This window comes from Gordionus sp. m RMFG-2023, chromosome 5 (genome assembly GCF_954871325.1).
Source record: "Gordionus sp. m RMFG-2023 chromosome 5, tfGorSpeb1-WG-v2, whole genome shotgun sequence".
NCBI classification, from domain to species: domain Eukaryota; kingdom Metazoa; phylum Nematomorpha; class Gordioida; order Chordodea; family Parachordodidae; genus Gordionus; species Gordionus sp. m RMFG-2023.
This window is the reverse complement of record NC_088779.1, coordinates 2,664,332-2,736,420: the sequence shown is the minus strand read 5'-3', so window position 1 is coordinate 2,736,420 and position 72,089 is coordinate 2,664,332. Positions and strand designations below refer to the sequence as shown.

The 72,089-nt window shown below is 29.4% G+C and overlaps 2 protein-coding genes across 4 annotated transcripts; one reads left to right on the top strand and one right to left on the bottom strand.

Annotated features, from left to right (window-relative positions):
• Window positions 1-15,806: 15,806 nt before the first annotated feature.
• LOC135930011 (uncharacterized) lies at window positions 15,807-45,791 on the bottom strand. Of its 3 annotated transcripts, none has more exons than XM_065466772.1 (21): window positions 45,658-45,791; window positions 45,477-45,603; window positions 45,297-45,433; window positions 45,085-45,254; window positions 44,867-45,042; window positions 44,345-44,625; window positions 41,480-41,644; window positions 39,762-40,705; window positions 39,246-39,456; window positions 38,634-38,758; window positions 37,813-37,946; window positions 37,228-37,441; window positions 33,249-33,456; window positions 31,831-32,261; window positions 30,922-31,483; window positions 30,654-30,831; window positions 30,063-30,466; window positions 27,210-27,529; window positions 24,364-24,606; window positions 23,262-23,428; window positions 15,807-16,818 (listed from the first exon to the last, which is right to left on the bottom strand). In XM_065466772.1, exons 1-21 carry the CDS (start codon window positions 45,767-45,769, stop codon window positions 16,269-16,271), a joined length of 5,859 nt encoding a protein of 1,952 aa, XP_065322844.1. In that variant the 5' UTR covers window positions 45,770-45,791; the 3' UTR covers window positions 15,807-16,268. The 3 variants fall into 3 exon arrangements, with proteins under 3 accessions (XP_065322844.1, XP_065322845.1, XP_065322846.1); XM_065466773.1 differs by lacking the exon at window positions 15,807-16,818 and adding an exon at window positions 20,162-22,009; XM_065466774.1 differs by lacking the exons at window positions 15,807-16,818; window positions 23,262-23,428; window positions 24,364-24,606 and having other exon boundaries at window positions 27,407-27,529; window positions 30,085-30,466.
• On the top strand, window positions 34,324-35,810 carry LOC135929703 (zinc finger MYM-type protein 1-like). Its single transcript, XM_065466408.1, has 5 exons — window positions 34,324-34,874; window positions 34,926-35,215; window positions 35,263-35,380; window positions 35,424-35,725; window positions 35,770-35,810. The coding sequence occupies exons 1-5, from the start codon at window positions 34,324-34,326 to the stop codon at window positions 35,808-35,810; spliced, it is 1,302 nt and encodes a 433-aa protein (XP_065322480.1).
• Window positions 45,792-72,089: the final 26,298 nt, after the last annotated feature.

Below are 72,089 nucleotides of genomic sequence, written 5' to 3'. Positions count from 1 at the left end.
ATTGACCGAAGTAATTCTAGATAAAAGTGGGGTCCGTTTGTTAGCATGTAGACAGATCCTAAAAAAACGATTTATTTATAAACGGGTCCCAATAAAGAAAAAAATTTAACCTATCTTTATTGGATTTTAAAAATTTAATCAATATAGTCCGGGTTCATATTGCGATCTGAAGCGGTTAGGTTAATTTTTCCACCCCCCCCCACCCCGCCATTACCAAAGGAATCTATTTAAGAAACCCGCTGCTCCAATTTCCTGAAAAAACCGCTTCCGCCCCTACGACTTCCTTGCAAGAGTGTACTTTATTTAGCGGAAATTTTGATAACAGGAATTTGATCGAAACCGATTTTCTAAGAGAGGTCTCTGAGCCCAATCTGGGTCCATTTTACCCCGGGTTTGATGAGTTTGTTCATAAATTGATCTATGTTTGGTCCGTGGTCTCAAAATTCCCGTCAAAACAATTTTTACATTCCTATCCCTGGTTCCCTCGCATATCCCACCGATCTTTAAAGAATAATTTTCTAAATATTTGGAAATTCACGAAATCCGGCTATCGTTACTAATAAATAGCATACTGGTTGTGGCACGTAACAGCAATTATATATATTTTTATTTATATTATAATTTCGTATATGCTAAGGAATGACTAAATTTATTTTGATATGACAAAGATATTTTCCTTCACATATTTAGATGCTATCATTTTTTAAGAAAAATTAGATGAAAATAAAGGATTTTTCGAGATTCGCAAACAAAAACTTCGATTGGAGATTTTTAAACATAATTATACTCGTTTTTTAGGTACATTTTCATTATTATATTAAGCTCTTTTTAGATACTATTAATATATATTTTTATTTAATATTTTTATATATTTTTACATATTTTTATATATTTTTATATATTTTTACATATTTTTATATAGTTCTGTTTTTAATATTTTAGTGTTTTATCATTTTTTTTAAAATTTATAACCAAACCAATATCAATATTATCAAAATAAAATTTTAAAAAATTTATAACCAAACCAATATCAATATCATCAAAATAAAATTTTAAAAAAATTTAGAAAATCATTTTAATTCTATCTTAATAAAAAAAAAATTTAGTTGATAGTTAAGATTGGGCTGATCTAGAAAAAAAAATTCTGATGTGTGTGAGATGCTAGAAAGCCGATAATCTTGTCAACGTTGAGGTTTCTTTTCTTTTTGTTCAAGTAGGAAAAAGAATATATATGTAAAGTTATTTATTTTTCATAAGGATCTTAATATTGAGGATGTTTATAACAATAATATGCAAAGAAAAGATCTAGAAATTGCGAGAAAATACAGCATAATTTTGTATACTTCGCCCCTAATTCGTACTAACTCTGTATGTAGGGTAACCTCTCATTCACAGTTAGCGGCGACATCGCGACGAAGAATGGAAAAATACAATGTATTATGCATAATTCGCCCCAAAGAATGACAGGTTTAAACGAGTATGTGTAGGATTAAAGGCTTAGATAAATATGTATAGTGTTGTTAAAATTATCTAACTTTGACAATCTCTTATATTGTGGCTAAATCATGCTATTAGCCTAAATAATTGAAATTAAGCCTATAAGTTGAGTCTCACCATGAAGATCGATTCGAATATTTTTTTGAATTAAAACATAGACCACGCTGTTTTATAGTTGTTGACTAAAATTAGGTAGTTTTAGCAACACTAGAAATATGAGTTTTAAAAAAAATAGTTTTTGTATATAATTTAAAATAGTTTTATATTTTTTATTAATATACTTTGTCATATCTGACAGGTCATATGATTGTAAAAATAATGACAGAAGTCAGGACCGCAATCTTGTTTTTTTTAACAGGTCTGACCCGATATCACAGAAAATAAAAATGTCTGAACAGATGACCAATATTTTTTTTTATCATAGATTCCCTATTCTGATTCGAACTTATATTTAGAAAATGACCGGAGTTAGATTTAAAAAAATTTTTGAGTGGTCATTTAAGAAATACGATTTTATTTAAATTTATTTATTTAGGATCATTACAAATATAAATAAAAATATCCATATTCTAAAACCAGTGTTGTTAAACGACTCCATTAGAGCCGATTTTTATAAAGGGCTCTAACTCAATATTTTATCCAGAAAAATATTACTCCAGCCTGAAGATTTTGCTCACAGATGGCACACGGGTCTAGACATCTATTAGCGAGATCTCGAGCCTAAGGCAAATATTTTATTTGTGCTAAAATACTGAGTAACGAGCCGTTTAGCAACACTATCTAAATCTGAAATTAACTATGATCCGATAATGTAATTCTAGATCGGGGAAGGGGATGAGAGGGTATTTTTAGGATAAATTGCTAGGGTGAACTATAATACTCTAAATTTGTTATCTGGATTCCCTACTGAGTTTCCTTTATCTTTTCTCCTTTTACCGTCATCTTTTTTTGCGTGTACTTAAATATTTATATCTAAGATAAAATAATCATTTATATTATAATCTATTAAACTAAACATTTAAAACACCTAAGCGTATTAAAATAAATCCCTTTAATACCCATATGTATGTTTCTAATCGATATGGAATGGAACACAGCAAGATTCTTTGGAAAATATGATTCGGAAAAACAAGGTGGTTTACACTTTAAAAAAAATAAGTATATTTATATTTTATTGGGTACTCGGAGATTTTAATTTTGACTTACGTTTAAAATGAATAATACTTTTATAATATATTCATATTAATATTCAATTATATTTTATATAGGGATTTTACAGCTCGAAAAATTATTTTCTTTCGATTATAATACATTGTAATATGGTCAGTCTTTTAGCCTTCTCTTAGCTCACTCAGATAAAAATATATTGGAACACAGTTGAAATTATTTTGTTTGGTAGTTATCGTTATCAAATTTTAAAATAGAATTTCTATCCAATATCATAATCGACGGAAATTGATTTAAACGATGCTACTTTTAAGCTTGGGATATAATATTGTGGTTATTATTGCACCACGGCAAGTTAAATTAGAAATAGCCCAACAATTTGTCATAAGATGCTTCAAAACCATTGCTAAAGAATTAAGACTAAAATCAAGATTTTCTATTTTTTTTTAGTCTGTAAGAATCAGAAATATAATAAGATATAACCAAATTATAAGTGGGATAATTCTGCCCACATACTATATTTGTAGGTTCATGTAGGGGGGGGGATAGGATGGCTATAATTTTTTATAAGATCTTTCCCAATCATATGTTAATTATAAATTTTAGGGTTACCTCTTAGATTTGTTTTTTCCTGAGGAACTTTAATATACTTATTATTACTTACTACATTGAATAATTTTATAATAGGAGGCTTTAACGATAAGCACCATTCAATCATTTGGTGGGCGCTTATTCCACCTTATTTCGCAATCTAATTTTGGTTTTAAAAAAAAAATTTAGAGAGGGGAAAGCGGGGTTGATAAGTGAGCTGATATACTAATATTTCAAGGTAATAATTCTATTTATGCTATTAGTAACGTTGTCATCAGTTGTTGAAAAGAATGAAAGAAAGAAAGAAAGAAAGATCGAAAGAAATACATTAGAAATTTCGTTCGAAAGAAAGAATGTAAGAATTAAAGTAAGACCGAAGAAAGAAAGAACGAATGAAAGAAAGTTTGAAAACGATAGATAGACTGATAGAATGAAAGATAGAAAGACTGACAGAATGAACGTTAGAAAGATAGAAAGAAATTTTGATATATAGTTCGAAAGTGTTAATTGGAGTAAGATTCATTTATTTTATGATATGTATAAACTTATAGAAATTATATTATTAGTATATGTTGATATGACCGATCAATACTAACCTCTAAATTGTTTTTTTTAATGTTTATATAAATTGATTTTTCTTTAACGTTTCGAATTTAATTTATTTTAAACTTTTTACATCTATCTAAAACTAAAAATCAGGTTTCTATATCAATTTTCATATTATTATCATTTCTTTCTTAAAAATCTTTCTATTCAATTTCTTTTAAAAAAAATCAATTTCTTTCGGGTTAGTCTTAATCTTTCATTTCAATTTCAAGTAAATAATAAAGACTAAATATCGTCTACTTTCTTTCTTTCTTTCTTTCTTTCTTTCTTTCTTTCTTTCTTTCTTTCTTTCTTTCTTTCTTTCTTTCTTTCTTTCTTTCTTTCTTTCTTTCTTTCTTCATGCAACAAGATTTCTTAAAACAAATATGTGAAAGTTAGATATCATGTCTTTTTTTGACTTATAAAATAACGATAATACTTCTTTGCTTCCTTCTTTTTTTTAGATTTTATCGTCTGGATGGCACCAGAAAATTTGATTTTTTTAGATTGTTTTTTATAGTTTGTTATGATAAAAATATCTCCTGATACAAATGATCAAAAAGGGTATTGATTAAAATGTAAAATAAAAACCAAAAGAAAGGCATATAAAATGAATGGAAAGGGATAAGGTAAAGAGATTTAATTTAAAATAAGGATGATATTTATTTTCTTTAATGGTAATCGTACCTCCTGGAGGTCTACGGAAATTTATTATATTTGAACTTTATTATGATGTAGATTTTATGTTAAGGCTTTCTAAATTAAACCCTAAAGTTTACATTAAAAACATCAAAGTAAGACCAAAAAACTTATAATAGTTATTGGTTGGCCTGAAGAGATAAAAGCGAAATATTTATTTTTTAAAATATTTTTCTCGATAAATGATTTACTTTTTAGCATCAACAAAAGATAAATAATTTCTAGCCATATTTTCCGTAAATAGATTGCCTAAATACTATCCCGAAATTATGAAGCTTAGGGATCAGATTAAGTTTCATCATTTATGTTCTTACACGTGTAATTAACTAAGAAAATAAAAAAATTAATCATAACAATTTGGGTCTTGTAAATTGATTATAAATCGGTCACAAAGTCAACTCAAAGTTTTTACAATTTTCAGTTCAATTATTTTACATTTAAAAGGCGATTAATTTCCATTAAATAGTCTCTTCTTTTTTTTTTTCCAAATAAATTAGCGATACCAAAAATTTTAACATTAAACGCCAGCTAACGGATATAATTATAATAAATTTTAAAAAATTTGTAAATACACTCTTTTGGGGAAATAATTTAAAGGAATACGTTTCTTTTATTATAGATAACTATAAAAATTTTACCTGATATTTAGATAATTCTACTTACATCTCTCTATGCCTTATTCTATATGTAAATTAAAATATGGAGCTAATATTAGAATTATTTAATTATATTAAAAAATATATATAATATTAATACAAGCGGGGAGGTCTTGCACTGAGAATTGCTATGGTCTCTCTATTAGTCTGTATTGGGAGAAATTAACCGTAGTTAAAAAGAATATTGATTCTGAATGAATTATATAAATTTTTATTATATGTTATAAAAACTTGACTTTTTTAATCTTTACGCCGCGTAGCGATATTTATATATAAATCTATATTTTATTTGCAGCCTCAAGTAGAACATTTTGTAAATAAAAGTAATAGAAATATTGATTCGGTAAATACAAGTAATATTAAAGTTTAAATTGATTAAGTAAGCACAATTTGTTACTAATCTGTAACAAATGGTAGCTTAAACAAATTTACATATAGATTGTATATATTATAAATTTTGGGTATATATAATATGGATATTATATTAATCGATATATATTATATATATAATATGGGTAAAAATTATGAACGATTATTTCAAAAAAAAATATATACTTGAAACTAGTGTGGTTAATTAGTTGGTTTTACACTACCACGACCCTGGTTTTTGGTGGAAAAAATGAATCAAAACCAAAGCAACCAAATTGGTTGACCTGGCTAACCAAATCCATAGACCCGAACACCGAGAGAACAACTGTACTTCGTACGATTGATTTTTTGGCATAAACAACATTTCCTACGTGCATTTTTTAAGAGTATTCTAAGAAATTAGTTTTAATATTAAGATCATCAGAAACTATTCGAAGTAATTGAATCTCCAATATCCAATTCCAACATTGAACTACGCCTAGGAAATTCACCTCCAGTTTATATAATATAAATAAATTTAATGATCGTTGCTAGTGTTGTTATATCGCTTATCTTTAGCCAATTCTAATAAAGTTTAGCCAAGCTTTTAACCTAAAAAAAGAGCTGGAAGCACTAAGTAGAACCTAAACTTAAATAATGGAACAAATTTCAGAAAAAAAAGCTAAAGATATTAATAGATATAATCAAATTAATTTAACTATAAATTGAAAATATACAGAAATTTCTTAAATAATAAAAAAAAATTTTTTATTAAAAAAACACAATGTTAAAGGAATTTATATGAAAAGGAATAGTAAAATAAATTTATAATATATCCCTTGCCGCGGAAAAAGTCAAGTAAATAATATATTTTTTTTTCTTCCATCAAGGCAGGGTAAGGGAGAAAGAAAACGAATACTATAACTAAATATAGATTTTATTTTTTTTTAAAAAAATCGTCTATAAAATAAAACTATGAAATATTTTTCTTCGTGCCATCTCGTACTAGTTAAGATGATATTGTATTTCATGCGACAAGATTTTTTTTTAAAACAAGTGAGATTTTAACTAATAAAAAAAAATGATAATACTCTTTAGTTAGTTGTTAAATTAACTAACTTTGACCCATTTCTATTGTGACTTATAGTGCGTAGCGTACAATTGAACGTTTCAACGCAGCGTTTTAAAACGCATATAAATAATTTAAAATACAAAACGCAAACGTACTCAATTTAAACGAATGCACTTAAAATGTATTATTTGCGTTTTGAAACGCAGCGTTGAAATATTCAATTTGTGCGCACTATTAGTCAAGCTTTTAGCCCTAAAAAATTGAATTAAAGAGTCTCAACTCGAAGATTGATTCTAACATGTTTAGATAAAAACATGGCTACGCTATTTTATAGTTAAACGAAATTAGGTAGTTTAACAACACTAATACTTTTTTCTTCCCTTTTTTTTTAACTTTTCGACGCCACCAGTATTATAATATAACCCATGATTTCATAATCAATATATTACAACATATGTTTTTCATATCGATAAAAATCCAGTTTAAATTATCTTTCATTTAATTTTATTTACCCAATCATATCACATGTTTTTTAAAGAGTTAAAAACAAAGAAAAAAATTAAAAATCAATAATTATCTTCTAGAAAATATGTATCGAAAAACGTCCATATACAAAATCGACAGATTACAACAATCAAAAAATTTGATTTTTTGGAATAATTTTCTTTATTTTGTTATAAAAAAAATATCTCTTATATAAATGTATCAAAAAGGATACAATTAAAATGGCCAAAAACCCTAACCCTACTCTAACCCTAGCCCTAACCAAAAAAAGTATATAGTAAAAAAAAATATAAACAAGGCATATATATTGATTGCAAGGGGAATAAGGTAAAGATATTTAATTAAAAAGAGGATGATTTTATTTTTTAATGGTAATCCTATATCTCGGTTATAAATATTAAAAAGATATGATAAAGAATACTTATATCTAATTTTATGACATTTATATATATGTCGTATGGGGTTTCGGAATTCGTGGGGATTCGGAATCTCTCAATTTTAAATCATTTACTAAGGGCGATTTTTGGATTTTAAACATCTGATTTTACAGGAATTGTATTCCAGCATGTGTAGAGTATTTACCCTATAAATTTCAGCCAATTTCAGCGATAGACATTTTAGTATTTTTTAATTTATATGAAAAATCCATTATAAAAATTAATATAAATTAGAAGTGGTTCTAAAGTTCAATGGCAAAATTGTTTGAAATTTACAGTTTGGGTACTCTACCCATGCTAGAATACATTTCCGGTTAAATCGAACTTTAAAATTTTTTAAATCGCTCTCGGTAAAGGATTTAAAATCAAGAGATTCCGAATCCCCACGGATTCCGAATCCCAATACGACATATATATATAATCACTTCGGGTCGGGAGTCGATTAAGCGAGTCGACTACTGTGGCTCATTTAGTAGACCCGATCAGCTGAGTTGACTTGGGTTAGCTGCGTAACAATACTTATTCAATTACGGTACTATATTTCTCAATATAAATCAGTGGTGTTTGTTTATATGTATTCCTTATTATTATTTTTTGACAATAAGTGTTCCACCGACTCGCTTTTTAAAAAACCGGCTAACCAAATATTTTAGCCGAAATATCGTTAATCGATGTCTAAACCTTACTACCCTATCTACGTGTAAATTCTACAGGTTTTTGTTATATTTTTTTTTTGTGGTAATCTCTGGCTTAGCCTTAACAACGCTACTTTTCATTCAAAAAAAAAAGGTTTAAAGTTATCATTAAATATTTTTTTTCTCCCCTTCTTTTCTTTTCTTCAGATATTTATTTGAGCAGCACCCCAAATTCAGACCAGTGTTTATCCTACTTATACTATAAATTTTGAAAATGGTTTTTTAATCTTAACTTTCATTTTGTAGATTAAAATGTATATAAACCCTTGGATAAAACATCCAACAAAAGATAAACGACGAAAAAATAAAACTTATAATATATATTTTTTTTAAAAAATCTCTTAGGGAAAAGCCTATAATCTAAGAAGACTCGAACAATTCTAAAATCTTGTTATATTTCGATGATGAGTTAGTAAGACAATTTAGAAAGAACATTTTTAATTTTTTTTTTCAACAGGAAGTATAGAATATTATTATAAGCACCACGCGCAGCATTCCAATCTTCAACTCATGACGCACGGGTAGCGTATTGAATTCCGTTTAACTCACGAAGCTCTCTTGCTTATCAGGCAAAAAAAAACAACAACAATGATTAATAGAAATATTTTTTTAATTTAGCAAAAGTTGGGTGATGGCTTCACATCCACTAATTTGGCTAGCTAAAGGTACGATCCCCCCCCCCCCCAAAAGCACTCGCTTAAGCATTGGAATACAAATTATTTTATATTCCTTCAATGTTGAAGGTATAATAATTATTTTTTTGAAACCCAAGGCTAAGGTCATCATTTTTTTTTCTGTTAGAAACTTTCGGTTTCATCGTTTCTTAGCCGGTAGTGTCAATTTTTTAAAAAACGGTCAGGTTGAGATTTTTGTCAGGAAAAATTTTGTATCGCCAGGAGATTTTGTTCATGGATGGCAGATAGGCCTTTACCTCTATTTGCCAACTCTCGGTGTTTACACAATCGGGAAAGTTTTTAAAAATCGGCCCGAATCCGGCGTTCAACTATTAACCGGTTAAAAATATGCTTAAATGGCTAAATATATTGGAGCAATCACCTGACTAATTTATAAGTAAAAAATTACGGCGCGTCTTAGGTTGAGTCTCCTAAATATCGAATATTTAAATTATAAATCGTAAATCAATCACGTCTCTCTGAGTTAAAATATTTTTAAAATTCTTTTATGATTATTCTTTTATAGACGTTTTTCCGGTTTGACTAAACTACAAATGCTAAGGTAAAATTTTTTGTTATATTCTCTCTCTATTTGGTTCATTTCCTTATTCTATAAATAACTTATAAAAAAAAATTTGTAATTTTTTTCTTCTTAAAATAATAATACGCCATCTTGCGGATATAATATTAATGAAATTTAAAATTGTAATAATTAATTATTTTTAATTTTATTTATATCAAAGGATTTAAACTATTTATTATGAGATAAGAGGAAATACAACTATTAATATCTATTTATTTTTTTTATTGATTGTGTTATGTTCTATCTCCCCACTTGTCCCTTATAACTTATTTCTTTCTTTACGTTTTTTTTCTCCTCTTGCTTCTTTTGTTTTCCCGTCTTCTTTTTTTTTGTTATAAAATTGATATTATACCTTATTTTTATATGGCATTTGAGAAAAATACCTTTTTCGATGAGGAAATATTTTTTTTGTGTAAATTTAAAATACTTCTTTTTTTTTTTAATTATTGGATGTTTTTGACTAGCAAAAACGATCATTAAATTTATATATATTATATAGATTGGCACTAAGTTTCCTAGAAGCAAGTTCAATGTTTCAATGTTGGAGTTGGATTACCGAAATTTCGACTTCATCGTATACTTCTGATAATTTTTTTAATATTGAAACTAATTTCTTAGAATACCCATAAAAAACACACTAGCAAATGTTTATGCCAAAAAATGTATCGTACGAGTATATAGCGACTAGTATATATTATTTTGAACATTCATAAATTTTACCCATATTATATATCTCAATTAATATAATATAGATAATAAATACCCAAAATTTATTTATACAAATTTAGGAAGGCATGTCAAGTCTCAGAGTCATTTCTGATAAATGTATTCAAGACTACAATAAAAACTTTGAGTTGACTTTGTGACCGATTAATAATCAATTTGCGAGCCACATTTGTTGGGGTCCATTTTTATATTTTCTTAATTTCATGCGTAGAACATAAATGTCGAAACTTTAACACTCAACTTCATAATTTCCGGATAAACGGTATGTTGCAGTTGTTCGAATTAAATAATTTAAATAACAATATTATTACTCTCAATCAAATTTATTTGTGATGGGATTTTTATACAAAAATTAATTGTTGATATTCTGGATTCAAGAAAATATGTTGAAGAGTTACTTTGTGGTTAGGAAAATGGTACTTTGTCACCCGGATCCGAAGATATTGAAGTTAATGCGAATGTCGTAATATTTAGATGAAAACGAAAAATTTATATTTAAAATAAAAGAATTATAAACGATATTTATTTACGATTGCAGACTACGTAAATGATTATTTAAAGAAAGGATATATAATTGAGATTTTATGAATATCAAAACACTTTCTAAATTTTGGGGAAAGTAATTTATTTTCGAATTTTATTTCGTTTTAACCCCCTTTGCCTTTTTAATTTTTTATGTCTTATTATTTTATAACTATGCAATAAAAAGGGTAATAAATTTATTTTATTTATATGTTTATATTATATATATATATGTCGTATGGGTATTCGGAATATCTTGATTTTAAATCCTTTATCGAGGGTAAAATATTTTAAAATTCGATTTAAACCGGAAATGTATTCTAGCATGTGCAGAGTATTTACCTTAGAAATTCCAGCCAATTTCAGCCATAGACATTTTTAGTATTTTTTAATTTAAATGAAAGATCAATATAAAAATTAATATAAATTGGATGTTGTTTCTAAAGTTCGTGGCAAAATTGGCTGAAATTTGTAGGGTAAATACTCTATACATGCTAGAATGCATTTCCGGTTAAAACGGATTTTAAAATTTTTTTAAATCGCCCTCGATAAAGGATTTAAAATCAAGAGATTCCGAATCCCCATACGACATATATATATTCTGAATAATTATTTTTCAGTTCTCCCCATAGTTACCTCTAACAGGCTTACTAAATATACAATATATTTTTATATTTTAATTTTTTTTTTTTAATTTAAAAATAAATAAGGAAATTTGTCTTTGTTGTAATTTAAGGATCATGATTGGCCAATTGTTTATCAAAATAAGATTTGAATTTTTAGAAAATAAGATTTTTGTAGGATGATTTTTTTTATAGGAATCATTAATATATTTTTAAAGTAGTTTATTAAAGTTGGGTAAAGAATTTAATGAATAAATTTATCAAAATTTAAATTTTTCAGAATTTAAAATTTTCAAAAAAATAAATATGAAAATATTAAGAAAATTTGGTTGTGGTCAATTGATGGTGTTAAGAAATATATAAAGGATATATATGGTGATATATAAATGGATTATAATATTTGCTGTTGAAATTTAAAGAAAGACCATATGTCCGATCCTTATATTAAAAAATATTGTAAATTTAAGAAAAAAAAAATAGAAACTGAATGACCAGCTGAAAAAATGTTGTTACGTATCATTAAAATCAATAATTTTGTTTGAAATGTGGAAATACAAATGTTTGTTAAAATGGTTACTGAGGTAAAATTAAGAAATTAAGAATGTTAGGATATATATTTATAATTGAATTGATTAAAAAGACAATTTTTATCGTAAAATAAAGTTTTAACCTTATTTTTAAGTGAGGTTGTTGAATATTAGTATCGTGAAAATGAACTAAAAAAAGTAAAAAATAAAGATATTTAAATTTTGATAGGCGAGTTTGGATTCATAAAATATATCGATTGTCAAATTTGGAAGGTTGTGTGAAGAAGAATGTTTGGAAATAAAGTTTAATGAATGGTTTGGAAATATATTTATAATTTAGATTATAATCAAAGTATTATATTTTATGTTTGAACTGACCTATACCGTAAAAAGGGGTACAAATTAACATATACACTATATGATAATTCATTAAGCACCTAGTGAAAAAAAAAGTTAGGTTCAATAAATAAGTCCTTCCAATTTAAACAGGTCCGTGTTGTTATGGATTTTGTTAACCACATATATTAATTAAAAGAGATCAGTGACATGTGTACTTTGTGCGTTTTTTTAAAACAAATCTTTCTTCTCTTTTCTCTTCTCTTCTCTTCTCTTCTCTTCTCTTCTCTTCTTCTTCTCTTCTCTTCTCTTCTCTTCTCTTCTCTTCTCTTCTCTTCTCTTCTCTTCTCTTCTCTTCTCTTCTCTTCTCTTCTCTTCTCTTCTCTTCCTTCCTTCTTTCATACATTTGAAAATGACCTTTTTGTATTTTGGCTTATTATTTTTTTCCATCCCTCCCCTTCTTTGTAATTTCTTTTCCCCCTGTTTATTTATATATGACGTGTGGGGATTCGGATACTCTTGATTTTAAATCCTTTACCAAGGGCGATTTTAAAAAATTTAAAAAGAAAATCAGATTTAACCGGAAATGTATTCTAGAAAATCCGATTAAACCGGAAATGTATTCTAGAAAATCCTATTTAACCGGAAATGTATTCTAGCATGTGTAGAGTATTTACCCTATAAATTTCAGCCAATTTAGCCACGAACAACTACTATTAATTTTTATATGGATTTTTCATGTAAATTTTTTAAAAAAATACTAAAATGTCTATGGGTGAAATTGGCTCAAATTTATAAGGTATATATTCTACCCATGCTAGAATACTTTTCCGGTTAAATCGAATTATATATATATTTTTTTTAAAATCGCTCTTAAATATAATATTAATAAAAAAAATTCAAAGGGAGTCGTGAGTGAAAGTCTGAAAAATAATTATTTGACATATTTTTAAACTGTTTCGTAAATTCATAAATCTTGCTCGTTAGGCAAAAATAATTAGTTGTGATAAAGACGGGGATGAGATTTTTTAAAAAATTTTTTATTATTATATTATCCTTGTAGATTTTTTAATTACTTACTTACTATTTAAATATATATAAATGGTTGGAATAAAAGGATTTATCTATTTTTAAATAAGAAAAACATAATATCACCATAATTCAAGAATGAAACATTTATTTTTATATTGATATTATGAGCCTTTTTTCATTCATTATTTATAAAATATGAATTTAACAACATAAGTGCATCATAAATAATAAAGTTTAGTGTACCATCCTATCATCAACTATATTAAAAATAAACGGTTTTTTCATTTTTTTTGAATATAAAGTTTTGTTAAAGATAAAAAAATAGAAAGGTTAAATTTAAGTAAATTAAAGGAACAGTTATATAAAATAATATCGATGGTAATGTAAATTTTAGTATTATAAATATAAAGATTAAAAAAATGTAATATTAAGAAGAAAATGAATGGGAACTGTGATTTTTCATTTTTAGTATTTTAAGTTTTAGTTTATTTATGTTAAATGAAGAATCGCATATTGGTAGTCTGTATTGCGAGGATTTGCTTTGTAGAAATGGATATTAGTAGTAGGAATTTAGCTCAATTTAAATATATGTATTTAATTAATCAAGCGAAAAAAAGTGTCTTTTATTTGATAAAATAACATGGAAAAAAAAATCCATTATCAAGTAATTTTCTCATGAACTTTATACATAATAAAAAAAATATATCCTTTTTTTTATAAAATGTAAAACCAATTACGGTTATGAAACTAGTGTTGTTAAAAGACTAACTCAATCTAGAAAAATATTGCCTATATATACCTCAAAATTTCGCTAGTAGATGCCCAAACCTTTACTTCCTTCTACAAACAAAATCTTCAGGCTTGCGTAATAATATTCTAGATGAAATCTTGACTTAGCGGTTTTTAAAGATCGGCTCAAAAACAACACTATATGATGAAACATAGCTTCAAATTCATATTAACAATTTAAAAGTAATATAAATTGAGTAAAAATAAAAATAAATTTTAATATAGAACACAATTTGTTACAAATACGTAACATTATGTTATTTTAGATTTTGATTTATATTAAATAAATTGGCATCTTCAATTCGTATTAATATTAAATTTTCAACTTCTTAACAAAATTACAAACAAAAAAATTTGAATTGAATGAAAATAGTTACATTTATTTATATTATACATAATATAATTGTTTGAAGTGTAAGTAGAGATTATCAAAATATTAGGTAAAAATTATTATATTTATTTTAAATAAAGGAAACGTTTTCTTTTTAAATTATATTTCCCAAAAAAGTTTTTTATTTACAATTTTAAAATTTATCATAATTTTATCCGTTAGTTGGCGTTTAATGTTAAAAATTTGGTTTTCAATTCGTTTGAGGAGCATTTACTGAAAGAATGTGTAGTGTTGATTGACCAATGCAGAGTTTTATTTTCATTAGTCTATCCGAGATCCTGTTGACTTCAGGATAGATCTTGACTGAGAATGATGCCAACATACAATTTATACCAATCTCCAATCATTACAGTCTTCTAACCTTTCCATTTCGTCTCTTGTATGCACGCTATATCAACTTTTCTCTTGTTCAACATTGATGCCAATTCTCTCGTCTTATCTTTAAGTGTACCAATATTCAAACTTTCTAACCTTGTTTCCTTTGCTTTGACCTTTATTTTACTTTTCACAGGCTTTTTTTTAAAAAATAAAAACTTTGAGTTAACTTTGTGACCGATTTATATTCAATTTGCAAGACCCATATTGTTGGGTTCCATTTTTTATTTTCTTAGTTAATTTCACGTGTAGAACATAAATGTCGAAACTTGGGCCACTCAGCTTCATAATTTCCGGATAATAAGTAGGCAAACCTATTGACGCCAAATATGGCCAGAAATTATTTATTTTTTTTTGTTAATGCCAAGTAAATCATTTATCCCGAGAAAATATTTTAAATAAATATTCCGCTTATCAGCCCAACCCATAACCGAACAAGAACTGTAAACAGATATCTTATAAGTTTTATGGTCTTACTATTGGTGTTTTAAGTGAACTAAGGGTTAAATTTAGAGAGCCTTCGCATCAAATATATACATCATTAATAAAGTTCAAATACAATAAATTTCCATTTTAACTATATATGTTTTATTTTAAATAAATAAATTAAGGTTCCACTTTCTGAATCGCTAAAAAATAAGGATTCTCCGCTTAAATATTTTTATAGAAAAATTTTTAAAGAAATATTGAAAATATTAGATAATAGGGATATTAGACTCCCTTTTTTAAGAAATTAGCTAAAATATGGGAGACATATTATCAAGATTTCCAAAAGAAATTCCATAATTCGGGGAATCTTGATGTTATTAGTTCTTTTTAGAGATCTTTGAATAAAAAAACTCAATCTAAATACAACTTTTTACTTCCAAAATTTTAAAGGTGAGTATTTATTATAAATAAAATAATTTGCAATCATAATATTTATTTATCCATATAACTAACACCTACAAATAAAGACAGGATATAAAATACATAATATTGATCCGGATATCACATTATAATAGATGATATGGGTGTTAGGTAATTAACCTCACCCAATATTATATTAAATCATGAAAATATACATATAATTAATTAGTATGACCATATCTAATTGACTCATAATGTATAAATAGTATATTACAATATATTTCTACATTACTACAGCGAGATATAAAAGCTAGATTCCCTTTAGCAATTTAGAACCGATCCCCAGAAAAGATGTTATAGATCATTAATAATATTAGACCAGGACAACAAGAATTACGAATTTTTATTTTAAATGTTCTACAACATATGAAAGAATTAATACTACATTCAAAATACATATAATAAATCGAAAGACAAAATAAATTCGAGTTTGCATTGTGTACAATGTGTTATATAAGAGATTAAGCGGTGAGATCAAAAATTATTAGCGATCCGCTAACCCCCGCCTCTTTCACACTAAAACGCCGAAATTAAAATGGCGAATGCATGCCCAGTTTAGTTCCGAAATTGAGTTTGATTCGTTTTTGTTCTTTGGTCCAATGTTTGATTTCTCGCTTCTTCACCAATTCGAATAAAAAATAACAAACCAAGGGTCCCAACGTTATCAGGGCCCACGTGTACGGAGGGACAGATGCTAAAAAGTCGAAAAATGATTTAGTCTTGTGATCGATCCTTCCGGTTCGAACATAATTCCCCTTCCTTCTGGAACTCAAAAGGAAGATGTCCAGGGTATTATAAATGAGCTGGGCTAGCGTTAACACGGGGAAAACTACCCTCCAAACAGGATTTTTGAGCGGGTTACGTCGCCAAACGTGGTTGAAACGGTAAACGAAGGAGGAAGACATGAGAAGAGCGTTGAAGGAAAAGCAGAAGGTCATGAGACTTTGAGCCAGGCCCAGGTAAGCCGGTCTTTGAGTGTAATGCCAGTCTCTGAATGTTGGGGGATCGGAAGTATAGTTAATACTGTTATTGTTAGGTCCACGATTCTTGAGAGATTCCAAGTTGGAGCTAGAAAATAGGCTGTAATATAAAGGGTGGAAGAGAATTAATTAAATTTTTGATATATGAAAAAAAAACGAATAGCGCTATAAAGTATTATAAAGCTAAGTAATTTTGCATTAGGAAAAATGATTTGTCGGAAGAGAGAATAGTAAAAAAAAATGATTGAAGCATTGTATTGATTAAAGAATTTATGTTTAATTAAGCAGCGTTCCTGCGTTCGTGAGGTAAATATATATTACATATAAAATATGCTTTTCTAATCAAAGTAATACCACATTACCCAAAACAACGATTCCCCAACCAATGCATTTATTTAATCTTATTTCTCCAATTCATTTTTAAATTTCCCAATTAAAATAATAAGAATCTTATATTAGCTTATAAATAGTAGTGTTGTTAAATGGCTCGTTTCGAGCCGATTTTTAAAAACGGAAAACTCCATACTTCATCCAGACAAATATTACCCAAGCATGAAAATTTTGTTCGTAAGAAGGAACCAAGATCCAGACAAGATTTCTAATTTGTATAGACTTTCGTTCCTTCTATGAGCAAAATCTTCAGGGTTAGGCAATATTTTTTCTGAATGAATTATTGAGTCAGCCGTTTTTAAATATCGGCTCAAAACGAGCCCTTTAACAACACTAGGAATACCTATCTTAGGGAATTTTAGACAATTTTGACCTTAACTTTTGAGTCATTTATAAATTATATTAAAAAAAAATAAATATTTTTATGATTAAATTAATATTAAGTTTTAAAAAGTTTCATGGAAAAAATTTGTCTGAAATTCATGGGGTAGGTTATATTCCAAGCATGATGACATACATTTCTGGTAAAATCAAATTTTTTAAATTTTAAAATAGTGCGCTTTGTAGATCTCTCTATAGACACTAACATACATATATAAGATTTTACTTTTTTTTTTAAAAAAATTACATCAGAATTTATAAAATGAATATTAAAAAATATATTTAATATAAATTAATATTAAGTTTTAAAAAGTTTCATGGAAAAAATTTGTCTGAAATTCATGGGGTAGGTTATATTCCAAGCATGACGACATACTACATTTCCGGTAAAATCAAATTTTTTAAAATTTTAAAATAGTGCGCTTTGTAGATCTCTCTATAGACACTATTCATGGGGTAGGTTATATTCCAAGCATGACGACATACTACATTTCCGGTAAAATCAAATTTTTTAAAATTTTAAAATAGTGCGCTTTGTAGATCTCTCTATAGACACTAACATATATATATAAGATTTTACTTTTTTTAAAAAAAAATACATAAGAATTTATGAAATGAATATAAAAAAATATATTTAATATAAATTAATATTAAGTTTTAAAAAGTTTCATGGAAAAAATTTGTCTGAAATTCATGGGGTAGGTTATATTCCAAGCATGACGACATACTACATTTCCGGTAAAATCAAATTTTTTAAAATTTTAAAATAGTGCTCTCGGGCGGGCTGGGCCTAACTTTATAGATCTCTCTATAGACACTAACATATATATATATATAGATTTTATTTTATTTTTTAAAAAAATACATAAGAATTTATAAAAATGAATATAAAAAATTTAAAATTGGGAGATGGCAATAGATAAAAAAAAATATCGAATCTAAAAATTTTAGGGCGCCATTTTTTTTAGCGGAAGTAAGATTTCTTAGCTTATTTTTTTTTTGGAATTTCTTGACATGATTAATGATGTATTTATTTAATGTTTATTATTATTTTTTTCATATATTCAAAATCCTACCTTCAGCCTCATCGTGGCGGGGGAGTGGCAACGTCTTTTGGCGGCAAATGGAGGTCTAAAAGGTTCCCTGTGATCTGGGTCTAGAATAGGATCACCGTCTCCTCGACGGGGTGTAAAAACCACTTAAAGAGGTTGATGTCAGGAAGGGCATCCGATTGTAAAAACCATGCTACAAAAATTTCCCTATGGTTACAACAAAGCATGGGCGGGGTACAGCCCAAAGTACCCCGTGGGCCTCCTCATCCGCCTACGACAAAAAGAAGGATGGGAAACCTGGTGGAACCACTATTCATGAAAATGAAACCTATGACGGCCATAAACGACCTAATAAAAAGTGGAGAAACCAGTTTACGGGTGATCGAGTTAGGGTCGCGACATGGAATGTTGGGAGTATGACGGGAAGAGCGGGAGAAGTCGTCGATGTATTGCACAGAAGACATATAGATGTGTGCTGCATACAGGAGACTAGATGGAAAGGAAATGGGACCAGAATGATTGGCAAGACTAGCGAAAAGTATAAATTCTTTTGGCAAGGAGGTAATGATGGTAAGGCTGGAGTTGGGGTATTGGTTGCGGAGAAATTGGTAGACAAAGTAGTCGAAGTGAGAAGGCTAGACAACCAGATAATGGTTATCAAGATGATTATTGGTAGAAAGCTATATAATATGATCTCGGCATATGTTCCTCAGGTTGGAAGAAGTGAAGAAGAGAAAGATGTATTTTGGGACAGTCTATTGGGGGTGACATCGAGACTGGCAAATGAAGAGGGGATTATCCTGGCTGGCGATCTGAATGGACATGTGGGAGCGAGTAGTGAGGGTTATGAAGGAGTACATGGAGGGTTCAGTTATGGCATGAGAAATTTGGAAGGAGAGAGGATTTTAGAATTTAGTGATGCTATGGATATGATTGTTTGTAATACAATGTTTAAGAAAGAATCAGAGAAGCTGGTGACTTATAAGTCGGGTAGTACCAAAAGTGTTGTGGATTACTTGTTATTAAGGAGATGTGATCGATGTATAATAAAAAATGTGAAAGTGATACCGGGAGAGGAATGTATAAATCAGCATCGACTAGTTGTAGGAGATCTCACTCTTAAAGGTGCCAGGGTCACTAAAAGAAAGTTTGTCCCAAGGCTGAAGGTTTGGAAATTGAAGGAGGAGAATGCTAGACGTCAATTCAATATGGCATTGGCGATTAGGGAGGCGGAGGTGGCACAAGCATCTGGGGTGAATGACAAGTGGGAAGCCATGAAGAAAGCTTGGGTAATGACAACTGAGGAGGTATGTGGATGGACAAAAGGGCCGCCTAGACATAAGGAGACTTGGTGGTGGAGCCCAGAGGTAGCGAAAGCCGTGGATGAGAAACGGAGGTGTTTCAAAGTATGGTATAATAGCAAAGAAAATAGTGATAATGATATTTACAAGATGGCTAAAAGAAATGCTAAGAAATTAATAGCGAAGGCTCAAGAAGAAAAAAGACACGAGTTTGCTAAAGAAATGAAATGCGCTGATGGAATTGGAAATATGGTTAGAATGGCAAAACAGATGTCAAAAAAGAGGCAGGATGTGATAGGTGTAAAGTGTTTGAAAAATATGGAAGGAAAAATGATGATTGATAGTAGTGGTATTAAGAACACCTGGAAGATTTACATGAAAGGACTTTTGAATGAAGAAAATGAATGGAATAATAATATTAGTTGTGCAAAGGTAGAAGGTCCAGGGTGTAAATTTGGCAAGGACGAGATAAGGAGAGCAGTGAAAAAGATGAAGAAAGGGAAGGCATCGGGTTTAACGATGGTGGTATCAGAGATGTTTAAAGGTTCTGATGATTTAGGGATTGAATGGTTAATGAATTTAGCAAATCAGATTGTCACAGAAGGTACTATTCCCGAGGACTGGCGAAGAAGTATAATTATCCCAGTATACAAGGGGAAAGGTGATCCTTTAGATTGTGGGTCTTACAGAGCTATTAAACTCTTGGAACATGCAATGAAAGTATTTGAGAGAGTGTTAGAAAAGCGGATAAGGGAACAAATCAAAATTGATGAAATGCAGTTTGGTTTTACATCGGGAAAAGGCACGATAGATGCAATTTTTGTGGTGAGACAAATTCAGGAGAAGTATCTTGCGAAGGAAAAGAAACTCTATTATGCGTTTGTTGATTTGGAGAAAGCATTTGATAGGGTGCCGCGTGAGATTACAAGATGGGCCTTGAGAAAATCCGGTGTGGAGGAATGGTTAGTTACCGCAGTGATGGCAATGTATGTTGAAGCACAAACAGCAGTACGGACGGATCATGGTGATAGTGACAGCTTTGAGGTGAAGGTAGGACTTCATCAAGGATCCGTGCTGAGTCCATTATTATTTATCTTAGTAATGGATGTGGTGGCTAGAGAAATGCGTGAAGGACTTCCCTGGGAGATATTATATGCAGATGACCTTGTATTAATGGCAAACAGTGAGGGAGAATTGAGGGATAAAGTTATTAAATGGAAGATGACTATGGAAGCAAAGGGCCTGAAAATGAATGCATCAAAAACAAAGGTGATGATTGGTGGGGAAAATCTAAAGATAGAAGAATCAGGTAAGTGGCCTTGTGGTGTATGTGGGAAAGGAGTTGCTAGAAATTCTATCCAATGTACCAGATGCCAGAAATGGGTACATAAAAGATGTAGTGGGAAAAAAGGCAGTTTGATGTTAGAAAGAATGACCTTTATTTGTAAAACATGCATGAAAGGGATACATAATAATGATAACCTAAAAAATGGTGGTCTGGATATTGGCAATGGGTTAATTCTAGAAAAAGTGGATAAGTTTTGTTATTTAGGTGATATGCTAAACGCAGATGGTGGTGTAGATTCTGCTGTTGTTGCAAGGATCAGACAAGCTTGGAAGAAGTTCAGAGAGATGTCATCTATTCTTACAAATAAAAAAGTTTCTCTGAAGTTAAAGGGGAAAGTTTACGTAAGCTGCGTGAGGAGTTGTTTAGTTTATGGCGGTGAAACATGGGCAATGAAAGCAATTTACGAAGCCAAATTAGAAAGAACAGAGATGAGGATGGTTAGATGGATGTGTGGGGTATCTCTGAGAGAGAGAAAAACTAGCAAGGAATTGCGAGCAAGATTAGGTATAGAAATGATTGGTATGGTAATGCGACGAAATAGACTAAGATGGTTTGGGCATGTGGAACGTATGACAAGAGATGACTGGGTAAAGAGATGCACAATGATGGAAGTAGGAGGATCAAGACCTAGAGGAAGACCCAAGATGACGTGGACAAATGTGATAGCGGCGGATATGAGAAGCTTGAATCTTACAAGTATTGATGCTCAGGACCGTCAAAAATGGAAAAGAAAAATCAGAGGGAAAACTGGCCTACCCGGGTAAACCTGGAAATCGCCATAAAACGGAGAAGAAGAAGATTTTCTTGTAACCCGTAAAGCTTAAATAAACAAATAATATCATAATATTACCTTTAAAAAAAAAAATATTAGTTTTTTTTTCTTCTACATATTTTTGTGATAAATTTTGCGTTTAAATAAATTATGATAATATAAGTTTGAAAATTTGTTTAGAAATCCGGAGTAAAATATAATTATATATATTAGAGACCTGCAGAGGTACCATTAGAACGGCCCGGCCCGGATATATTTAAAAAAATTAAAATATGGCCCGGTCCTAAACCCGGGCCGGGGCTTAGAGGGCCAGGCCTGCTGGTCTCTGATATATATATAGAGGTGGTCTAAAAGTCAAAAGATATTATTTTAAAATTTTACAATTATAATAATCCTAAATAAATTAGTACATAAAAAGACCGCAAGTTGAAAAATGTAAGAAGATATAGTTTTTTTTACTGTATATATTTTTTTTCTTCTTCTAATAGTGGTTTTTTTTTTTTTGTAAAAGAGTTTTTAATAATTAAACAGTAAAAATATAACAATTGGAACAAAACAAAGGCTAAAAAAGATGGAGTTTATGTCATTTATTATTGCTTCCTATCCTACCCATCAAAAAATATATATATATATAATAGACTAATAAATTTAGAGTGAGAAAGAGAATGCCGTGATATCTCAACGGTAACAAAGTATAAATGTTAATATTAATTATCCATTGAAATTTTTAATTTATTATAATAAATATGATTTTTAAATAAAATCTTATGGCCAGTTGAAACATACCATGTTTGGACTAAGCCAGAAGATCAAATTCCACAGAAACTCATTCAGATCAAAAAAAACTATTATTAGATACAGCTATATAATTCAAATTTTATTTTAAAGATTAAGGATGTGTTGGCTATGCACTGATATTAAATTTGTTTGATACTTTTAAATGTATCCTGGCTTGAAGCTTATTAGTCTTATTTAATTATAAAACCTTCCACCACATCTCACAATAAAATTCATAAAAAGGATATTTTATATTATCCCAGGAAAATTACTTTTGTCGATATGAATTTTTAAATATAAATTTAAAATTAAAAAGATTATGATTTTTATAATTAATTATAAATATATTTTAACATTTTTTTTATGTGTCCGCTACTGAAAAAAAGTAACGCGCTAATCGCTACTGAAAAAAGTAGCGCGATAATTGTAACGAGCTACTTCAACAACACTGCTTAGTAGTCAGCTCTAAATATATATATATATATACTTATTTGTGAATAATCATTTATTTAATTTTTTTACTAAGGAAAGGTCAAAAGTGTGCAATTTCGGCCATTACGATTAGCCGGCGGCATCTCGGCCATTTGTTTATCGCACAAAGAACTCAATATAAATCCGTAGGTCACCAACAGTAAACCCAGGAACGGGATAAATTTCAGCAAGAATATGAACACGTTGAAAGCTATTTTCTAGAACGTATTGTTAGAAAACATAAAATAAATATGTAATGTATAAATAGTATTAATACGTTTTTTGTCGCGTTAAAAACTTCGAATTCTTGCCTGAAAAATATTACCTACGCCTCAAAATTTGGGCCAAACCATAATTTTTATCAAAGACCTGCAGAGTTACCATTTGTACGGCCCAACCCGGATTTGTTTTTCAAAAATTTTTTCCGGTCCGGCCGGGTTTGTAATTTCAGGCCCGGCCCGGATTTAAAAACCGCCCGACCCGAGCTTAGGGTCGGGCCTGCGGGTCCCTGATTTTTATGTTGCGAAACCTCGGATGCTTAGACCTCGTTTATTGGTTAAACGATACCACACTTTTTTTTTTAAATATAATACCTTTCCAAATATATATATATTTTTTTAAAAAAAAACTCTTTGTGATTTTTATGCATAGGACAAATCTTTCATGATGCAGTCAATTTTTCTTTCAAAAAAAAAGATTACTTAATTTTGTGATCTTTAAAAAATTTTTTGTTAAAAATAGAAAAATATTTGTTCAAAATTGCAAAATTTTGAAGATTTTCTTTTTTTTTTCAAACTCCTTGATCATATTACGAAACCGTGAGAAGTCTAAAATAGCTAAGGTGAATTTTCTTTACTACTCCAGTAGACCTATAAAAGTTGGGTTGGCATCTATCTGAAAAGCAGAGATTAATATTTACTACAATAAATTAAAGTTTAATTTGGAATGCGATAGAGATATAATAGTTTTAAAACTGGGGTGGGGAAGGGGGGAGGGGCTAAAGTTAGAACTCCACTTAACAACTACCATCATACCGAGCTAATTCCTAAACCAACCTAACCACCGAGGGTTAGCCAGGAATCCGCTCTTTCAAATTAACTCCTGGCATAACCATCTTTCCATATTTAATATGTATATATAAATGAGGCAATACCTCTTTAGTGACTAGCGCATTTTTAGCGGTCGCCATGTCCATAACTTTAAGCTTAGCGGGATTCGCTAGGAGGGATACGGTAAGCGTGGGACATACGATGGTCAGTAACCAGACCACGTTGTAAGCGTTGAACATGGGAGGAAGGAAGACGAGAAACGAGATCATATGGCTCAACGAGAGGTACAGGTTAAAATAAACCATGAAAATGCAGCTGGAGATTATGTTGGCGGATATTTGTCTGGCCTTTAAAATACGGTGAGGTGAGAGGGATATAAAAATATTTAAACAAATCATCATGAAAAAGTTTCAATAAGGATTGCTTATTAAATTAAGTTTAAAATTTTATAAATTTACTAAATCGCCAGTTTTTTTTACTATGGCTGTTCCGAACCGATATCAAATATATTAACAAATCGGTGGCAAATATTTACCGTCTAAAAAATCGAACCGGGCCGGTATTTTAAAAAAACTGATTCGATTTGATATTATTAATGTTTGGCGGAGGGGGGGAGGGGTTAATTCATGATTATATATATATAACTATAATACTTTATTTTGTATATAATTTGCTAATAATAATAATAATAATAATAATGATTTTTATTTATAAGGTTTGAAAAGAATATTGAAATATTTTTAAAGAGGAAGAGCAACTAAAGATGCGATATTTATTATTTATGATTATATACACAAAATTTAACGCGTTTCCCGTTCATGGCAAAAACCGAATGCGTTTCACTTTCAAAAAAAGATTCGTTCAAAAATATTGAAACAAGTAAATGATTTTAAAAAAAAATCTAACGGGTCGCGTTCAAGTCATAAATACCCAAAATCTCTAAATGAGATGATGATTAACTTCCGATTCAATAATAAAACAAAATAACACTTAATCATTCGCGACATCACCCAAAGTCGAATTGTCGCGAGAAAGAAACGTATGTTTCTCGTTTTATGCATAGTTTACAGAGTTAATATTTATTTATTCGTAAAAAAGAACATATCAGAAATTTTTTTTAAAAAAATGAACATTGAGGTTATTAAGATGAGGTGGCAAAATAAAAATAAAATTTAAATATCGGATTTATTATGAGTATCGAAAAAGTATCGGAAACGTATCTGTTGAAAAAAAATTTGTGGGATAGACTGTTGCATGTGCGCATGTGCGCTGTTATTTTATTACTTACTAAATAATTTATATTTAAAATGTCAGTTAAACTATTATATATTTAAATACTTAAATAATTTATATTTAAAAGTTCAGTTATATATCTTAAGGCAACAGAATAAAATATATATTTTTATTTGACAATCACTTTTTTTCTGATATATAATAACTTGTATTTGTTTTCTTTTTATAAATTAGATAAATAAAATACCAAATTACTATAATAACCATTCTAGATTAAATATTCAAGCCTTATAAATTCTTTTTCATTAGCCTATATTACATCCTGTGCGACCATTCTAATAACCATTCTACTTAAAATATTCAAGCCTTATAATTATCGTTCTCATTATAGACAAATACCAAGTTTTTACCCTTAGCATAATTAATATAAATCAATTAAATTTCCACAATTGATTTTTTGACACCCCGATAACTAGTATTGTAGTTGAGTCGATTCAAAATAATGTTATGCAATCTCTTCGATATTTGGCAAATAGAAGTCCAAACCTGTGTGCCACCAGTGCGCAGAATCTCGGGGTTCATAATTATTGGCTAAAATCTTACTTGGTTTGACCCAACAATACTACGTTCACAAATTTTTTTCTAAAAAACTCAGCCCATCTAATTTTTTCCCCAAAGTCGAAAGGATATCCCTTACCCTACGGCTATCTATTTCTACGACAACACCGTTTTATAAATCAATAGTGTCTCGGTATCTGCATTTGTGTATTTGTTAATTGAATCGTGTCATAAATAAAATTTTTAAATTTATTATTATGAATTTACTGTTTTATTATATATAGATTTGAGTATTTTTGTATGACAAGCTCTTTAAATACACAGGAGATATAAGCTTACTACCAAATTATAATTTTTGAATAGTATTAATAATCAAAATATTAACTTGAAATATCATTTTAAAAAATATATATGTATATCGAATGTATAATAGTGCGCACACAAAATCGAGCGTTTACGTTTTGCCGTAATTTTTAAATAAAAAAAACGCAACACGTCCATGGTTTAAAATTGAGTTAGTTTATCAGTTCGATTCAAAATTTTAAATAAGTTCTAAAAAAAAGGATTCGTCTTTGAAAATTATATTATCGTCTGCGTTCTTATTTCTTTAATTTCTTAAAATATTCCCTTTTTAGGATATAAGTAAGTTATTTATATTACAATTTTTATATAATTATTACAAAGCCAAGAATAAAAAAAAGGATTTGTCTTTGAAAATTATATTATCGTCTGCGTTCTTTATTTCTTTAATTTCTTAAATATTCCCTTTTTAGGATATAAGTAAGTTATTTATATTACAATTTTTATATAAATTATTACAAAGCGAAGAATGAAAAAATTATTGAAAACGCAAACCTATATGCGTTTTTTTTAAAATGGTTTCTACCGCCAAACGGTAATTTTACCGATTCGCACGAGGCCATTTAAAATGCATTATTGGCGTTTGCAACGCAGCGCTTGAAACGCTCAATTTGTTGGCACTATAATGCCTGGGCAAGCTCATTAAAATTTTTAGATATATTCGGTCAGGCCTATAATTTACAAAAAAAAACAGGAAATAAATTTTATTCTTAGTTAGGTTTAGGCAGTTCTTATCTTAAAAATGAAATAAGCACATTGTTTCATTATTTTATAAAGAATATTTAATCATCAAATTCACCTTTTTAATGACACGTGTTATGCAAAGATTGTCATCCGGCTGAAAGTTGTAACTGCAGGTCAACGATATCAGTTCACCCGCGAGCCCGTAGTAAGATAATAGGGTAGTATCCTTATTTTTGCCGGCCATTATTTTGTTATTATGATGGAGGCCACCATTTTCGGACGGGTACGACGCGGAATTGAGACACAGATGGGGTAACAGGGGCCGAACGGACATGGCCAAGTCGGATACGGCGAACCGTTTCAAGTTCTGAAGGTTAAAACAACTTCCTAGAGTGACCACCACTTCGCGGTACTCCTGCATTATGCCTATCATACCTTAAGGAGATAAATATTTCATATATTTTAAAAAGGAATAATATAAAAATGGAAATGATTAAGAAAAGAATGGAAAGAAGAATTAAATGAGAAAAAAAAACATTTTTCAATTACTTTCTCTTTGTAATATAAGTTACTAGTAGTTAAAATTTCTAAGAATACCGAAAGAACAGAAATATAAGAAGTGGGAATTATACAGAGTAAAAGCTAAAAAAATAATGGAATATGCGTTAGTGCCATATTAATTTTTATTTTATGTGTGATGTGATATCGAGTTTTGTAAAAAATGTAGATTGGGTATCAGGTTGGTACGATAAAATCAAAATTGATTAAAATCAATAATTTTTTAATATTTGAAATTACGATTTCAAATATTAATTCTTTTTTTTTTGTCCATATCTTAAATAATTATTAATGTTTAAGTTTTAATTTAGTAGCTTCATATATAATTTCACGTGTTGCGTTTAATCATAAAGTATATTTTTTTTTTGGGGGGGGGGGGGGATATTTAATACGATAATTTATCGTAACATTGTTTTAAGGAAATATAAGATAAAAATTTCTATAATTATTTCTGTTCCTGCAGCAAACTCAGAGTATTTTATCCAGAAAAATATCACGCGAGCCTGAAGATTTTTCTCATAGATGGTTGAATATCTATCAGCGAAATCTCGCGGCTTAGGCACAAAAAAATTTCTGGCTAGAATATTGAGTTAGCCGCCTCTCGTAAAAATAGGCTCAAACGGAGTGATTTTGCATCGCCACCAAGATTCCATTCCAGGTCGATGCAGGATATATAAAAAATAAAAAAATTATCAACATTTTAGCAGTGTTGTTAAATGGCCCAATTTAGGGCGATTCCAGGTCAAGACTGTAAGCCAAAAATTATGTTAAGCAAGCTTGGGGATTTCGTTAACACATGTCCAAGCAATTATAAGACTCGGGATTTAATCATTTGTTTTCTTTCTTTCTTGCATTCTTTCTTTCTCTCTTTCTTTCTTTTTTTTCTTTCTTTCTTTCTTTCTTTGAGAAGAGGAATTGTATATAAAATTATTATTTTTTACAGTAAACGTTTTCTTTAAATATAATCTTGAAATGACGGATATATTTTAAAAAAAAATTAAAAATTGCAATCTACAACATGCCCACCCTTAACGGGTCAAGGACATGAGACAAAGCAATTGTTTTTTTGGTTTCACAGAAACCAAAGTAATGTATATATGCATTATTATATATATATAATGTGATCCCAAAAGGGACTTATAATATAAGTGCTATTATATAGTCATCGCCCAAAATGGACCCTATATATAAAAAAATGAGCCTACATATTTGTATCCTAGTGGCAATTGTTATATTTATTTTAAAAAAATTTATCACGAGAAGTTTCTCACTTATTAACTTAATTCATAGCTCAATCGCGCATCCAAGTAGATATTGTGACTTCCCGCAATACGCCCAACATTCTCATTTGTATCCATCGCGACATTCTCCTGGGGAAAATGGCCTACGGTTAACCATAATTTGTCATCATTTTTTTTCCGGTACAAACTTCAGACCAGTTCCCTTACTCTGTATTAATGTTAAAGGAACTGACACTTATGTAAAGTCACTATCCCAGCTTTTCCACAATATTTTTGGCTAAAAATATTTGGGTTAGCCGTGTTTTAAAAAACCGAGCCATCTAATAACACTATATCATTTTTTTTTAGTTTTAGATAATATAAATAATTTAACCATGGTTTATACGTAAATTCCCGCAGGGAAAATGATTGTTAAATTTAATAAAATTCAATTTTCTACAAGGGTGCAGTTATATTTAATTTTAAATTTAAAAAGAAAATTCGATTTTCTTAGATTTTTTTTTTTATAAAGATAATCATGATTTTGTCAATCATCCTAGACTAAACCATGGTTTATACGTAAATTCCCGCAAGGAAAATGATTGTTAAATTTAATAAAATTCAATTTTCTACAAGGGTGCAGTTATATTTAATTTTAAATTTAAAAAGAAAATTCGATTTTCTTAGATTTTTTTTTATAAAGATAATCATGATTTTGCCAATCATCCTAGACTAGGATAGCATAGGGAATTCAGAGCATTCTGGAATCCTTAAGATTTAAATCATTTAAAAGCTCACAATTTTATGATTTCTAAATACTTTATTTTTTTTTGCCGGAAATATAATTCTCAGCGTCATGATTTTTGAAAAATCGATCAAAAATTTGAATGATAATTTTAATAAGCCTAAAATTTATAATTCTGTGTACATTAAAAGATAGACGCAGCTCGGCCAATAGAATGGCCGCAGGCAAGGCAAAGATATTTTTAGGGCTTAGACCGAACAAATTGTGTAAAATATTATAACGGGGTCGGGTCGAAGTTTTGAAAATGTTTTTAAAAACCTGATCAAAAATTTGCGTGAACCCGTGTTAGGGACAGGAAAAAAGAAAATAAATTGAAAGTAAATTCCTTATTCATTTTTTTTTTGGCAGATAAAATATATTCTTAAGCCCTTTATTTTAATTATACTCAGAACAGAATCGTCCAAAACCATGGTAGTTTTATTGAGGGATTCGTTTTGATTGGCAGGCTTAAAACGGCAATAGCAATCGGTGAACAGGGGAACGAGCAAAGGAACGTTATCTATGGTGGATAGGTGTTGCTTGATCTCCTTTATTCCCTTGGGCAAAATGGAGGTGGTAAATGGGTTTTCCGGCTTCTTTTGGATTTCGATAAATTTTCCGAAATCTTTCGATTTTTCAGCTCCTTCTCCGTCCATTCCACTACGCGAACCGCTATCGATTCCGCCATTTTTGCGGTATTCGAGATCCTTGTTTTTCAGCGAGATGCTACAATTCCAGCCTATGTCCAGTCCGATTTTTTCGGCAAAGATTTTGCTCCGCGTTTCGTTATCGCGCGAAAAATGCACGAACCTGTTTGTGGCATTCAAAAATTAGCTACTATTAGAGATTATTTATTTTATAATGTTCCATCTACATATTTTTTTTAAAAAAACTATTTTTATAGGAGAAATCGCGCTAAACCAATTAATTTTGTTGATATGTTAAAAATAACTAAATATGATTGTTTCATTTATTTTTTCTTAAATAAGATTATAACCTTATGAAGGCGGAATCGAGAGTGTCGATGATTTGGAAGTACTCTATCTTTGGCGGGTATAGAGCGGATACGCAACCCAGCAAGATTTGATGGGAAAGTAACGACATAACGCGCGAAGCGGAAATATTAAAATTTATTACCGTTTTGGGCTCCGCTGTGGCAACGAGTGGGGGGAAAACTTTGCCGGAAAAAATAATCATTAAGAGGGAAAAAAATGAAAGGAAGAAATTTAATTTGACATAAAAAAACGGAATTATCTTTTTCTTACTATCGCTCATTGGGGAAGGTGATCTATCTTGGTATTGGCAAAAATTGAAGGCTTCAGAGTTGGAAGTGCTTTTGATTGATCCTAACCTCGTGGGACAACTGTCACTCTTTCGGGGTTCTGTGCTACCTACTATTTGCTCTCCCTTTTCGCTCCCTGTCCACAGGTTCAAGAACTCGGGCAAAATCGATGAGCCAGTAATAGAAGTAGGATGACCGGAATTCGTTAATCGTTCACCGTTCACATTTACGGTCGTATCGGCATGGATATTTTGATAGAAGGATATTATTGGCTGACCCTCGATTTCGGAAGGCAAGGCCGATAATGAGTTTCCGCGTGATCCACACGGAACCTCCTCGTCAGCTGATTTCCTCACCGCTTCTAGCGAAAAAAATGATTCAGATTTCTCTTTGCCGTCGACGGCTAGGGCCGTCGGTGTGTGTGCCTGAATTACGTTGGTACCAGGGCTGGAAGAACAGCTGTTCGACAAGTAAGACGCCCTTCGGTGATGATCACTGAACGTATCGTGATAATTCCTGCGCGTTTTCAAATATTGGTCGAACATCTTTTGAAATCCAAAAATATTATTTTATTTTTCCGAAAGAAAAAAGGTAATTTTAAAACGTCACGCTTATACCACCATTTTAGACGATACCCAAAACCGTTACCCCACCCCCCCCACCCCCAGCCAAAATTATTTAAAATGATAAATACTTCCAGTCGGAAGATAAATTTAACATTTGGGAAGAGCTGCAAACATAAATCCTGGGCCGCGCGTGTAAGCTTGATTGTAAATGTTAACGCTTACAAATCGGGTAGGCCCTAAAATTTTACTTCTCTATATATTTGTTTTTTAAAAAATCACTAATCCCTATATATGACCAAAAATATTAATTAATATATCACAATTACCATATCGCTAGACCTATCGGGAACTCTGACACAAAGGCTACCAAAGTCCCTCTCCATCCATCCTCCAGCTCCTAACCCAACCCCGTTGATAAACTTCACGTGATTTTCCGGGTGGAGTTTGATTCCCATCTTCTTCTTGCGCGGGTGTTCCGCGAATTTCGCTTCTAAGCCGACCCTGGAATTTTTATTGAGCGTTAGAACGGCCATTTTCAATTCTCTTTTACGGCTTCTCATTTTGGCGGTTATAATGGTTTTTAGGTATTTGGCCTCGTGGGGCAACAAGGGTTTATAAGCGAACGCCACACAATCCGAGCATCCGCTGAGCACTACTTCTCGCTTATAAAAATCGCTCAATTTAGTTTCCAAGGAATCCGAAGGAGGCTGATGAGGGTTGGCGTGTTGAGTGCGGATGTTTTCGAGAGTTATTAAATCTAAAAAAAAAAGAAGTAAAATATTCGTTTTTATGGGACAAATTATGAATGGCAGCAGAAGTTTAAAACATTTCCACTTTCAATTAAACGATTTTTTTTTAAAGATACGTTTAAGGATAAAAAAAAAAATTTCGCAAAAATAATTGCCCAAAAATTGATTAGATGAGAAGAAAAAAATATGTCGAAATAGGATAGGTGAAAATATAAGAGTCAAAATTGGACGGGTTAATCAAGATAGAAAAGTCTCGCAAAATTAAAAATGTTAGTGTTACATCCGTTGATATGTAATTGACAGATATAGACGTTTTTAAAAATGATTTCGAATAAGAGATAGATATAACAATTATTATTCTCGGTTCTTTTTAGAATTTATCATATGATTTTTTTTATATATATAGTGATTTTGGGAAAATCATAATTACATTTAGAAGAGTATTAGCAATATAAAATCGAATATTTATTTTTAGGTTTATGGATGCTTATTTAATAATAATGTTGCGATTATACATATATGTAATAGTTAGGGTAACAAGAAAGGATAAAGTGCGCAGTACAAGAATACTGAGTATTTTAAAGGTAGTGCCTACCTATTAAGACTAAGTTAATGGTAAACAGGCTTAGGTGGTATTGGCACACACAATGAGAAGCCCTATGAACTACATAAGAAATAAGGTTGAGAGTTTGGAAGTGATGGGGCAAAGGTAAAAGAGGAAGGCCAAAACTTCAATGGGGCCCCATAAAGTTAGAGCCAATATAAAGAAGTATAAATTAGATAAAAGAGATAGCATAAATAACATATGGTGGAGAGAGATGTTGAAGGAGTTTAGCCATCAGAAAAAAAGGTGAAAGCTAAAAAGAAAGAGTAAAAAAGTTTTTAATATTTATTCAGTGAATTAGGTTAAAATATTTCTTTCACTTCGAGTCTAAAAAATAATTTTTTTTATTAGTGTAATACTTTTTTGGGTTAACAATTTAATATGGGCATACCGACGTCGGAATATTCGCGATGATTGATGGGTTGAATATCGAGCCCATCCCAAGCGTCGTAGCAGAAATCGCCAAGAAAATCGGGTGAACCGCAAGAAAACAATTGATATCTGCAAGCGCCCTCTTCCGCCTTCAAATCGTTCGCCGCTTCGTCTTTTATAAGAACACTGAAAAAAGCCCTGGCTGGTCGTCCTAAATATGAATTTTCCTGACAATTTTTTTTTTATATTCATTTTACAGTTAAATTATTTTAAAAAAATCTGTGAAATAACTCGTTATCCGCCTTGCTGGCCGAAATTGAGGATCAGTCAATAAAATCCGCCAATCAAAATACCCATGCCAATACTACCCTAAATGTAGACGGTGAACGATCAGCAAATTACGGTCACCCTTCCATTGTGGCTCGCGATTAGGCAAATTAAAAAAATTGTTCTTACCAGAGTTTAAAACCCGAAATAGAACCAGTGACCCCTACAACGAAAGGGGGGGGGGGGGGGTCCGAAGCAACTGCTTCTATAAATTTCTATGGGGGTACTTTTTTTTTTTAAATTTTTTATTTTTTATTTTAAAATTTTAAAAAAAAATTTTTTAATTTTTTATTTTAAAAATTTTTATGGTCGATGTTTAGCAAATTAGTTTGTTATCCGATATTTCTTATCATAAAATTATTTTTCCACTTTCAAGTGGCGCAAAATTAAAATTTTATCAAAGGGAATAGTAAAAATTTAAATATTAAATCTTATATATAATCATTTATAATTTTTAGATCATTGTCAAAATATGCCCAAAAATATTAACCAAAAAAAATATAAATGCTTGATTAAAAATTGTACATATCATAATATAAGAGATGATAAATGGACAGATCATATTAGAAAAAGACATGGTGGGCTTAATTTTCACGATATAAAGAAAAGCTTTGAAATAGTGGCTTTTAAGAATATTTCTCAAAATTGGATAAATAGCAAAATAAATTTTTTATTAAATAAGAAGTGAGAAAAAAATTAAGGGATTAAAATCTAAATTATATTCAAATCTGTTATCATATAATAACATAAATATTCTTATTGAAACCATGAAAAATATGGTTATAAAAAAAATTCAAAAGGAGATTGTATTCAACAGGTGCTATTCAATTATAGTTGATGGCACATATGATGTATCGAAATCAGAAGCAATAGCTTTGATAGTGAGATATGTTGAAAATAGCGAGACACCTAAGCCCGTTGAAAGGCTGATAGACATTTATTGTACGGGAAATGCAACGGGCCTCGATATTAAAAAGAATATAATATCCAAGCTTGGCTCCATGAATCTACCCCTCGAATTCCTAGTGGGGCAAAGCTATGATGTCGCCTCAAACATGAGTGGAAGAATTAATGGAGTGCAGGCCTTGATTAGAGCGGAGGCGCCAAAGGCAGCTTTTATTTGGTGCTATTGTCATCGATTAAATTTAATAGTTGTTCAATTATGCCAATCAGTAAAAGAGCTGCCAAATGTCTTGGGAATATTAGACGAAATTTACGTATATTTTAATGGTGTTAAAAGATATGAAGTGCTCAAAACATGTCAGAGTGATTTACTGACAAAATCACATAGATTTTTAAGCATCAAGAATACCACTCGGTAATATTATCTTAATTGTTTCGATATATAATGTTTATTTTATATTTATAGAAGCTGGCTAACATCATATAAGGCGATTGTAAATTTTTTCCTACTTTATGATGCTTTGAGGGCAGCTTTGGCAAATTTAAAGGATTCTGAAGATCCTGCCACTTCCACTATGGCTAGTGCTATAGTCTATAGAATAGAAAAATTTGATTTTATTTTATCACTATGTGTTTTGGATAAAATATTGTTGATAACTAGCTTGGCTTGTACAAAATTGCAAACCATTTCGAAGGATATAGGGTTTGCAATAAATCAAATTCAATTGGCAAAAGATTGCCTGATTAATATGAGAAGTATAATTTAAATTATTATCTTTTATTATTTTATAATCCTAAAATAGATAATAACACTGAATTTTTGGATGTCTTTTCAAAGGCCCAAGATTTTATGAAGAAGAGAAATTTACCTTTTGATTTTGAAAGTTCAAGACTTCAAACATTACAATCCAAAAAGGAGAGGTATATATATACTTTCATCATTAAATATAATATTTTATTTTAGCTTTAAAATCAGTGTGTTTTATGCTGCACTTGATTTAATTATTATGCAGTTTAGTGAAAGATTTAACGATGAATCGATAAAATTTTTGAGTCAAACATCATTTTTTACCCCAAAGGGAATGGCGGAAAAGGCAATTGTTAAAGATGATATCAAGGATATCTGTGAATTTTATCAATTAAATACAAGTCAAGTTTTTGAGGAAATGTTGATGTTTAGAAATATTTATAAAATGGCTAAAACGGGGGACGTAATTATTACTCGTGACCTAGAGGTTAAAGAAGATTTGTCAGATTCTGAGAATTGTAAATTTATTTAATTAAAATATTTTTACTAATACATTATTTAGCTTCTTCTGATGATGATAATAATTTAGAGATGAATGATTAAGACTGGAGAAACTATTCATTTATTTTACCTTATCGTCTGCTTATAAATTTTTCTGCTTTCCCAAATTTAACAATTTTATATAAATATTTATTAACTATTCTTACTACATCATGTACTGCCGAAAGGGTCATGAGTAAAATTAAACTAATTAAAACAAGACTTCGTAGTGTCATGAAAGATCCATTTCTTAATAATTTAACCATTTTATCAATGGAAAATAATTTATTTAAACAATTAAATATTGATGAAATTATAAATTCTTTTGCTTTCTCTTCCCCTAATTTATCTAAATTATTAATTTAAAAATAATATTTTTAAAGCAATATTTTTTACATTACATTTATATTATAATAAATATTGATGCAATAAAAATTATTTTTGAAATTTATTGGTGTCAAAAAATAATTTACAATGGGGGGGGGGGTACTTTAGGGGGTATTCTGCTTCTATCCCTCAAAAAGTGTAGGGGTCACTGAATAGAACCCACGGAACAGGGAGGGTCATATCTGAGAACCAGATAAAAATCCGAAAAATTTCTAGGAATAGTACCTTCATTTATAATTTTCAGGGACCCATATTCAGAATGGGTTCCTACAAAAGTGCGCCTAATTTTTCTGAACATTTCAGGCCTGTCCGTGATACGATTATGTGCACAAGTTACCCGTCCTGTAATAAATTTTTACGAATGGAAAAAAAGATGTATATTAACTAATTCTAGTTTTTAAAAAAAAATTGGCGAAATAACCGATATTCGGCCGGATAAAGTGGTAGTTTTCGGGAGCCGATCTAGAATGTATATATTAATCAAAATATCGGTGCACCTTTTTATAATTTGGAAGCGGAAACCCTGGAAACGGGTCGAATATAAAAATGTCATCGCTATTCCAAACGGAAATATCCAGAACTGGAATCGTTTTCACTCCTTCACAAGATAAACATCAGGGATGTTCCGATACCACCGATATCCAAACTGACATCACCCAATAGTAACACGTTATCAGCTGATACTATCGATACCGGTGGCATCATGTGTTGGTGGTAACAATGGCATCAACTGTTACTAACAAAAGTGATATCATTCACCGCTACGGTATCAGCTGATACCATCGATACTAACAAGATTAACGGTAATAGTGCATAACTATAATCGAATAACCTATATCCTTAAACTATAATAATCGAAATACGCATGGTATAATTTTTAATCACACGTAGATGAATGCAGAGCTTGGAAAACCAAAAGAGAAATCTGAGTTTTTTTTTAAAAAAAAACTGTTTTATTTATCTTTGTTTTATATGTTCTATATACGTTCTTTGTTGTTGCAATGTTATTTTTGCTTCTTTATAAATATTCAATAAATTTTGGATCTTGGTTCGAAGCCCTATATAAATATATATATTATATATATATTAAAACCATATGGGGAGATACAGGCATTGCGTTAGAATAATAATCGTTCGCGACGGAATGACGTTTCTCGTAGACCCCGAAAAAAAATTTATCGTCCAAATGGGAAGATTTAAACCCGGGTCTCGAAAGCGGCGGAGGATTGTGATGGGTCGTCGCTAACGAGGGTTTGGTTTGGGTAGAGGAGCGATTGTTGGTGAGATCCGCCAAGCGTAATAGACATCTTTTTTTACAAAAACACAAAAATCTTTTAAAAGAAATGAAAGGAAATCTTAAAGATAAAAAAACTCAAATATGAGGGAGAGTAACTGTAACTAGAAATGTACCGACAAAGCTTTTTTTACCAATATCAGCTGATTTGATTTTTTTTTAAAATAATAACATTAGGGAAAACGTCTACAGGGTTACCGAATAAATTAAAAATACACCAATAAAATAAAATACACGGAATGCAAACTATTTAAAAAACGTTCACATTATGAATAATATTTTATCCGTCATTTTGGCATAGCCGATAAATATTTCTACAAAATGCGGATGATGAGATCGATCTAATCAAAAAACCGGTTAAGAGTAGCGATGAGTAAAAAAAACCTGGGTGGTTGGAACAGGGGATGATTGGGAGACGAGGCATCGTTAACTCCGTAATAGGAAGAGAGGTAATCGTAAAAGTCTTTGATCTCCTTGGAGTACGTCAAATTGCAAGTGGTAGCCATTATGGCGAATGCCTAAGAATTTGATCGATTATAAAAATGCTACTGTTATCATAATTCATTAATTGATTCATTATTATATCCTTTCTATCCTTCCTTCTTTCTTTCCTTTCTATCAAATATGGATACCGATACCGAAGTTATTACTCAAGATACATCAGATCAGTCGATTACTTTTTATTCTAACTGATTTATACCAATGGTCTATTACCACCAAAATTTATAACAAAATCTTCGTAAATATTTTTTAAATGGCATATTTTAATATAAAAAATATATATATATATTTGTTCTAGAACTTTCTTGACCGATAAGAGGACTGTTTAATTAATTTTTATTTTTGAGCCTAACTTTTAATTTTTAAATATTGTTTGCGTAATCTAGCTTTATTAAGTAAAATAAACTAGACATTTCTTTAATGATTGAAGAATACATGATCTCCTTATTTCTTTCTCAATCTTTCCTTTCCGTCTCGTTCGTTTCAATGTGTGCTTCCGGTCGTAAAAATAAGAATATTTTTGAATATATTTTATTTTATTCATTCATTCATTCAATCATTCATTCATTCACTCATTTATCACGTTTGGTCTACGACCCGTCCTGAAGAGAACGCACGTAAATTATGCTAATTTTGGGAGTAAGAATAAGGTGATTAGAGCCGCGCATATTTAAACGATTTTATACAATGATCAAATTTCTCACCAGGGGTTTCAAATTGGGCAAATAATCGGACCAATAGCAGTCTTCGAAAGATATATTTTCGGGGTGATTGGGTTCGTGGCTGAGCGCTAATATTTTCACGTTCAAAGCGGATTGGTTAAAATTGTCTTTAATTATGATAAATTTTTATGATGGAAATATATTCAATAAGGATTCCGTGGAAGTAAATTTCTTTTTGTTTAAAACAAAATTCCCCCTATTAAGTCCTTAACTTGTGAACGAGCTTTCGCTGTACAATTTTACGTATATTTCTTTAGGAGCTTTTATAAATCACTTATATCCGGGTTTAAAAATTAAAGTGGGGTCGATTTAATCATTCGTTCACCTCTCAAATTTTCGACCCGCTTGCAAAATTCGTTAAATGGTCAAAATAACAAAAAAAAACAACCCTTGACTGGTAAAAAAAGAGAGGGGCCCATCTTTGAAGGTCTGTTGTGCCTTATGTTAATAGTAAATTCGAAATTTGGCGTAAACAAAAACAAAAAAAAAAGAATGGGGTGAAAGGCGTAAACAAAAACAAAAAAAAAGAATAATGTGAAAGGCGTAAACAAAAACAAAACAAAAAAGAATGGGGTGAAGGTAACCTTCCTTTACCTAAACCGGAGAATGTTCTATTCCTTCTCCTGTCACCCCTCTCCATCTCCTTCGCATTTTGTTGGTTTCTATTATCGGGGCACTCGGGCGATTTTTTTCTTTTGCCAAAATGGGGTGGAGCGTCGTTAGGTCCCGGGCTAGCGGGCACGACACGCGGGCATCTCCAAGTAAAATAACCCTTTTCGTAGAAACTGTCATCGTGTTTTTTGATCTGTTATTTTAATCATGTAATGTATTTAAGAGGACGGGAGTTTTTCTCCTTTTCCTTTATAATTATGAGGGATTAAACCCCTGGGAAGTAAAATCATATATATTTTTTTTTTTTAAAAAAACATGTTTTTTAATAATAATAAAAAACAATGCACTCAACGATGCCATTACCATATAAGCATATCTAACAAAAGAAATTCTCAAACAAAAAAACGTGACCACGAAGGATATGGAATTTTTTAAAACTAGCTAAGCTTTACATATATATAACAACTAGCCTTTGTATATATTATTGATTAAACTCACTTTGTTGTTATCTTTTCGGAGAGACATTTTCCTTAAATTGGCGGTAGGACTCACGTGATCGATCGATAATATTTCTTTCAAATAGGCTCCCGGGCTTCGATTTCGTTTCCTAAAACGGGGCCCGACTTTAAAACCGGAAAAGGTGGCGAACTTATTATTGGACGGCACGGATAACCCGGATTTACGAGTTCCGATGTTGGGATCAGTTACTAAAACCTCGCTCAAAGGACCGGTTTCGTGATAGATATCGATCAGACTCCTATGCCTCCGTAATGATTCGTCGTTGTCCCATTCTATAAATTTTTCGTCCCCCGTTTCATTTCTAAGAGCAGTTTTAGCATCAGGAATTTCTTCATTTTCGATTTGCGGATTGATCAGCTTGGAAACTACATTAGTAACGTCATTCTGTGGACAATAATAATCGGGATTGACGGAAGGAGGTGGTGTCGAACTGTAAATGACCAGGGTTTTTTCGGGGTAAGGATCGGGCCAAGAGAGCATGCCCTCCTTATCCAGAGGGCACACGTTGCTGACGCAACTCAGGGTGGCCAGGGGGTTCCGTGAGAATGGCAGGGAAGGGCATTTACCAGAAAGAGCGTCAAAAAAAGCCCTCCAAAGGCTCTGGGGTGAAGACGAGTTATTGTTTTCTTCCCCGTCGCCTCCCGCAGCATCCTTCGTTCCATGCAATTGTTCGTCGGGATGGATTCTCTTCAAATCTTCGCCACCAAAAACGGCCGGAATGGGAGTAGATTGAGGTAGTGGAGCCGATGATAAGGGGGTTTTCCATAGAATGTTCTTGTCGCTCTTCCAGAAAAGCCATTTTCGGAATGGGCTGCGTATCCCGAAATTGTGGGTGCGAGTAAAAGAATATTTAGAGATGGAAGAGTAATTAAACAAGTTGGGAGTAGTTTTTTTAGATGAAGCGATCGTTGAATCGTCTAAACCTTGTTTTGGCGAGAGAGGAAAAAAAAAGAATTAGGCTTTTAAAGGCGAAAGAAAACAGAGATTTACTAAAAAAAAAATTACGAGTTCAAATATGGCGCTTAAGTTATTTTGATTAAATGTATTGGTCTTTTGGGGTTTCGCTAAATTATAATTAAATAATATCCCATTAAATGTCGGGTTTATATAAACCTAAATTATCGAAGCTTTTATTATATATAAAGTCATAAAATCTTTTTGTTTTCCTTTCTTTCTTTTTCATATTACATATGTCGTGTTTAGAAAATTCCAGAACTATACTTCGTAGACCCCTGGTTTTAGCAAATTTGATATAGTCCTAGGATTTTAACGAATTCATTTGTTTTTTTTTAAAAAAAATAAATAAATATTATTACACTTAATTTTCCGCATTCAGTATTACAGTGGCTAAATAAAATCAGGCACAAAAAGGTCGATGGTAGTTTAGTTTTCAGAAAAACCAAACAATATAAACTTCTAATATGATAAATTTTTGAGGAACAATCAATAGGTTACCACGATTTATTTTTTATGGTTTTAAGCTTATAACCTTGAGTTTAGAGTTAGATTGGATAAATAGATAAAAAGCTGCAAACACTAGCCCATATAAAACCTTTCTTTATATCGTCTAAACTTAATTTAGGTCGTAAGATGGAGCTGACATGTGTGTAATTACTATTATGATCCTATATACGGCAAGTCTATACTATTATAAAAAATTTTATAACAGACATATAAAAAAGTTAACGTGTTGATACCGAATTTTTGACCCTGTTCCATTAATCGCGTATGGTCGGAATTAGAAGTGTCAGAATCATCCGAACTACTCTGCAGGTCTTCGTCACCTCCCACGAGTTCGGAATCATTTTCGAAGGCTTCCACTTCCACGTTAGATCTCCTGGTTTTGGCTTGACACGTAAAAACTTGTTTGTTTTTTTTTGATGCAAAGAATTATATATTATATTTAAAAAATAGGAATAATAATCATAATATTTTGTTAACATGAGAGATTTTATTTGTCATCCAGGATCTAAAGAGAAATGGTTCCATTCACGTGACACTCGATGATAGAAAGGAAACGTATTAGTTTAAGCGGATCGTAAAAAATGGGTGGAACATCGAATTTTCCCAGATCTCACAAATTAGGCGTGAGGCTCAAAAACCTTTAAAAATAAATTAGTGCTTTTTTTATAGGAAAAAAAAGGGTCAAGCAACTTCCGGGAAACACTTAAACCGAATCCAAGCGAAGGAGTGTCTAGAAAAGATTTCAAAAAAATAAGTAAAGAGATAGTGGAAGAGGTAAAACCCTCAGAAATGAAATGGTGGTGGGTAGTGTTGCTCAATCACCCTTCCCCCCTCCTACAACTCTATCACCTCCAATACAGTTTAACCAATACAGTATCGGAGATGGTTAAATTAGGATGATTTAACAAAACTTAATAGGGGTTAAAGATATAAAGTATTTACGCAAATCAAAACTAAACTTTAGTAAACATAATGCCATAAAACTTTCAACTAAAACCCCCTCCCGGAAAAGTTGGTTAATTAAATTTTTGCCAGAACTATATATTGTCGGTTGAGTATTATAGTGTTCTATATCTATTTTTTTTAAAAAAATTGTTAAGGGGTAGCATTTTAAGAAAAAAAAGATTTTTTATAGTATTCAAATAAGGAAATCACAAAATATAATCATTCCAAATCATATTAGTATTCACTGCTTGAAGAATTCATTTATCAAATTAAGAAAACGTGATATATTACCAGTCGAATCGTAATAATCGCCAGTGAATAAGTCTAACTGCCATAGTCAAGTCGTGTAGACTAGGCTTCCTCTCATAGGTTACCCTCAATTTCCCAAACCAATTAGATGGGAATGAGAGAGTCCAAGCGTATGTCCGTTGTTTTATATAGCGACAAGGACAACGCTTACTATGACGTTTCCGATTTTAGATAGGTTATTCTACTAACACATGCTGGATTATAATTCCGGACAAAATAAGATTAAAATAATTCTTAACGCCAAATATGAGATTTAAAGTATCTAATAGCCTTTTTTTAAACATTCTAATAAAAGAATTTTAGAAAAATATATTACAGCACGTAATAGAACTGTCTATCCTATAAATTTCAGAGAATTTGATCATGAACTTTTGAATAATTTTTAGATTACATAACTGAAAATAGGCAAATTGACTAAAATTTAAATCAGTCAATGACGGGTATAGACTAATTATGCAAATTAATAATATATTTGATGATGGGTGAGTAAAAAATTTTCCTTATCTTATGAGGTGTAGACGTGTCACAAATTTACTGAATCCAAAATTTTCCATCATTTTTATAAAATGTTAGTGCAATATATATATATATTGATTATTTAGTATATAAATATACTATTTTTAATATATTAATTTGTAATATCTGAAAAAATTGTTTTATTAGTATATTTTTCAAATAATCTTCAATTATTTGTTCATGATGTAGGTTATATATATCATAATTAAACATATCTCATAAAAATAATGGAAAAATTTTGGAATCACTTCTCATTGTCGAAATAGGAGTAAAATTTGTGATTCACACCTTATAATATAGAGAAATATTTTAGGCTGCATTCATAGTGGAGACGGATCCGATTTTTACATCCGTTCCGTCAAAAGTCAATCTCATTAAAAATGATATATATGTTCATAGTGCGTCCGTTCCGATACCTTCCGTCTTAAAAACGGATACGATTTTTACATCCTTTCCATCAAAGGTCAATCTCATTAAAAATGACGTCAAAGGTCAATCTCATTAAAAATGACGTCAAAGGTCAATCTCATTAAAAATGACGTCAAAAGTCAATCTCATTAAAAATGATATATATGTTCATAGTGCGTCCGTTCCGATACCTTCCGTCTTAAAAACGGATACGATTTTTACATCCTTTCCATCAAAGGTCAATCTCATTAAAAATGACGTCAAAGGTCAATCTCATTAAAAATGACGTCAAAAGTCAATCTCATTAAAAATGATATATATGTTCATAGTGCGTCCGTTCCGATACCTTCCGTCTTAAAAACGGATCCGGCAAATCTTATAGAGCCTTATAACGTTACTTACAATTTTTTTTATAGTCTATGAACATTTATAACATTTTTAATGAGTTTGACTTTTGACGGAACGGATATAAAAACGGATTCTCCACTATGAATGCAGCCTTATTCATCCATCACTAAATAAAGGAATAAATAGTGATTTTTATCTTCTCATTATTTTTCTTTCTTTATATAATTTAATTTTTACATATTTATTTAAGGCCATTAAAAGCTTTCTGTTAGATTTCCAAAAGAATGCAATAAATAATCAATTATATAACCTAGACAAAATATATAAAATACATAGTCACATATAATATTTACCGAGATTTACATTCATTCATTGAAATGCATTTTGAAGCTTCAATACAAATCACCTGGTGACACACGAATTTGCTTTACCATATAATTTTAAAACTATTTTTAAATTAAATTGTTCATATGGGAAACCAAAATGGTGAGCCAACAGCTGATTTTTTATTGATTGACATTTAACTGAATGAATTGCTTGCCTATAAATTTATATAATATAATTGACAATACCATTGAGATAAGCATTGCCAACAGCATTAGCCAGCAACCAGAACCAATCGAGGGACACGAACAAGCTGGGAACAACAATTAAAATAGGTTCTAACACCAAATTCCAAACACGAAATTTTTGGGAATTGCCTGAGGCTAAGAGTTTGGCAAAAACGATAGCAGAACTGGCCACTAAGAAAGTAGGGAAGATTATCCAGGTGAAGATGGAGAGGGTTAAATTTTTGTTGCGTTCCATGTAGGGCATGGGGGGTCTGTAAGATGAGGTTGGGCTAAGGATTTCCCTGAGTTATTTTCAAATATTAATTTATTTATTATTAAATGATTTTTTATAACTCAAAACAACTGGCTTTAACCACTAACAATCAATAAACTTTTCATACCTGTTTGATATAATGACTTATTTAATAGTACATCTTTGAGAATTCTTTTTATAATTCCCCCCCCCTGCCCCCCTAAAAGTGAAATCACAGATTTTGCATTATTATTTATGGAAATTATTAGGTTTAAAATTTATTGGAATACTTAATATAATGATGGACACTGGGAGTTTCTTGAATGATAAAATATTGGTGGTGTGGAATGTCATGGCAAAACAAAAAATGGTTGCTATGGCTTAATTCTGACAAGTTTTCATCATTGTCTTTCAAAGCCTTTTTATATATTTCACCATAACAAAGTGTAAAATCTTTATCATTGATCTGCAATATAATAAAAAGCCAAGGAAATAAAATATTATAAACTTTGTGACACAATGCAGGTGATGTTGAACCTTCCTGTAAAATAATTATATCCCCTTTTACCAATAAGATTTGTGGTAAGGTTATAAATTTTTTATCCCTATAAGTGGAAATATAAGATAAAGAAGGAGATGATGGTAAAAATAAATCAATCGAAGAGAAATCTATTTTTTCTATAAATTTATTATGATTAATAAAATTCAATTATCATAAACTTGTTTTATATTGGTTCACAGTCATTAATAACTTATTAAATATTTCATTATTTTTTGCATTCCAAGTATATATAACTAAGGTAGTATTAAGGAAAAAGTGTAAAAGCAAAAAAAACGCCATAACTAAGCTCTGTGATCTATTATAAAATGATTAATGGAATAGAAATATATTGATTTTACCGATAAGGCTCTTCATTAAATATAAAAGAAAGATAGGATATTAAGGATAGAATCAATATTACTATAATATTCAATAGGTTTGTGTAAGATGTTCTCCTATTTGTAAGAATTTCTTTAAAACACAGAGCTTAATAAATATAAACAAAATGAATATATATGGAAAAAATATTTTATAAAATACAATAGAAGGTCTTCGTCTGAGCGCTAAATTTCGCATCTTTAGCATAGTTTGCAATCTCTTTTAATAAAATTTCTAAGGCATGTTTTGATGTTAAATTGAAATTTTCAAACATATCCAAGTTTGAGTAAAAATTAACATATGTTTCTTATGAATTATGCTTACTATCGAATTTCAAATAGGCGCCATTTGGGAAACTAATCAATATCTACAAATTTAACATATCGGAAATAATCTGGACAATAGAGGTAGCTGCAAGGAGGAAAAATAAAAATATAGAATGCTAGGATAGCCTTTTATAGGTATTTCAAACTTTGGAAGACAAGGGAGATACTAGCCACAAACCTACGCATCTTTAATTCCACTGTCATACCTATGTGAAACTTGGGAATTGCAAGGCTGACGATATATAACTTCAGACATTTATTAATAAGTGCCCATGAATTAGTAATGGTGTTTTCTACACAAGGTTAATCTCTAAGGATAAACTATGGAAGCTGTCAAAGCATATTCCAATTCATAATACACTGAAGAAGAAACAGATACAATTCCTAGATCGTATATTAAGAAACTCCAATTGCAATTTAATCCAAGACGCTTGAACATGGCTTTTTATCTTTTCTTTTAATGGTAAGGGGTATAGCAAGTAGAAGATCATGATTTCACCAAGTATTGAAAGATGTTACAAATTTGAATATGAATTGGAAACAATTTATAAAATTAAACAATAATAAAAAATCTTTTAAGATGCTCTTTAGAATTAAATTAAAACATTTAAAATAAAATCTCCCTATCTCTTTCCATACCTTACCACTTTATTCATTTTTCTCTTAACAAAATGATTTGTGTTTTCAAAAAATCGTAGCGATTTGCTTTCGCGATTCAAATCGCGCGATCCGTAACTATGAATGTGATATGATATTTACTCTATGTATGTCTAAATCGCAATCCAATAGAACCGCTATGAATTCAGGTTAACTATCAATATGGTTATTGTTGTAGTTTTGTATTTTTGTTATATATTTATATATATATATAATGTTATATGCAATGTCAATCAAAAGTGGTCTTAGTTTTAGTTTTTTTTAGTGGAAGGATTATGTATTTTTGATTGGAACAAAGAAAAAGTTTTTTTTTTAGGAAGCGACCTTCAGTTGAAGAGGTTGGTGAGTAAATATGTTATATATTTTTTTTAATTATGATTGTAATAAACTGATGTTTTTGATATATATTTGGTTCGAATGGTTTTTTTAATTAAACTGATTTTCTTGATATATATTTGGTTCGAATGGTTCAAGTCTTTTTTAATTATAATATAATAATAATTGCAATTCTCATAACTTCAGCCAATTCCATATTATTTTTTGAAAAAAGATTTGCATAAAATTGTATATTAAAATTTTTTTATATTTTTCAACCATAAATCGTCTGCCCTATTAAATCCAAGAATGTATCCACTTCATATGAAATATCCGCTTCAGACAATTCTGATATTTACCGAGAGCACTTAAAATTGAATTCTACATCCAAAAAAGCTGCAACAGCTTGATGTCGAGGCTGTATCTTGTCTGCCTTGTGGCACAATAAATCTTTAAAATCATTCTATTCAGCAGATTTTGTTACTTTGGGTATCTATACATTCCATGCACTCTAAAAATTTTGCATAATCCTAGTTATTAGTAGAGATAAATTAAAATATTATGGTTGATCATATATTATATCCATGATACATCAATGTTTAAGGTATATAAAAAATGTTAGATAATCTCTAAATTTTTGTAGAATAAAATATTAATACGCAAGGAAAATAGGTTTAAATTAATTTTTATTTTTTTAAATTTAAAATAAAATCTATATAACCTATTTGAAATAAAGTACTACTCGATTCATAATTCATGAATATCATATATATAAAAATTAACTTTGGAGGAGAAAATTTCATTTCCTGCCCCCCCCCCACCCCACATCCCTGGTACGCTCCTTCCCTTAACTCACATTTTCCTTTAGATTGTTTTAGGAAATATTTTCACCTAAAAAACTATTCTTAAACTGTAAAATTGATAAAATATTTGGTAATATTTTGAATTATTTACATTAAAAATTTTAAATGATTTAAGTCTTCCTTTTAAACTCGCGTAATTTTTTATTCATCTGGTTTTATTCAACTTATTTAATAACTTTTTAAATTTCGCGTTATTTTATAATTATCTATTTGAATTAGTAATAATCGATTTTGTTGAAAAACAAAAATATACTTATTGAAAATAAAAAAAATATAATTTTCACATTATTATTTAGTTTTATACCTTACTATGACTTAAATTATTTTAGTTTTGTTTATATTTTATCTTAAAAGAAGCATTTTACCTAACTTGATGATTGATTAGTATCGATTAATAAAGATATATATATATATGTTAGCGTCAATGTCTTTTTTTTACGGCAATGGTTATATTTACAATTTGTAATCATTTTTTGAGCGCGTTTTTTTTTAAATTTAAAAATCTGATTATACCGGAAATGTATTCCATCATGTTTGGAATACCTTCCATATGAATTGTAGATAATTTAATTTTTGAATCATTTATAATTTATATAAAAAAATATGTGGAAAATCTTTAAATTAAGTTTAAGAGTTCATAAAACATTTTTGTAAAAAAAAATTTATTTTTTAGATCCTTTTTTATATACTCATTTTTTTTGACGCTTTGATGATGTAAATTCTTATAATGCATTATACAATGTACATTCATCCACTTCTTACATTCTGTTGTCAAATTAATGAATAAATATACAGAAAACTACCACCACTACCAAATTACTAATATAGTGGTCTTTGATTATTAACACATTTAATAATAAAATAGTTATGTATGATGATATATATATGGGATGTCGAATAGAAAGGAGAAAGTGGAAAATGGAGAGCATTCATTCATTTTATATAATTTCATGCCAGATATTATTGAATATTTTGATTTTTATTATTATAAAGCGATTGATGGTGTTGATTTGAGATATTTGGAATAATTATTTTATTAAAACATTTTTTTATATATATATTTTATTTTTCCTCGTGTTTAATAAATATTTTATCAAAAAAATTGAATATCATGATTTTTATTATTACCATGCGATTGATAATGTTGATTTGAGATATTAGGAATAATATTTTATTTTAACATTTTTTTTTAATATATATTTTATTTTTCATTGTGTTTAATAAAGATTTTATTAAAAAGTTATATTTTTTATAATTTTAATTTTGATTATTTTATATTATAATATCTTAAAACATATTAAAAATAATATACGTTAATAATAATACTTAAAATCTTAATAATGATTATATTCATCAAAATATCAAAAAAAATAAAATAATAAATAGATAATATTTATTTCGCAAGGAGGCGTATTTTATTCAATGAGATATTTCTATTTTTAAAATTCTTCTTCTGGACGAGGTTCGATAAGGTTAAAGTTAAAAGGGGGGGGGGGGGGATATATGGATAGGGTTAATGTAATTTAATTAGTTAATAATAATAGTCATTATTTAATTAGTTATACCCGATTCAGCTGTTTATAATAGACAGTTAATGCTTTTGGTGGATAATCTAGAAATTAAGCCTTTTAAATTTTTTTTTTAAATGTGTAAACTTTTTACGGATTAAATATTATATTTTCTTATTCTACAAAAAAATATTTAAGTCATTATAAATTAATAATATTTTTTTCTTGCCGTTCAGTAGGAAACTGCTCCCCTCCCAAAAAAAGAAATTTTTTTTGGTGATAAAATTACTCCTCATTTTATTCATTTCAAAAAAACAGAAATTTTTGGGCAATAAAAATATTTGCCTTCGGTGAGATTCATGCATTTTTAAGTCGTTAAAAGCAAATCAGCTGGACCCGCCATTTTGGTAACACATATATAGTAATTATTCTCATGTTAAAAACTACTATTAAATTGATAGCTTGCTTCCTTATTATCTCGATGAACCGGTAATTATTTAATAAAGTTTGCATCAAATATAGGAATAAATTAGGCTCTCGTTTATGAAATAATGATTAGTGTAACCAAGATGGCGTCTCCAGCTGATTTGCATTGATGTACACACTCTTAATAAATGAATCGTCAGTCTAGGTATTATATATGTCATTGGTTCATACGATCGAAGCGATTGTATCGAACTATAATCATTGTATACCTACCCCATCACTTTAGATTAGATTTCAAGATAAAGTATATTTTCCTCATATCAAATTTAACGATACAAAAATATTTTTAGATCCTTTTTAACCTCGTTCGTTTTATTATTATCTAAGAAAAAAAAATAAAGGCTCGATCTCTTCCGATATATACCTCTTGGGTTAGGACAACCTAGTTGACTTCGGAAAAAAAAGACATGGTCATTCCCAGATTCGAACCCGGATCTATAATTTTAGGAAATATGCAGTGATAGACTGGATCATGTAGTTTTATTCTTTACATATATCTCTGGACCAGCAGAAGTACCTTTCAGCCTTTTAAACGATTTTTTTTTGTCCCCACCCCATATCTGGCGGACTTTAACCCAATCTCGGGCACAAGGTTAGTTTTAGGATGATTAAAGAATAGTCCCAGCTAGAGATCGTAACTGGATTACATCTCAATCCTTATTGTCCATATTTCTAACACCCCCCCCCTGAGCGGCAGACAAGTCATTAATAGAACGGATAGATTAACCGCCATTTTATAATTATAAAAATGCAAAAGTTATATAATTTTTTTTTTAAATATTATTTTGCATTTATTACACGCTTAGGTAATCTTATAAGTAAATAAATTAATTACCTTTATAAGTTTTCAAGTGCATGGTCATCCCGATACGATACCACTTTGTATCTTCAGTTGGGTGAATCTAGTGTTGTTAAACGGCTCAATTTGAGCCGATTTTTAAAAACGGCTAACTCAATATTTCATCCAGAATACTATTGCGCAAGCCTGAAGATTTTGTTTGTAGAAAAAACAGAGGTTTGGGCATCTATTAGTCAAATCTCGAGACTCAGGCAATATTTTTTCTGGCTGAAATATTGAGTTAGCCGTTTTTAAATATCGGCTCAAAACGAGCCGTTTAACAACACTAGGTGAATCCTTAAAAAAAAAAAATCTTAGGTAGATGTACTTTATATATATAAAAAAAGTGTTTTTAGATATAGATACAAGTATCTTATTAAATATATCGAAAATATAGAGTACAGGATAAGAAAGGAATCTTGTATCTCGGATAAGGGTATTGGCGGTACCAACCAACTTTGCTTTCATCATAGTATTCCTTGTGCCACGCTAGCTGCTACACAAGGCCGCATCTTCGAATCAATGTTTTGGGCCGAAAATGGTTATTTCGATAGAATTAAATACTTTCTAAATTGTATTTTATGAAAGATTGGATAAATAAGTTGTTTATTATCAGCAGAGCTTACAAAGAATTAGACCGCCCATTTTAAAAAAAAAAGTGCATTTTATATTTTTTTTAAAAAAATCGAATTCACCATAACAACAGACCCCTCCATTTGATGTCTTCGCCCTATAGGGGGGGTGGCGATCTCGAGCAGTCTCCCAAATTGACACGCAATCTCGCGCCAAAAGCGATCATTTCAAGAAATATGAAAAAGTGAGGGATTTTTTTCTTGGGCTTGAACTTACCCTAATTTTATATACATATATATTTTCTGTTAATTTAAAAAAAATCATCGATTGTATTGGTCCTAATCCCGGAGAAATTTCTAATTATCGTTTTTTGGGGGGTGAAAGAAAAATGTAGGATGATGTTAGAGACCTACCAATAGCAAAAGTTAATAGCTCGTTGGGGGTAAATGTTATCCACATTTTATTTATGTTCACATTGTGACGGGTGTCGAATAAACCGGTCCCCAATTTCCTTATTCGTTTAAAATTTTTATTTGCGTTATAAAAAAATATTCGTATGGGGATTCGGAATCTCTCAATTTTAAATCATTCGCCGAGGGCGATTTAAAAATTTTAAAAATCCGATTCAACCGGAAATGTATTCTAGCACATGCGTAGAGTATTTACCCTATATATTTCAGCCCAATGACAGCCATGGACATTTTGGTATTTTTTTTTAAAAAAATTTATACGAAAAATCCATATAAAAATTGATATAAATTTGGAGTTAGTTCTATTACAGTTTACCGCAAAATTGTTTGAAATTTACAGCTTGGGTACTCTATACACATGCTAAGAATACATTTCCGGTTAGTTCAGATTTGAAATTTTTTTTAAAATGGCCCTCGGTAAACGATTTAAAACTGAGAGATTCCGAATCCCCATACGACATATATATATATATTATATACTATTAGAAAGTAGTGTTGTTAAACGGCTCGTTTTGACGCGATTTTTAAAAACGGCTAACTCAAATACTTCTCTTAGAAAAATATTACGCAAGCCTGAAGATTTTGCTTGTAGAAGGAACCAAGGTTCGGACATCTATTAGCGAAATCTCAAGGCTTATGCTATATTTTTCTGGCTAAAATATTGAGTTAGCCGTTTTTAAAAATCGTTTAACAACACTAATAGAAAGTTGTATCGTTCATATTATATCAGATTTTTACCGAGAAACATATACTTATGAAGCCATAAATCTATTTATATTTTGGTTAAAAATATAAAAAGCCCTCGTTTACAACTATATAAATTTTGACGAATATTTTTTCTTTAAATGTATATTAATTTAATTATCATTAGAGCTGCTACGATAAATAATTTCTAATTTTTTAACAAAGTTTTTCCAAAAAAAATTAAAATATTTGAACAAAATTTTCTTTTAAAATTTGAAAATAATATAATTAAATACAAAATCACAATAAATTTTTTTTTCCTTTTTTTTTTGGCTCAAATTGTTTGAGCATAATTTTTTTTTTGTCGTAAGCACGTGACATTCATGTGATGTTTACATAGCGCATATTTACAACCCTGCTCTTGGTTTGAAATGAATAAAGATCATTTGAAGAGTATAAAATGAAGTGGCGAAAAGAGCCACTCTCAACGATTGTAGTTTGGATGGGATTTTTGGTACCAACACCAATAAACAATCTTTTGAAGCCTCCAACATCTCTAATCGTGATTGGTAATAAACCAGCTAGATTCTCAATTTCGACCTTAGCATTGCTCAATATCCCCGACTCAACACCATTCTTGTATTCGTAAATTATATCGGCCCCATTCGTAGCCACTGAATTCGTAAAAAAAAAAAAAGATCGTCAAAACATAAATTTCAAACGAACATAAATATATAATAATTATAGAATATAAATAAATAAATGATGCATATGTGCGTTGCTTTTGCGAATAGGTTACAAATCTATTCCGAATGTACACTCAGTGGCAGCCTGATTTACCGTAAATATCTTTGGAAATTGGGTACCTTCAAAAAAAAAAAATGAAAAGTATATTGGAAGGAAATGAAGAAAAAAAAAAGCGGATAACATATAGCGCTTGTTAAACGGCACGGCCTGTCTTTTTAACCCGTTTTAAAACGGCTCACTGAATTTTTTTAGCCAGAAAAATATTGCCTTATGCCTCGAGATTTCGAGAATATATTTCTGGACCCTTTGTTTCTTCTAGAAGCAAAATCTTCAGGCTAGCGTCCGTTTTAAAAAATCGGCACAAAACGAGCCGTTTAAAACAACACTAATAAATTGAAATGAAAATATAATAAAAATAAAATTACCGTGATAAGACTAATTCTCAAAATGTTGCGTGGTCGTGATACGCTTCCCATCGAGGGTAATAACGCATTCCGCTGAGTTGGGAAAAAAAATAATAACATTTAATTCAAAATAAATCTATGCCGCGTAATTTGGAATATGGAACACGCAGGGTTGTTAAACGGCTTCTCGATTTTTAAAAAACAGCTGGAGATTTTGCTCCATAGATGGGAGAGAAAGGTTTGGACATCTATTAATGAAAAATCACCAAGCTCGCGTTAACATTATTTCGCCTTTAAAACAACACTACCATGGGGATTCTATACCTCAATTCCAAATCCCCATTTATCCGCGAGCGATTCGAAAATCTCATATCGGATTGGAGTAGGGATGATTGTATTGGGACATGTGTTAGAGTTAGTAAACTAACCCAAACTTTAATTTCAACGGACGATGCTCATCAAAATCATTTGACAAACTGGCTCATTTTAATTAAAGGGTATGAAAGAAATATAAGCATTTATCATGGGTGGTGATGGATAGGAATACTGTTATCACTTAGTTATAAGAGGTTTCTTTTTGATTTTTTTTTTAACCAAGAGATATTCTTAACTATATATATTTTATAACATTTTTACTCTACCAATTTTCTCGCCCCTTTTCCCCTAATTACAGTTTTTAACATACATACAAAACTGGGTTATAGCTATGGGCCAAATAATTCATAGGTTTTTGGGGGCGGAAAATTTGGATTTATATTTTTCTCAGTTCCTTGGAATTGGCCGAAAGAATTGGAAGCACTTAACGATGAATCGTATTCCATTTTTTTTTAGTACATCGTTAATGCTCGCGTGATTTAAATCTTATATTAGCCGAAGTTAGGAGAAAAAAAAATGTTATAAGCAATATAAAAACTTTGGCCAACTTTACCTTTAAAAGTCAATTGAAAACATGTATCATTCTTTCTTTAGTTTTTCGTTAGTAGAGGTTTTCAATCACTTTTGTAGTCGAAATTAAGAATAAAAAAAGTTATTAGCGAACATACAAAAACAAACAAAAATAAACAAATATTGGTCACGTGCCAATACAAAAAAAACTATAAAAGCAATAAACATTCGGTTTTTCGCCATTATATTTAGTTGTTCTTAATTTGGTGATAACCGACTTATTAAAAAAAAAATAAGTTATAAGTTAAATAAAAATTATGACGTCAATCATGACGTCACGATATAGGATTAAGTACACGGCTGTTCTGTTGGTTAAATTATAGATACGTATTAATTTATTTTTTATATATAATATCAAAACATACAGCAAAATTTTTATAAGTTAATTTTTAATTCAATATTTCTGTTCTCTCAAATGCAATATTTTAATAAGGAGTGTATGGGTTTACACCATTGACGTCACACCTAAATCGTGACGTCATATTTAGCTTATAACTTTTATAAGGCGGTTATCAATCAACTCTTAAATAATGTGGGGAGAGGGGGGGGTGGTGCCGATCGTTGCTCTAGTTTTTTGTTTTGGTGTGCCGCCATATTTTTTTGTTTACTTCCTTAATAACTTTTTATTTTAGTTTGGGGGGCTGCTAATGAACTAACGCACTGACCTATCCTAACAAAGCGCTAAAGAATCTGATTCAAAATTTATATCGTTTATTGCAAATCTCCATTATTATCTAAATAAGACCCGAGCCGGGCCGAGCGAAATTTTTTTATTTTAAAGGATATTTTATTTGCAAATATTTCGATATCACATTAGAGAGAAAATATGACGTATATTTTAATCGAAAATTTTTTCGTTATCAAAAATCGTTTTTATTTACTCTCAAATATTTTTAAGTTGAAGTACATTAAAATTATTGTTTTGGATGATTTTTGGGAAAATTCATAAAAAATATCTAAATAAATAATTTGGAAGATGATTATTTAAAATGTTAGTATAAAAACATGTTTGCTAATATTTATAAATTTAAACGGCAATTGTTTTTTTTTTCAACAAATCAGATACTTTCTTTTAAATGGTTAAAAATAATTTAGATTTAATTAAAATAACATTTCCGTTGTTATTTTCAGGGAAGGCAGGTAAAGAAAAACCAAGAAATATATTTGAAATCTTTTATTTAATTCATCTTAATTTTTATTACTATTACTACTGAAGATATTGAAAATTTTACAACTATATATAGTATTAATTTACTACTATTTACATATATAAAATTTAAGGTTAATTTTTACCAATTCGTCCTTAAATTAAATTAACATTTACGAAAATTAGGAAAATATAAAAGGTCATTAAATGAATTTAAAAGAAAGAATTTTTACAAAAAGGTCATTAATTACAGAGTAAAAAATATGCAAAATTTATAAATTAACATCCGTCATATTTAATATTTAAATTTATTATAAAAAATAATTTACATTTATAATGTATCATAATTAATAGTTACGATAGTGATAATAATAATTAATTTAACGCAGGACCGTTGCCAATTCAAAAGTCGGTAATTGGCAACCTTTGTTTAATAATCTACTACACAATAATAAAATAATCAAATTTGTTGGCTAGATTTTTTAAAAATGTATTTGAAATGAAACCGATATCGATATAAAATCATAACGGTTCCTCACAAATACTTTTAACCCCCCCCCCCCCCCAATGTATCTGTGGTAGCGTCAATGTGTTATTTTTTGACTTTGAGCGCGTTTTTAGAAATTTTAAAAAAAATCTGATTTTACCGGAAATGTATGCCGCCATGTTTGGAATACCTAATCCTACGAATTTCGGACAATATTTTCCATGAACTATTTAAACTTAATATAATTTATATTTAAAATTTTCCACATATAATTCAAAATGAACTCAAAGTTTATAAAATTATCTACGATTTATAAGATAGGAATTCTGAACACGCTGGAATACAATAATACAATGCCGGAAAAAAAACACATTGACGCTACGCTAACGTATATTATTTCTGTTTAGTTTGGAGAACAAAAAAAATTGATAGAATATAACTAACTTATAGTTTAACAACTAAGATAAATAATATTATATTGTATCGTACTTTTTTTTTGAAAAAAATTTAAGATGTCTAGAAAGGTGTATTGGGCAAAAGGGACAGTGGCTAATCTTATAGGGGCCGCCATTTTTGATCCCTGTGCAGCGTCGTTGCCATTTATCCAATTGGGGGAGGGTGAGGAGGGGGTTACGGGATTTAGGAGGGGTTTGCCTCCTAAACCCCTATTTGCCGGGCATTCTGATTAGATACTACTGATTTTAACGTGGTCATTTTTTATTTCGCTTTTTTTAAAACTATGTAATATCCTCCTTATCATCTCCTATAAAGTTGACCGAGCAATTGGATTTAATTTTAAAAATTTATACCAATGTTTTGTTTGGTATTGGTAGTGATTACGAGTACACTTTAACTAGAGTATGAGCAGTGAAGTGCTGAAATTTGCGATGGGGGCACTTTATAAATCTAAAAGCACGCTAGATTGAGCACAAAATAGACGAATTTTTGTTTTTCCCAGAATATTTGAGGGCAAATTTATTTATATTTTTTTAAAAAATTAGTTTATTTAAGAAGTATTTAATATAAAATATATTATATCTATAATAATTATATAAAATTTGAAATATACTGCATAAATAATGGGATAATTTTTTTTAGATTTCATTTGGGAATTATAATTTCATAATTAAATCATCACAACAACTGTAAAACATTAACGTTTTCTGGGTGTTACCTTAAATATTCATTGACTATTGACTTCACTATCAAACACATTCACGCTTAGATTATTCTTACTAGATGTCATAAAAAAGGGTAACATATTAGATATATCATTTAATTTATATACATTTTTTGATTCCTGCAAAATGGCTATAGATGTCAGATTATTTGGAATTTCTACCATCATCGATATTTATATATATTTTCTCAGAAAATGGGGAATATTTTTCTAAATAAGTTTTTAAGATCTTCAATAATATTAATCTTGGATATCAACAAGATTAACAAAGGTTTTTTTTTTATCCTTGGGTCTAAAAAATGAGGAAGCAGCATAATTAGCAAAATTTGGCATTTCTCCATATAATAATCCCATTTTGACAGCATTTCAGATGCCGCCGTGTTTATTATATCATAGTGTTCTTGGTAGTACTATACTTCCAATTTTCGTGCACAAAATCTAAAGATCTTGATCCCAATAGTTGGAAATCGCGAACTTATTTCACACGCTATTTTTTTTTTAGAATGGACCTAGGAAATCCTCTAGATCTTTTTCGTTAGTCGTAACTCCTTATTAATAATAAAATTATGTTTCTGAAGGAACCAATCTTTTAAGGGGGAAGGGGGGGGGGTAGACTTACCATGTATAATTAAATATATTTGAACACAAGATTAGAACTTTTAAAATATTATAGATGTTATTATAAAAATAGTTTATAATTATAAAATAAATTTATAATCATCCAATCATGCGAATTAATCAATAAAAAAAAATCTATAATAAAATCATTTTTTTAAAAAGGTTTAGCATATTATATCAAAAAAAATGAATAATTATTTTAATCACGATTTTTTTTTTTTTTTTTAAAAATCATTGATTTAATCATGGAAACTCATGTTAAGGAAGTAGAGGTGTTCATTGCTGAATCTTAGCCATTCTCGGCTGGGCCTGTCAGCTAGGTTTTCTTCAGAAGATATCCAGGTGATTCGCTGGCTCAGGCTCCTGTATTGATAATTCCCTATTTTTTGCTTTAGCTTCTTGATGATGATATGACAAGGAGTCGATCTTGAACTTCCTTTCCTCGCAATGTAGTAAGCTACTTGGCTATCCGTGGCTATGATGGGTATGGAACCGTGCCGATTAACAGCGTATATTACGCCTGACGCGACCGCTAATATCTCTTTTTGGGTTATATGGCTGAGGTAGAAGTTGGGAATGCCTAGGACGCGTTTTGCTTCATCGTAGGAGAAAGAGAATTCACTCTCGGTATCTTCCGCGATCCCAATGTGACTGTCCGACGCGTCCACGTAGATTATATTTGGAAGGGTCAAGTATCCCCGGGGAGGGGCAGGAGGATCCCGAAAGGGGTGCCAGTGTCCGAACCCGAAATCAGAGTCGTATAGGTTGTCGGCGCGGTTAGGAATTCCGCTGTTTCTTCTCATGATGTATTCCTTGCCTGATCTAGTAAAACGATAATAAGTAGTTATAATACAATATTATGTAAGCAATTGAGATTTGGCAAATAGATGTCCAAGCATTCCTGCCAGCTATGAGAAAAATCCTTAGGCTTACATAATGTTATCGACCCGAGTCGGGCCTTTTAACAACACTAACGAGGAGTAGTTAAAGAGAATGTGGGTGGGGGGGGGGGAAGATGGAGGAGGATGTAAAGAGCATTATTATATTAAATCTAACTTATGGTTATGACTGTGTATTCATATTATACGGTTTAAAAAAAAAAACGTTGACTTAAATTAAGTATAGGTTAAAGGGCCGTTTATTTAGACAATGGGGTAAAGGATATGTATATATAATACCGTATAGATTTAATAAAATTTTCTAAAATTGAGGTATATTTTATTTTGTTCGGTTGTTCTTCATTATCCAGTATCGTTTCTGTCCGGGATCGAGCACTGGTCAGATACTTAATCCTTATAGCACAAGTGGAGAAAAAAAGACACAAGGGCAGTTAGTTAATAAAATATTAGGCTTAAAGAACGAAATTAAATTTTTTTTTTCCAAATATATACTTTATAAACCCAAAAAAAATTAATTAAAAAAAATAACTGAAAGATTTTAATGATAAAAATCTTTAAAAAATATAAATTAAAAGGCCTTTTTTTATATATATAAAGTCTATCTGCTTAGAGTTCAGTGTTGTTAAACGGCTAACTCAATAATTCATCAGAAAAATATAACGCAGTCCTGAAGATTTTGCTCGGAGAAGGAACAAAGGTTTAGACTCCTATTATCGGAATCTCGGGGCCTAGGCAATATTTTTCTGGCCAAAATATTGAGTCAGCCGTTTTGAATCATTACTTAGAGCCCCACATTTATTACGATGGGTTTAAAACAAATTTATAATACAAAAACACCGATACAAGAAACAATTCTTTTTTTTAAAAAAATCCCGGGAAGAGCGGGATAAATCTTATTTGTTTTTTTTTAAACAAAATAAATCAGGACCGGATGTGAAATTTTACGATCTCAGCCGGTCTAAAGGTACGTTATCGTAATAACTCAATTCAAGGAAACTCCCAACTCAGGGAAATCGTTTTAATTGGATGAAATATATTTAATGTTATGAACAAGTATGTGGGGTTAAAGGCTTGGTGGGGGTAATGGGTTAGGGTTAATTAAAGGTTTGAGGGATATGGTTTAGTGGTTAAATCAGTCAGGTCCCGGACAAAAAGATCCAGGGAAAAATACACAGCTCAAAAAAAAGACGATGGACATATATACACTCTGACAAAATGAATACGGAATGCTCTTCGGACAAAAATAGCCAAATTTTTATATATTTTTTTTAAAAAAAATGTTAAGAAAAAGGGGATAAGTTTTTTAAAAAAAAAATATATGTATTGATTTCATCCTCAACATATACCTAATTCTTGATTAAAAAAAATATTTAACCAATGAAAATACAACGATCCTGTTTTGTTGGCTAAATGGATTGCTATGCGGCTCATTGCAAAGGTCTTATGAGGAGGGGGTCAATCTAAACATAAAACTACTTTATGAGATATACTTAATTTTATTAGGAGCACTAAACCTACTATACATTTGGGTACAATCTGAAAGAGACTCAGCATTACCCTTTTTGTCCGGGTCTTTTTGTCCAGGATTCAATTTTATTAATGACTTCAAATCTGACAATTCATATGAGAAAAAAATAATAATTTCCATTGAGTTTGGACTATAATCGTTACGCTAACGCTAGTCGCATACCCTGACTGACAAAATGATTTCGTAAATTAGATACAATGTATGCAGAATTATTTCGTAAATTAGATACAATGTATGCAGAATTATTTTTTATTAAAAAAATATACAGTCAAAACTTGAGATTATTTTTTTAAAATATCATTTTTTTTCTAAACATTTATATATACAAAAATGATTATTTAGCTTTGAATTTTATAAAAAAAAGAAAATAAAGATTTAAGACTAAAGACTAAAGGAAGAAGCAAAGAATCTCACAAAAAATTAGTTAAAATAAATTTTTTAAGAAATTTAGGGCTAGACTGGCCATAGTGTTGTTTAAACCGCTCGATTTGAGCCCATTTGTTAAAGAAGGGCTAAACCCAATATTTTAGCCAGAAAAATATTGACCATGATTTCGCTAATAGATGTCCAAGCCTTTGTTTTACCATCTATCATAAAAATCTTTTTTTTCTGTTCAAAATATTGAATTTTTAAAAATAGGCTCATAACGAGGGCCGCATAACAACATTTAGCTGACCCATCGTACCCCAGTTCGGTATTCAAATTATAAAATTTTAAAAAATAAGAAAAAATAAAATAAAATATGCTTACTTCTTTTGCTTTAGAAAGAATTTTAATAATATTAAATAATCAAAAGAATATATTAGAATGATATTTCTGTTCTTTCGCCGTTTCAATATATAATATTTTTTACTATGTATAATAAATAAAAATAAAAACAGGTTTTTTGTTGCCTTTATTTGTTAATAATAAATAGTTTCGTGAATTTGCACAATTTCTTTATAAATTTAATATTAAATAAAAATTCTACCAACATAAATGTAATATAATTAATATGGCAATTCTGGTCACATACATGCCGAAACAAAAATAAAATTTCTCTTTAATTTAACAACTTTATATTTTATCCAGAAAAAAATATAATGCAAGCCCAGAGATTTTGTTCATAGATGGCACACAGGATTGAACATATGTTGGCAAAATCTCGACCCTTAGAAAATATTTTCCTGGCTATAATGTTGAGTTTTTAATAAATCAGCTCGAATCTGATTTGCCTTTTCCAACATCACGTGGTATAAATTTTACCCCCCATTGGTTACGCGCCTAGACCAATATTTATATCGATTTCTTTGGTGGACCAATTTACCATATTCCTTTCTTTTTTTTAAAAAATTAAAGCCTAAATATTAGCGGAATTTTTTATTTTTAAATAAAATTTAAATTATCTTTATATATTTTCTGGTTAAATTTTTTTTTTATTTGTCGGAAGCTAAGATTTCTATGAATCATGGACAGGAATTGGACAAAAATTATACCACAATTTAAAAAATTTTTTTAATCTCATAAGAAAAAGTAGAACATTTTTTTTAAATAAATTTACCCCCCCCCCCTTTTTAAGCATTTTAAAACCAATTTTTAAATTCTATTGAATAAATTTATGACAAAAAAAGATATTGATTTGGGGGAAAAAAAAGAAAGAAATTATATTTTAAATTAAATTGTTCTAATTTTTATATTTATCAAAATTTGATATTTGTTAAAGTAACTAGTTACATTTTTGCTTATGTTTCAAAAGTAACTATGTACAACACTAGATATAATTATATAACAATATTTTTTTAACAAAACAACGAATTTTCAAATTTATTTCTAATAAAAAAAATTTGACCCTATTGGCGCCTTTGAAGTGTAAAAAAACACATTATAAAGAAGAAGAAAAATAAATAAAAATTTAAAGTCGATTTGTCAATTTTTATCTAGAATAATATTACGCAAGCCTGAAGATTTTGCTTAGTGAAATCTCGGAGATTAGGCAATATTTTTCTAGCTAAAATATTGAGTTAGCGGCAGAGTTGTTAAAGTAGCGCGCTAACTTTTTTGGTAGCTATAGCTAATAGCGGTTACTTTTTTTGTAATTTAATTTTTTAACGCGCTACTTTTTTTGAAAAAATTTAATGAAGGTAAGTGTAAAATTTTTATGATTTATTATTTAATTTTGAAATTAAAATGTAATTTCAATTTGTAATTTATATTTTCATTTGTATTATAAACCTAAATCACGTGTTAATAATTTAAAATGTCATCGCCTATGTCCAAATCGTTGAAAGTGATTCAGACAATCATATTAATGAAATGGAAGATACCAGGGAAGAAAATTTTCTTAATAGCTATAATACAAATTTCCCATTCCCTAGATTGGAAAATTTTTTAAAATAAATATATAACCTAAACTGGTTTCAAATTTATTTGTTTAAAATGTAAAAAATAATATTTCCTCAAATCAACCCAGTAGCTATAACCTCAAGAAACACCTAAAGGTAAATTGTCATTTTTACATTCTAATAATATTTATTTTATAAGTCTATTCATAAGTTTTAAGGAAATGGAGAAACATCTAAATAATTTTGGTATAGGCGACTCTACATCCAAGACTAATTCAATTCAAACCAAATTAATTAATAATGCAAATGACAATCAGAAATTGGCTGATAAAGTTATTGTTAATTTTATAATTTATACAGTTCAGCCAATGTCCTTAGTTGATAATCCATCATTTACCATGATGATTAAAACTCTATCCCCAGGTACAACAATTTTATGCCACCAGACACTAATAGTAGAGTTATCAGAGATATCATATATATGTACGACGGGAGATAGTTGTACACATAACAGAAGGTAAAAACTTATTTATATTTATAAATTGATCTGATTAAATATTTTTGAGCTTATTTGGGAATCACAGGCCATTGGCTATACCCTAGAACTTTAAAAAAAAGATCTGTGGCATTAGCCCTCAAAATGATAATAAGATGCCTGACATACGATGTACTTGCAAATAAAATTATTGATAATCTATCTTATATTAAAAATATGTATATAAGATTAAATACGCCCTTACCCTCAAGTGCTAGTGTCGAGAGATTATTTAATAAGGCAAAACTTATACTTTCTGATCGTCGCTCTAGACTTGGAGATGATAATATTGAAATGATTTTATTATTAAAATGCAACAAATTTCCATAAATATTTATTTTTATTACATAAATTTTTTTATAATCAAAACTAATGATTTTCATATATTTACTATACAATAACATTATAAGCAAAAAATAAAAAATTTGTTTTTAAATTTTTTTTATAAAAAGTAGCTAAAGCTACTTTTAAAAAATAGTAGCTAATAGCGAGCTACTTTTTTTGACAAATAGCGATAGCGGTAGCGAGCTACTTTTTTTAACAAATAGCGATAGCGGTAGCGAGCTACTTTTTTAACAAATAGCGATAGCGGTAGCGCGCTACTTTTAAAAGTAGCGTTTAACAACTCTGGTTAGCCGTTTTAAAAAATTGACTCAAAACGAGCCGTTCAACAACACTAATTTAAACTCCTATGACGTGAAAATCTTTTTGAGTTTAAATTCTTTATCGAAATTTTATAATAAATACAATGTATATCGAGATAAAAAAAATATATCGGCATCACTGGGCAAAAAAAAAATATTAATAATATGCAATTTTATTGATACAAAAAAAGGGCCATATAAAAAAATATTGTTTTTTTAATCATAAATTATTAATGGATCTCAACTTGACAGATGCTTTTTTAAAAAAAATTTCTATTGGTAAAATGGCAAAACACACTACCTTTTGCGAAAAGATCTAATTTTTACGTGATCGAATTTCGATGCTAAATAATCTAATTTGGTAAGTTGCTTAAGATGGAATAAATTTAAGTTCTATCGTCCCCTCCTGCAAATGTCTTATTAACAATTTAAATATTTTTTCTCGACTAAGGTTTACTTAGGGTTTAAGAAATATATAAAGGTTAAAAAAAATATGCTTGTTAAATATAGACTAAAGGGTTTAGAGAAGTTTGATCACCCGCTAAGGATATATGCTTAGTATCCTGACAAAAAATATTCTTCTTATGAATAATGCACAATTATAATTATCTTGAAATATCCGAATATCTTTGCATCACATAAAACGTTATATTAATTGATTGATTGACTACCTAACTGACAATTCTTTATCACAACAGTTTCCATGGAAAATGACCTTGTAAACCTGGTTGGCGTTAATGTTAAAAGGGTAGCAAAATACGGGGTAAGGGGACAGGGCGACACGGGGAACCCCAACGATAAATTGACAGGAAGAACAATAGCGAGATTAGTATTTTCGAAGATTTCAAGGTTAGTTTAAATCCCCATATGATCATCACGTTATTCCATCGTTGGTTAAGAAATTTAAACAATGGGCGGGTGGGTTAAAATTTTTTAAAATCATTTAAGTAAATATTAATAAAAAATTGTTCTTATGAACTTTTTTTGTATATTAAAAAAACTACTTTGGTGGAAACGACAAGAAAGAGATTTGCCAAAGATATCAAGATTAGAAAAAAATATTGGCAATTCCTATAAATAGTGCTTTCTGAACGGAGATTTAGCATTGCAGGTGGAAGGTTTTTAGAACAAAGAAGAACGTGTTTGAATCCAGAAAATGTCGATTCATTATTATTTTTGCATTATAATCACATATAATAATCAATTATATATTAACATTTTTTTTTAATAAATATTTTATTTGTTTCAAATAAATTATTCAAAATTGAATATTTTTTTATGCTTATAATATAGTAATTTCCAAACTTTTTGTAGTAGTGTAATGCTAAAAATTCTTTTTATTAGATGCTTAAAAAATGAAAGAATGACCATAATTAAATTTTATAACCGGACTTGGCTTAAAAATTTGTTGTAAATAATGCGTGGGCAGGTAAAATATTTTAGCGTGATAGACAGGTCGGGAGGGGGGGAGGGGAGTAAGGGATTTTGGACCAATGGGCGGGCGAGCTGGTATATTTTTTATGAAAACTATGGGCGGGTTAGGTGAGTTAAATTTGTTTTATACATTGGTTCTTGCCCAATTAGACCTCTAATATAGGCAACATCTTTCAATTAACAAATAATGTAGTTTATTTATATATTATGTATTGTATTCGTCAATTAGATAATATTTATATATGTATATATTTTATTTATGATTAATATAAAAAAAATTTTAGGTTAAACTACCTACACATAAAATACCAAACAATCATCTGAACAATAATTAAAATTACCAAATTGTGTGATATTTATATGAAATTCTCAAAAATTAAATAATCTATTAAATTAAAATGTTAAAATATATATAAATATGAGGGCTAACTTTAAAAATGCTAAAATTAATTTCGTAATTATATTCATTTCGAAAAGTTATTTAATACTTTGATAGATTTAAATTTAAATAGTAGCTCTAACTTGTAATTTCAGATAGTTCACTAAAGTAAATAAATACTTAAAATGTATTTATTAACAGAATTGAAATAAATAAGTCAAAGATATTATAGTTAGTTGATATATAAATAACCGATGCAGGATTCTATTTTTAAATATATCTCGTAGTTAATATTTTAGGAAAAAATAAATTTATTTTACAATTATTTTAATCTTATATCGGCCTACTATTATAAATTATGTTAAAAAAAAATTTCCGGATGCTATGAAGATTAAAATTTAATCATAATAGTGGAATTTATCATTTGAAGTGATTAATGTTATTGTTGATATTACTGTTAGTTACTTAAAAATATAAAACATATCTAAATTGAAATTTTAATTTAAAGTTTACAAAACACATTTTTACCTATTTACCTTAAAAAAACTCAAAAAAGTTCAAAAATAAGGATTATGACAATTGTATTTCTATAGTACACTTTCACTGAAATATTAATTTAACATGTTTACAAAACATATTTTTACCCATTTACTTTAAAAAAACTCAAAAAAAGTTTAAAAATAACGATTATGGCAATTGTCACTTTTTCATAGTACATTTTCACTGAAATATTAATTTAACATGTTTACAAAACATATTTTTACCTATTTACCTTAAAAAACTCAAAAAAGTTCAAAAATAACGATTATGACATTTGTCACTATTACCTAAAAATTTTTCTATCAAAAGATATATAATAAATAAAATTACTTAAAATATAAATATATAATAATCATTTTAAAAATATATATTAAAAAATATCAATCAAAAAAATATATTTAAAAAAATTTATTAAAAAAATATATTAAAAAATATCAATTAAAAAAGATTTATTAAAAAAATCATATAACACAAAAATTAAAAAAATTAGCGATCAAATATATCAAATATAAATTTAAAAATAAAAAAAAATCAATCAAAAAAATATATTTAAAAAAATCATATAACACAAAAAAAAAATATAAAAAAAAATATCAATCAAAGATATTATATTTAAAAAAATTTATTAAATAAACATTATAACGCAAAAAATAAAAAAATTAGTGATCAAAAGATATATCAAGAAAAAAAATATATATTTTAAAAAAAATATTTAAAAAAATTTATTAAAGAAATCATATAAAACAAAATAAAAAAAATTAGCGATCAAAATATATATTAAAAAAAAATATATATTAAAAAAAAATATATATTAAAAAAAAATATATATTAAAAAAAAATATATATTAAAAAAAAATATCAATCAAAAAATATATTGTAACAACAAATTAAAATATATTTTAAAAAATATATACATTAAAAAGAAATATCAATCAAAAAATATATTGTAACAAATTATAATATATTTTAAAAAAATATATCAATCAAAAAAATATATTTAAAAAAAAATATCAATCAAAAAATATATTGTAACAAATTAGATACCCTCATTCTACACATTCATTGATTTTAGTAGAGCATTTGACAACGTTAACCATGTAGCTCTTTGGGAAAAGCTAGCAGAATGCGGTGTTGAAACCCAAATAATTCGAATCTTAAAAAAGCACTATTCAAATTTATTTGCTTGTTTCAAAATAAATGATAAAATCTCTCCCTTCTTAAGGATAAAAAAAGGTGTAAAACAAGGCTGCACCCTCTCACCTCCCTTAACATAATAATGAATAAAATAATAAAAGAAGTACTGGGAGTTGCTGATCTAGTTAATATAGGATCAAATGAGAAGATTTTTTTTGTAAATAGGATAATATCCTATGCGGATGATATTGCAGTAATCTCGAAAAATATTGAAGAAACCAAGAATCTACTTTATCTAATTGAGACTTTGAGCTATAGAGTTGGACTTAGGATCAACTTTAACAAAACTGTTATTCTTCCCTCCCCAAACGCGCCTTCAATTCAAAATTTTACAGTTGGAGAGAATACAGTAAAAATTGTAGAGAAAATAAAATACTTATATGTAATCTTAGATAATAAAGGAAGTTGTAAAGATGAGATGAAGATGAGAATACAAAAAGCTAGAGGTGCGTTCTATAGATATAGGAAAATATGGAAAGCTAGAGAAATCTCAGTATTTACTAGATTGAGGATATTCAACTCGTTGATAGTTCCAATTGTATTATATGGTGGGGATATCTGGGAGGCAAATAAAACAGAGATAAGGCATCTTCAATCTTTTATAAATAATTGTCTTCGCACTATACATGGTATTTTCTATCCAAGAGTTATCTCAAACTCAAATCTTTGGAGGAAGTCAACTCACACACCAATAAATATTACTCTTAAAAAATGACGGATTCAGTTCTTAGGCCACATAATAAGAAATTCAGATAATAACTTAGTCCATGATGCCATAACATGGCTGTACTCATACAATGGAAAACAATACACAAAATACAAAACATTATGGTATTATAAAACATCAAAGATATAATGGACTTAAACGTGAACATGAAACAATTCATTAAACTAATTAACAATAAAAGATCCATTAAAAAGCTGTTTCGCATCAAGAAAAGTTACCTCTAATAAGAATAAAAATACATCTCAGAATTCAATGTTCACTATCATTATCTAATAATCCCTATCTTATATTTCCTATCGTAATAAATTTCAAAAATTTAAACTCATTAATATCAAATATTTCCAATATCAACAAACATTCAAATCCTCTTATAAGTACTCTTTTGCATTTCCTTACTAAAAATTGTTCTAATATAGTAAAGATTTTTAATTTAAAATTGTCCTCAACCCACCATAATGTAATTAACTTTCACTGTAGTTCTAGGGTATAGGCTCTTTTTTTGTCCCACTCCCTTTTAAATAAGCCTATAGAGGTTTAAGTAATGTTTTTCGAAATGTTGCGCCTACAAGTACGTGCGGCTTGCCCATAAACGTGTGGAGGGCTCCTCATATTTTGACTTTTATACCCAAATTAAATTAGTTCCAATAAGATGGAAATGAGGAAAACCTAGCGTAGCTCTGTTGCATTTCAACACTAGAGGGCATTAGCGCTATATATCACGTATCATGTAAAATATATTTAAAAAAAATATATATTAAATAGAAATATCAATCAAAAAATATATTGTAACAAATTAAAATATATTTAAAAAAATATATCAATCAAAAAAATATATATAAAAAAATTTATTAAAGTAATAATAAATTAATCTCAAATAAATAATAAATTTATTAATTTGTAAAATAGCATACATTGCTTGATTTAACCCGGCAATGTATACTTTGACGAAATAAAAAAATTACCCTGCCTACCACACATTGCCGAAAATATTCCGGCAACATTGCCGAATATTTCACATTGCCGGCCGCTAGCATATATATAAAATTGTAAAATAGTGAGTTTTTAGTAGTTATAAAAATAAAATAAAAATGATTAAATTTTTACATTTTTTATTATTTTTACTTGCCTTCCGTTATATAAAATGGTGGCAGCGTATGTAAATAAAATTTTAGCATAATTTTATATACTGGAACATGGTGAAGCTAGAACAAAAAGGATTATGGAAAATGATGTTAATTTAATTCGAAAAACACGTAAGAGATGATTAAAATGTAAAATTAAAAATTAATATAATATTTTAATTATAAAATATTTAAAATATGAATAAACCTATATTAGACAATATTATACCAAATTGTGAGAACGTACATATAAGTTATATTTGTATAAAATTCCCAAAAATTGAATAATCTATTAAATTAAAATGATGCACCAATTTATTTAATAGAAGAATCTATTAAATATATTGTATTAAATTACTAGTAACATATCATATAATCTATTAAATTAATAGATGGATCTAATAAATTAAAACCTAATTTAAAAAATGATTAAAAGTAAGTCTATAAAATTTAATCCGCAAGTGGGCGTAAATTTTTTTTTACCTGATACGTGATATATAGCGCTTTTGTCCTCCAGCGTTGAATGGTCAACAGAGCTATGCTAGGTTTTCCGCCCTCCACACGTTTATGGGCAAGCCGCAATCACTTGTAAGCTCAATAGTCCTAAAACTCTTGTTAATCCTGTAACTAAATTTATGGAAAAGATCTCACATTTTCTTATGTGATAAAAAAAATTAAATTAAATATTTGTGCATGAATTATTAAAATCTAAATCATTATTTTAATTATATCTTATTGAAACAATTCTTCAATGCTATATGACATTTCGTTTAACATTTAAGGTTGTTTGAAACACTCGCACCTTTTATTCATGCAACCCCATTTTGCAATTGCATAACGATGTTTTCCCATAGTTTGTGGCATTCCGGAAAGCTCCTAAATATTTTTTAGCAGTTTAAATAAAAAATTAATATATTTTATGTACATGAATTTGAGGAGTATATGTGGTTTTACTATAAAAATAGCTTATATTACCTATGATTGATATATATTTGTTGGGAACGTTTTATATAGACTAGGGTGTTTGTGATATTTTTCACTTTTAAAACAAAGATCAACACTTTATATTTCTCACTTTTTAAACCGTTGAACTCTTTCAACGCAATTTTCTTATTTTAAAATATTTTATTTCAACTCTTTTTCTTTTAATTTACTTCCACACTTTGTATTTTCGATTATAATTTTCTTATTTAAAAAAAAAACTTACTTCAACTCCTTTTCTTTTAATTTTCTACAACTCTTTGTCTTTTCAATAATAATAATTATTTTTTTTACAACCTTTTTTTATCCTTTATTAATTTTATTTTCCAAAAATTTAATCAAAAAAAAAAATATAATGAATGAAAAAAAATATTTTTCTTTTTTCAACAACTTTTTTAAAAAAAAATAATAATAAAACAATATTATATTTTTTAATCAAAAAAAAATAACATTAAAAAAAAATATCGATTATTTTTTGAAAATAAATTACGATAATTTATAAATTGCGATAATTACGATAGGTCCTCCGCCGAAAAAGGAATTTCCCTTCACTCCCCCCTCAAGAACGCCTCTAATTCTAAATCGGTCATTTCCAAATCGACGATCTCCGCCGCTTCACGTTGCTTGTTATGGCCGCAGTATCCAACGTCTCCGCCACCGTAGGCTTCACTCTTGATACAGGAACCTCTTCAGGTCCCGTCGGGAATTCTTTGGTTGTTTGTCTCTCCAACTGTCGCCTGGGTCTTCGCGAACACCTATCTTGTAAATGGTCCCTTGATTGACTGAGATAACACGTTCTCGGGGGTTTCGTCTCCTTCTCATTGGGTTGGATTGGACGGCTGGCGGAGGGAATTCGGACAAGCGCTCCTCGGTATTCTGCGTATATACGCTTATCTTAATGATCATCCCAGGTAGATATATAAATTTATGGACTAACATTTTTAAAATTACTTTTTTTTTTAAAAAAAAATTAATTTTCAAAAAAAATATTTTAATTTATTATAAAAAATAAAATTATGATTTAATCTACAAGAAAAGAACAACTTCAAAAAAAATTTTAAAAACAACGCCAATTTCTTTTATTCACGACATCGTGATACCCCATAATTATTTTGCCAAAACTTGCAATGCTCCTAAATTTTAACAACTCTTGTAATTTTTCTCCACAAACATCCCAAAATTTTACATTTTTTCCCCTTGTGTTCAATTACAAACAACCCCTTTTTTTTACAACGACCTTGTTCACAACTCTTTTTACTCCACAAATTGATTAATTAATTATCAAAATTCATTTCACACAAAAAAAAAAATTTTTTTAAATAATCAAATTAACTATATCTCTTTATTTTTCAACTCATTAATTTATTTTTATTTTACAACAATTTTTATCATACAGCGAAATGATATATTTAATCCAAATGATATATTTAATTCAACTCCTGTAATTAGACAACCCGTAATAAGATATAAATACTGTTATCGACCACAGCGATATATCTTAATCAACTCCCTTAATTACACATCCCTTAATAAGAAAACCCTACGCATTAAGATATATATATCTATATCGGTCAATACGACTACCCAACTCTTTGTCCTTGGACATTAAAAATTCTCAAAGACACAACTCTTGTTTTACTTCCCCCTTTTTTTTAAAATATATTACAACCCTTTAGTCAGGTTTTGCAGCTCTTTGTCCTTAGATATTACAAATTCACAAATATAGAACTCTTGGTTTCACCCTTTTTCTTTTATATATTACAACTCTTTATTCCTGATATTTCACTTCTCTCTCAACACTTCACCTCCCGATCTCAACCGTCCCGGTTCAACTCCCCTCCGTATTTGATCGGAATGTCTTATACCATCTCTTCCATCCCCAAACTTGACTTTCATTATTATTCCCATCTCCCATTTCCTTAAACCTCCATAATTTCTGATCCACACATTTTGACCTATCACATCGCAGGTCTTATTCACCACTTGCTCATCATTAACCTTAGTTATTTGCAACTCATCCGGCGCGGGCTTCAATAAATCCAA

Excerpts from the sequence above, each read along its gene's own strand:
- LOC135929703 (XM_065466408.1), top strand. The coding sequence starts at position 34,324 with ATGAAAAATATGGTTATAAAAAAAATTCAAAAGGAGATTGTATTCAAC. Across the intron at positions 34,875-34,925 it reads AGCATCAAGAATACCACTCG|AAGCTGGCTAACATCATATA; the intron begins GTAATATTATCT and ends TTATATTTATAG. Across the intron at positions 35,381-35,423 it reads TTACAATCCAAAAAGGAGAG|CTTTAAAATCAGTGTGTTTT; the intron begins GTATATATATAC and ends ATTTTATTTTAG.
- LOC135930011 (XM_065466772.1), bottom strand. The coding sequence starts at position 45,769 with ATGTTTGAAAATTTCAATTTAACATCAAAACATGCCTTAGAAATTTTA. Across the intron at positions 45,043-45,084 it reads CACCTGCATTGTGTCACAAA|ATCAATGATAAAGATTTTAC; the intron begins GTTTATAATATT and ends ATTATATTGCAG. Across the intron at positions 31,484-31,830 it reads CCGATAGGTCTAGCGATATG|ATGTTCGACCAATATTTGAA; the intron begins GTAATTGTGATA and ends GGATTTCAAAAG.